This window comes from Eucalyptus grandis, chromosome 8 (assembly GCF_016545825.1).
Source record: "Eucalyptus grandis isolate ANBG69807.140 chromosome 8, ASM1654582v1, whole genome shotgun sequence".
NCBI lineage: Eukaryota > Viridiplantae > Streptophyta > Magnoliopsida > Myrtales > Myrtaceae > Eucalyptus > Eucalyptus grandis.
In genome coordinates this window covers 2,098,424-2,170,512 of record NC_052619.1, presented here as the reverse complement: position 1 = coordinate 2,170,512, position 72,089 = coordinate 2,098,424, and the positions used below count along the sequence as shown (strand labels likewise).

General features: G+C 38.7%; 3 protein-coding genes across 3 annotated transcripts; all 3 read left to right on the top strand.

The window, feature by feature from the left end:
• Positions 1 to 16,434: 16,434 nt before the first annotated feature.
• LOC104416158 (caffeic acid 3-O-methyltransferase 1) lies at positions 16,435 to 18,070 on the top strand. The gene is made up of 4 exons (XM_039298693.1): positions 16,435 to 16,748; positions 16,968 to 17,281; positions 17,437 to 17,501; positions 17,670 to 18,070. Exons 1-4 carry the CDS (start codon positions 16,435 to 16,437, stop codon positions 17,970 to 17,972), a joined length of 996 nt encoding a protein of 331 aa, XP_039154627.1. The 3' UTR covers positions 17,973 to 18,070.
• A 25,734-nt stretch (positions 18,071 to 43,804) lies between these two features.
• LOC120286470 (caffeic acid 3-O-methyltransferase-like) lies at positions 43,805 to 45,757 on the top strand. The gene is made up of 4 exons (XM_039298690.1): positions 43,805 to 44,208; positions 44,594 to 44,907; positions 45,167 to 45,234; positions 45,455 to 45,757. The coding sequence occupies exons 1-4, from the start codon at positions 43,805 to 43,807 to the stop codon at positions 45,755 to 45,757; spliced, it is 1,089 nt and encodes a 362-aa protein (XP_039154624.1).
• A 7,224-nt stretch (positions 45,758 to 52,981) lies between these two features.
• LOC104416154 (caffeic acid 3-O-methyltransferase) lies at positions 52,982 to 54,643 on the top strand. The gene is made up of 4 exons (XM_010027584.3): positions 52,982 to 53,420; positions 53,640 to 53,953; positions 54,112 to 54,176; positions 54,341 to 54,643. Exons 1-4 carry the CDS (start codon positions 53,014 to 53,016, stop codon positions 54,641 to 54,643), a joined length of 1,089 nt encoding a protein of 362 aa, XP_010025886.2. The 5' UTR covers positions 52,982 to 53,013.
• Positions 54,644 to 72,089: the final 17,446 nt, after the last annotated feature.

Below are 72,089 nucleotides of genomic sequence, written 5' to 3'. Positions count from 1 at the left end.
TAATTTATTGCTGTATTTTTTTTTATGATTTTGTTTGAATTGATTTTGCTTCCATAAAAGAAAACCCAAAAAATATATTTGAGTTGGATTTGATTCATGCCAGAACATTGCCTATTTTAGGATAGTTTGCATGTTTAGAATATGAAATTTATTTATTTCAAATTTTGAAATAAAAATCCCAAAAACATTAACGTAGAATGTTACTTTTTCTTTTCATCAATTTAAATTGCATTTTTAATTATTTGGTAATTTTTCGAAATTTAATTAAAAATATAATATAATATAATAATTATCATGCACATGTCATGTAGAATTAGGTCATCCCTTACACATCATTTAGTCATTACATATTCAAGATCATTAAAATGTGTGATATGTTAGGATAGTTTCAATCATATAATTAATGTAGCATGACATATAATTTGCATGTTAGGTTACACATTGTGTGTCATGTTAGTATAAAAACATTTTTATACATCATTGCATTGCATTGCATTGCACATAGATTGGGTTTCACTAAATAAGAGAAAACTCAAAAAAATCGAGTGGTCGCATGCTAATTAGAAATCATATCTAGAGCTATTGATATAAATTCTGAACTAACATTGCATATGCTTTTGTTATGATGAGGTAAGTCCTGCAATTTATTTATTATTTTACTAGGTGTTAAATTGATGGACTGCACACCCACATAGTTACCTCACATGTTAGGGAATAATAAAATGAAATCAAGCTACCCGATAAACATTTTTTCATGAAAATAACGGTACCGAAATGGCATTAGAGAAATCTAGCGTAACCATGTTCCCGTACCCAAATTTTCTTATTTGTAGGATTAAAATAATTATTCAATTATTTTTATTAGGTGTCTAATCAACCTACCACAAACTGATTAATAGCAACTCCTAGATAAAATTCATTTTCATGTTTAAAAACTTGAATCTAAGTTGCAAATTGATATAGGCTTAGGAGAGCCCTAGCTAAGTGACGAAGTGATCCATTAGCCAAACCTTCGGTGTTGCACAAAGCTCCTTTGCTATTAAAGATTTAGATCATACAATAACCATAGAATGGTTATTTGATGTTGTCTTCATTTGTGCATTTGTGATTTCTTTAGTACTGAATTATGAGAGGTTTTCAGCATATGCAGTTCTATTGAGCAATTAACATGATATAATATAAAAATATCTAGTTTTATTATTGCGTCATCGCAATTTTCCTGATGTGGTTGGGGAGACGGGTTTAGAGATAATGCCCATAAGGCAAACGGATGGCCTTTGATTAGGAACGGACTCTCTCAAGCCCTTACCTCACATGATGTTAGGGTTCATTTTAAGTTTCAATCAATCCTAAAAGATACTATGTAAATTGGAAATCATTCCTAACTTATTGTTGTCAGCTAGTAATCAAAGTGAGCATGGGAGATTACATCACTTCCTATGCAACTAGAATTTTATAGGTTTGTGGACTTAATTGCACCAATAGTTCATATTAGTGCCCTTTTGGTACCTGTAACTTGATTGGTTATTCGACTAAGCGATCAAACAGTCTTGTTGACTAATTATGAGTCCTAAATGTCATTCAAGTCTTTAAGTGTTCATGCAATGGTTTTGGAGGCTTTATTATGGTTGGAGGGTCTATCCTATCCATTTTAAAAAGGAAAAGAATAACCAAAGTATTAAAGGTGTGGGAATTAAACACTGTGGAAATGAAGCCTAATACTCGTTGGACAATGAATAGTATGTTCCTTTGTTTTTTAGCCCGTGGACATCATCCCCCATGAGGTTGAACCAATACTAAGTTGGGTAAAGAATATTACACCACCTTATTTTATGTCTTGGGACATGAATAGTTGTAAGCTTGAGTCTAAAGACTAGATTGAATATGGAATTATTTTAGCAATATAGGTCGGATATAAGTGACTAGATTTGTATTACATGAAAATGAGTCAAAATGAACTAAAACTATTAATTTGAGGAGAACCATTTTCAACCCACCTACCCGTTTGACGAGTCTACTCCTAGCTACTAGCAATGTTTTATCTCCGATGGTGATCTCATAGTGGCCCATCATGAAGTCTCTATCTCCAATGGTTTTGTGCGAAGTTTCCATCTCCACTTATAATCTTGTTGCCAAGCTCTTTTAGATCATGAACATTGAATAACCCATCAAGCGGTGGAAAAATTAAAAAAGAACCCATCAACCCACATGCTCCGATCTTGCCATCACTTCCTGTTATCAAGAGTGCTCACACAATGACTCATGAAATAATGACGACTTCAGGAATTCCAAACAAACCTTTTACAAGAAAGCGTGTGAACTACAATCAAAACACAATAGATTGCGGAATCATCGTGGTGGTGGTGAACTGGGGAGATTGAGGAGTCGCTTGGGGACTGTGACTCACCATAGATTTGAGACTCTAATAGAGAATGGGGTGAGGTAATCTCAAGCGACCACCAACTGCACGATCGTTGTCACCGTGGTTCAGCGCGATAAAATCAGTGTGATTGCCAAATTGGCACGAATATTGATCCTATCAAGCGATTCAAATTCGAGTTCATCGACCCTAGCCAACTGCAGGTGTTTTCCTACCAACAGTAATGTAGTCCATTGAGCCAGAGCTATTCCGACGAGCTCTTTCACTGGCACAACTGACTTTATAGAGAATCGCGTTGCGCCACCATGGCTGCCAATGGTGAAGAATGGTGAAGCTAATCATCACAAGAGAGCAACAGTTTGTTGTTGTCGTTTTTCTAAAATATATTTTAATTTCTTCTTATCCGATCCAGGTCTATCCCACTCACTACTACAGAGTTCTTAGATGTCATTTTAATCAGATGTCACCTGGTTTATTTGGTCTAAAAAGCGTTCTAAAACACCAAATAGGATAAAAATCGTCCTATCTTAACTCAAAGCTGGATTACCAAATGTGGCCTTAAAGTTAAATCCCATTGAAGGCCTTACTAAATTATGAAGTTGAGTGATTCCAATTCTCAATTAAAGCTTAGGATGTTCTCTACAACTTTCATCAGGTCACTTTTTATAATTATGGCCAAATCAATACAGAATATTCAATTAAGCCGGACTACTACCAGTATTACCCTATTTCGACTCGATTCTTTCAAACTTCAGTAAAAATATGAAATGACTACAAAATGGCACTAAATTTGACATGCAAATAGCTCATCACGCTTAACAACTTTTATTCTTTGAATTTGTTTCAAACTAGCCCTCCAACTATATGAAATCACATGACCAATTTCGAGGGTTTACTTTCTACCGGTTTTGAAAGCAAGTTTCAACTTTGACCTTATTCAATTAAATTGACTGACTTGTCTTAGTCGTATTTTAATAAAAATTTTGGGTTAGGACCTCCCGTACAAATTATATGTTTTGTGCAGTTACTAATTAGCCCTCAAACTATTGTTAATTTGCTAAACAAGTTAAGTCAACATGCAGTAAATTAATTAAATTAATTAACTAATTAAACAGCTGCCTTCATTTGTCCCGGCCCCTACATCGTGTTGACTGTATGCCAAGCGGCTTCATCGCGAGGATCAGTCCCGGGGGAAGTTTCCAAATTGGTTAATTTACCTCCGGCGGTTTATCATTACCCCATTTTACGTTTGGGGTTGACTTTGATAAACGAGACACTATAAGGACTTATCCAGGTCCAATTCAATTTCTAGATCTGACTCAATAAAATTGATGATTATGAACTTGATTTCATTGCCTTAATGTTCTTCAAATTTATGAAACTTATATCAAATTAAAGTTATAGATGTTAACTACAATTTATCTGGAAACATATCATCTTAATTCTAGACTTATTTTCCATAAAAATCTTAGAATATAGCAAGTTCAGATGAAGCCTTGAATTTTCCAAAAACAATTCGAGCGATGAACTCATTCAACACATGAACCTAGTCATTTATCTAAGCCTGGAACATCTTCAAATCAACAATTTGAACATTCATACACATTTTCAAACATTCAAACATCATCGATCATCCTCGTTAATTTAATTCAACCATAAATCCTACGGAATCATCATGGAAAACAACCAAACTTATTTCTAAATCATCACACATGCAACATATCTCAATCTTAGGCTAATTAACTCTCAAATCACTCTAGTGGCCACGCTTTGACGTGGGAAGGGGAATGTGGGGAGTTCAATTCCCCACTTTCTCAAGGAGTTAGGAGTGGAGACATTTAGTTTTAGGTGCAGGATGCAATTCCCATGCTTTATAAAGAGGCAAAGCAAAAGTTTCAAAGTGAGTTGAGAGTTAGAATATGATCGATAAAATAAAAAATAAAAAAAAACTCTCAAATCACTATCTAATTCCTAACCTAAGTGTTTCGGCCACATGAAGACATGACTATTAGCTGAACACATGAAATTAAGTTCAATTAAAGTATAATCACTCAAAATCAATATTGATTCTACTTTGGACATTCCAACGAGCAAGTAATTGGTTGCTAAGTTACCTAAACATGCAATTGATGTTAGAACTAATCAATTAAACTAAAATCTCTAGCTGATTTCACTTCAATTTTATTGAATTCCATCACATCCTCACTTGATTTTCATTTTTTCAGACTATGTGGACTACAAGTCTTAAAACTTATCGCAAAAGTGCAATTGAGCCATAAATTTTCAAAAAGTCTAATCAAGTTATGAAACTTGTCAAATTTGTACAATCAAATCCTTTCGTTAATAATGTCAATTTGTCAAATGGAAAACGTTAACTTGGCATTTTTAAATTCATATTTGTCTCATGTGTGGCATTTTTATTAATTATTAATTTTTTTCCTTTAAATTTTATTCAAATAATATTTAAACTAAAATATGCCAAAATAATTATATAAAAAAAAAAACAAACAAACTAGAAAAAGAACACAAAGGGGCAAGGGCTCGCCAGTGCGATGGGCGCTACCACCGCCCGCCTAAAAAACAATTAAAGGAATTATTTGAAATTACCTTAATTGCTATGGCATCGCATCACTTTATTGAATATTGTGATTGGCTGACTGTGGCACGTGGCAGGTAATAATGGTTAGAAAAGACATTTTTGATCGTGCGGATGAAACGTTGCTCACTAGGTCTTGTGCGTAAATTCTTGCTCTACATGTTTCACTTAAAGGATGCGGTGATTACGGGAGAGGGTGACCCTTTCAAGCTCGCGAACGGCACAAGCATCTTTGACTACTCCGGGATGGACTAGGACCACTCCTTCAACAATGCCATGAAGTGTGTGTCCACTCTATATATGGGTAAAATCATGGAGTTTTACCAGCGTTTCAAGGGTGCCAGTACTGTTGTCGACGTCAGTGGCGGTATCAACGAACCAACGAACGCCTTAGGCTCATACTATCCAAACAACCCCATCTCTGAGGCAAAAACTTTGATCTACTCTACGTCGTTAAAGAAGAGCTTTCTTATCCCAATAATCAATTTTCTCACTATATCATAGGTTTTTTTTTTTCCTTGTAGAGAAGTAAAATTTCCTCCTTCCTCTATGAACAAACAAAGTTTAATGTAAATTATGCTGCATACATTAATTCTCTCAATGAATCGGACCTTTCTAATTTATTTCAATTTATGTTGAAAGGATATCCCTTTTTTTCTCCCTGCCTGTTGATTGTCTTCTTCCTAAAACTTGGCCACCTTTTTATAACTGGCCTTTCTAATGACGTCATATGTTGCAATGATGACGAAAGGAGACCATCGGTTGTTGATGGCAGGTTTGGTGCATGTTGCAGGGAGCTTTGTAGGTGACCCCATTCCCAAAGGAGAGACTCTAATAGTGAAGGTTCCTTTAGATCAAATATTTCAGCACGGCAAATTCTCATTCATCAATTAGCTCTTGAAAATGAAATGAAACAAAACGTGTAAATTACGTATGCTCAGATTCATTTGAGTATGTTGATTTTAATTAATTTTGCATTGACAAACCTAGTTGATGAGATTTCCAATGTATGAGCATTTCGTTTGAGATAAATTGGCAATTGGGAGTCCTAATTATTTCTCGAATCATGATAGTTCATGATTTCAGTCGATTTTTTTATTTTATATTTTTTTACAGTGGCAATTTCATTGTATCATGGACAAGTTCGGCTTACAACTCCAGAAGAACTGTTGGCGTGCATTGCCAGTGTCAAGCAAGGTATTGATCATAGCCCCGGTAAGCCCGGAATTCCTAGGGATTGACATAGCGATCCCGGACCACATTCACGTCAGACATGATCATGTTGGGCATGGCTACCGGAGGGAAAGATCGGACATTGAAGGAAATTGAGGTCTTGGCCCGCACTATTGGGTTCAAGGCCACAAAAGTAGCCCGCCGAGCACTCAACATGTGGGTGCTGGAGTTACACAAAACCGCTTAATTCAAATGGAATTAATATTATGTACCTTTCTTATATTTCCATTGAATAATCAGACATGAGCTTCTTGGTCTTCTTCTTTCTATCCTTGGTGAAGCATCAAAGAAGAGCCTCTCTCTCTCTCTCTCTCACACACACACACACACATATCAAGCTTAGTGTCCTACCACCACAATAAGATGACTTGTCCCTCTGCACGCAATTCCAGCACGGTTGAAGCGGTTTGATTTTCAACCCACATTAAAATTCATTCTAGCTACTTGCAATTTGCTAAGCCACGAATAATTGTACACTCACTATCTCATTGAACGATGATAATAATCAAAAGTTGAGTAGTGACATGCATGGACAATTGATTTGGATGCGGCAACTTCATGTTCAAAGTCATGACCTAACCATTCAAATATAACCTTGAGGCCATGCTCGGTGCCATATGGGTGAAATTTTTTCATCGTATATGGACCGAGCGGTTTATGTGTACTCACTTTGACCCAAGTTCAGATTGAATCTACCTACAAGCATGCTAATCCACGAAAAATGACACTTTTAGGCTAGTTTGTTTCTACTTAAAGATAAGCAACATGTGTTTTTTTCTTTGATTCTCATAAAAAAATTTAAATATTGGGGAATTTAAAAAAAAAAAAAAAAAAATCTATGAGTCAACATTTCAATTGTTTGGACTTAAATAAAAGTCATTGCGTGAGCTCTATGAGATTTAGATTCATCAAAAAGTAAAAGGAAATAATCAATCTAAAAGTAGAGTTATCACAAGGACAAGTGCCTGGTTTGGTTATGACAAATCCTCACTTCAAGGCTTCATTTGTTACATGAATAATAAATGATTTAGAAAACATTTCCTAAAAACAATCATCTATGAGTCTACATTTCAATTGTTTTGATAACGAAAAATATTTTTCATTGACTAATTTCACATTATACAAGAGATCATTTTTGGGAAATTTTTTTCCCTAAATCATTCTTTTTTGCCAAAATAAATGAAGCCCAAGATTACAAATGTTTTCCCACTTAATGCGTGCATCAACAAATTTCTACATTAATTGATTTATTGGGTGAATTACAATAACCATTAATTTACCTAGATTTTGGATAACATTTATGAAAATTTCAATTAGGTCATTAATTGTGTGACGTTCGGAAGGTTCAGAAGATACTTTCTGTGTCCATGGTTTTTCAAAATGCAATTCAAGTACTAGAGTAAGGGGCTAGCATGGCATCGTCGTTGCTTTTACTCTCGGATGAGGTCTTCTTGAGGACGTGGTGAGTAAATAAATGAATTCGGACCGTCACATTCTGTGAGACTCACCTTGTCGATAGTTAAGTTCATGCAATATTATCCCATTTGCATCTCATACAAAATTGATTAGTTTGATACTTGAAATTAAATTTTAGTATTGTCAAATATATGATAATGCCATAAAATTTTTTGAAAATCAACAAGAGTCATCTTCATCTATCTTTTTTTTTTTTAATTACCTTAATTGTGACAAGATGCGATCACTTTAAATGAATATTGTGATTGGATGGTTGTTTGCACATTGTTGACAATATTAGATAGTGAAGATATTTTTTTTTATCACAAGACAAATACGTTGTTAACTAGGGTTTGTACATGGATGCTTGCTCTGTAGGTTTTACTTAAAAGATGTAGTGATTCAGGAAAATGCGACCCTTTCAAGCTGGTGAACAGCGCGATCCTCTTCGACTACACCAGGATAGACCCGAGGTACAACAACCACTTCAACAATGCCATGAAGAGTATGTCTACCATTTTCATGGGCAAATTCATGGACACTCACTGCAGATTCAAGAATGCCAAAATGATCGTCGACATTGGCAGCGCTGTCAGTGAATACCTTGAGCTTATACTCTCCAAGCACCCGGACCTCCGGGGCATAAACTTCGATCTACCTCATGTTTTGTCAAAAATGGGCTTTCTTATCCGGTAATTGATTTTCGAACTAAAATTTCCTACTTCCTCTATAAACAAACAAAGTTCAATGCAAATTATGCTGCATAGATTAATTCTCTCGATGGATTGGGCCATTCTAATTCATTTCAATTCATGTTAAAAACACCTCGTTTGCTCCCTACCCGTTGATTGCCTTCTTCCTATAATTATGTCACCTATATACAGTTGGCCCTTCTAAGGATGTCTTATGAAGCAATGAAGACGAAATGAGACAACTAGTTTTTTTATGGCAGGTTTGGAGCATGTAGGAGGGAGCTTTGTGGATGATCCCATCCCAAAAGGAGACATCCTCTTAGCGAAGGTTACTTTGGATTTATTGTTTAGCACTCAAGCTCCCGGAAATGAAATGAAAAGAAACATGTAAAATTACGTAGCTTATAATTTATTTGAACATGATTTCTCTAATTGATTTTAATTGATTTTGCATTAACGGACATAGCTTAAGACAGTTCCAATGTACGAGCATTTTGTTTAGGACAGATTGGCGATCGGGAGTCTTAATTGATTTTGATTGTTTGCTGTTTTGTTGCAGTGGCAATTCCATAGTTTCACGGACGAGTTCGTCATACAGCTCCTGAAGAAATGCTGGAACGCGTTGCCGGCATCGGGCAAGGTGGTGATCATAGACCCAGTCAGCCCGGAATACCCAGGGACGGACCTAGTGACCCAGGCCACCTTCACTTTCGACATGGTAATGCTGGCCTTGCCTCCTGGAGGGAAAGATCGGACGCTGAGGGAAGTCGAGGTCGTGGCCCGCGCGGCCGGGTTCAGCTCTCCGAAAGTGGGCTGCCAGGTCCTCAACATGTGGGCGCTCGAGCTATATAAAACCGCCTAATTCGCTTGCCGGAAAATCCTCCCCGCATCGATCTTGCCTTGCGCTATGTCGTATTGTGTCCATCTTTGGATTTCCAATTGAATAAAACTGTTCTTGTTATGCTTTCAACTTTTCTAGAATTGTTTCCTAGTACGCATTGATGCAAATGGTCTTCATTATCCATTTGTTTCTGTTATAATAAAAATGCAAGAAGGCTTACGCTTAGCAATTCTGCAATTGAAAGAGCCGGAAAAACATAAAGGACGACCATGAGATATTAACAGGGATCGAAATGATCAAATGCCGAAAGTTGTTGTATGGTTCCAACGCCGGCAAGACATTATGATTATCATGATTTATGTGTGGTGAAAATTTACATTCAAGTTTGAAAGATGAAAATAAATAGCTCCCCACGGAATTGACCTAGTGCAACGCTTATGCTTTTAGCTTAGGAGTCAATGGTTGTGAATTCGATTCCTACGGTATGGGGATTTAAGTGGGGGATCCAAGACAATGAGTTGCTGTGCTAATTCTTTCCATGTAGCTAGCTAATTACGATTGAGCTCTGAGTTGTTATAAAAAAAAAATGAAAATAAATGCACATCATTCAAACCCATGGAAAGATTTTTGTTGCATTCAAATAAGCCCCTATTATCGAAAATAAATTGTTTATATTCCCAAATTTTGGAAATTATGATTTCTTAATTATATAACTTACGTCGATTAGTTGTATAATTGCCAAGCAGCTATAAGGGGTGAGGTTGGCAGCCATGAATTGATGGCGGCATGATGCCACCTTTCTCACTTTTTTCTCCCCTCTTTTGCAATTTTTTTAGATTCTTTCTTCTTTTAAACTATGTTTAATCTTAGAATGTCTCTACACAAATGAGAAGATAAGTAACGTGCAATAGTAAAAAGAAAACTAGAAATACTTGGAATAGACAGGTACTAGCAAATGCGAAAAAAGGCTTAATTTCTATAATAAATTAAAATTCTCTACGTTAAGATTCATTCTAACTACTTGCAAGTTGCTAAGCCACAAATAATACATTTGAAATATTATGAAATAAAAGCCAATGATTGTGAAATATGTTCTCCATCAGGATGTCGAATGAATAATTATCTGGTACTATTCACTTCCTGGCCGTTCTTGTAACCACTGAGCAGGTGTATTGCACCTCCTTGAGCAATCGAGAAAGAAAGGATTTCTCATAGCAACACTAATTTTTAGTCCCAGGAGTCGAATTAATTATCAAAAGTCAAGTTGTATACATGAGTGCAACACGTCCGTTATTCAAAATCACGATCTAACCATTCAATGTAACTTTGAGATGGCCAAAACCCACGTGATATGGCAAAATCCTTGTTTGTTATATGGGGATTAAATTGTTTGAGTGTTTTTAAGAAAATTATTCTAGTCAAAATATTTATATATACACCTCTTTGATTTTCCCCTTTTTGCCCTTTAATCTAATTTCAGATTGAACCTACTTGCAAGCTTGCAAATCTACGTAATCCTACCTTTTGAGCTAGTTTGTTTCCATTTAAAGCAAAAGTACCTTTTCTTTAATTCTCATCAAAGTCGAAACTTTAAAAATATAAAAAGATTATAACCGAACTTATATCATAAACGTAATAGTCAAAGTGCGTGTACCATGAAATTAGGATTAGCGAAAGAAAAACAAAAATGTAAAAGAAAAGTTGACTTGTCACATGTAGGAGCGATTTGTCTGGCTGTGAATGATCCTTGTTCAAAATCAACTATGTTTTCCCACTTAATCTAATCTAGTGGGCCCTAGTCTGACACCATAAATGTGAGACTTCATTCGACATATGTGGATATTTATAGGTGAGAAGATTAGGGGCGGCGCCATAGGCTATTCAGGTTGGGGACAAGAAGGTTATCTTGGTTGTTGAATGAAGGCTACAAGGTTCTATAGGCGCGGGCAGTCGTGGAACGAAACATGTGATGATGCCCTTATATAGGTTTATAGGCTATTCAAGGTTCTCCAGTGAATCAAAAAATTAGTCAAAAATTATAAACTTATTGTAAGACAATCAATTCAATTTTAAACCTTTCAATTTTACCAATCTAATGCCAAATATGTTCGCAACTCACTAGTTTAGTCCCAAACTTTTCACTTATTTTAATTTAGTTCTAAACGTTATGATAATTTACCAATCTAGTCATGAACATTTTAACGATTTGTCAATTCAGTTCTTCTAGCCAATTTTGGTTGGAAATTGTCGGCTTGATTGTCTAGGCAATGTCGGCCATCTTAGTGACAAGGTTAGTATTGGCATTGATAATTATATATTTTTAAAAAATTTCAAAATGTTCTAATGATTTTTACATTTTCTTTTATTTCTTCCCTTCTTCCTGTAGCCATGTCACATAGGATGTTGGTTGCACAATAGGTTTCGGATTTTTTAGATAATTTTCCCCATAGCGATTGATCAATTCACCTGCAATGTGCATTGTAAGGGAATGAAATTGTACATATGTTACCATCTAGAGATTGAAAATGCTGAAAGTGAAGAATAAAATGGAACCGCCCACAAGGTTGGCTTAGGACGCATTTGGTAATGTTTCTATTCAAAAAAGTTCCCGGAAATAGAAATAGAAAAAACTATTTCTGTTTCAGGGAATAATTTTTTAACAGAAGAATGCATTTGATAACCGCACAAAATTTATGTTCCTAGAATAGAAAAAGAACAAAAACACATTTGGTAAACTTGTATAATTTTTTTGTTTCTTTTAATTTTTTAATATTTTTATTATATTTTTCTTTTTCTTTTTCCTTTTTCTTTTTCTCTTTGGCTAGTTGTTGACCACCGCCATGGTTGGCGATCGGCTGGGCGATGTTTGACGAGCTCGCTGGAGGCTAGTCTGGCCCCGACGAGCCTCGCCAGGCCACCGGTGAGGCTTGGCCTCGCCTAGGTGGCTCGAGTTTGTTCTCACCCTAGCCTGGTGAGGCCTAGCCTCATGCCGGCTAGGGAGGCCGAGCCTTGTCGTGGCCGTGCGAGGCTCGACCTCACCTTGGCTGGGCAAGGTGAGGCTGAGCCTCGCTCGACCACGGCGAGCCTCGGGCCGACAAGCCTCACCGTGGCTCGGCCTCTCTGGGGGCCGGCGACAGTCCGGCGAGGTCGTCGGTCCTCGTCCGGCCGGTTGCTGATTGCCGGCATCGGCCATGGCCAAGGCCAGTGACCAACAAAAGGAAGAAGAAGAAGAAGAAGAAGAAAAGAAAGAGAAAAAAGAAGAAGAAAAATGAGAAGAAAAAAAGTATTTCTCGGAAGTATTCCCGGGAACAAGAAACAAGTTTTTTTCTACTTCTTATTTCTGTTCCAAATTTGTTTCTGGGAACAAAAGTGTAAACAAATGCGTTTATGTTCTTTTTTTGTTCCCCGGAACGAAAGAACAAAAATTGTGTTATGGGGAACATAAACAAAAATTTGCCAAACAACCCCTTAGTACCATATAAATTGTATCTAGTTTGAAACATGTGCGTGTCTATGTATCTATAGTATAATAGAAAATCATAAAAAGCCAAACGCTATGCTAAGAGATCGTGGAGATATGCTTACCAAACTTTGTTTTAATACAAGTTAAAAAAAAAAAACAATTGTTTGTTAAAGATAGCAAATTATATGTAGAACTACTACTTACCAGTTATAGTTCAAACAACTCTCTTGTTCCCTGATACGGATATAGATAGCCTATGACTTGAAAAAGTGAAGCTATCTCAATAGCAACTTTATCCTTATGGTGAATTGGATAGCTGCGAAACAGTGTTCGTCATTTTTCTAGATATGATCAAATTTGATAGAATGTTTTTAAAAATTATAAAACTACTACTTACCAGCTATAGTTCAAACAACTCTCTTGTTCCCTGATACAGATATAGATAGCCTATGACTTGAAAAAGTGAAGCTATCTCAATAGTAACTTTATCCTTCTGGTGAATTGGATAGCCGTGAAATAGTGTTCATCATTTTTCTAGATATGATCAAATTTGATAGAATGTTTTTAAAAATGATCAAACTACTACTTACCAGTTATAGTTCAAATAACTCTCTTGTTCCCTTATACAAATATAGATAGCCTACGACTTGAAAAAGTGAAGCTATCTCAGTAGTAACTTTAGCCTTCTGGTGAATTAGATAGCCTTGAAACAATGTTAATCATTTTCTAGATATTATCAAATTTGATAGAATGTTTTTAAAAATGATCTTGTGTTTTCGTTCAAATTCTCGGTAATCAAGTATTCTCTAAAAAAGTTACCATACCTACCTATTTTAACTTTAGAGTCCATCAATATACATAAATATGTGGACCGCTTCGTTTATTTTTATGAACTTACTGCGAGTAACGTTGCCTATATAAATTACAAAAATCAATTTGGGACAAAATTAGATTAATAGCTGTCAACGTCATAATCATGTATAAGATTTTTTATTTTTTGGCAACTAAGCTAAATTTGTTAAATTATATATTTTCGAACTTAGATATATATTTGATTACTTAGTAATTTTGTACATGAAACTTTTTAATCATATTATGAATTGTGGGACCTTATGATCATACTATAACTGGTGTGATCTTACAATCGCATTTATACAATAATACAATTTAGGAGAGAAAATAGAGCAAAGGAAAAGAACATAGCGAGGGGCTTTTTTTTTTTTTTTAATGTATTTATTGACAATATTGTAAACAGAAAAGATAAGTTAGAACTCTTAGCCACCAATTTGCGTGACTTAAGTGCGGTGCCGTTGGAGATGGGTCCTGTGCTAGTGTCTCCTTAAGTTTAAGTCGCTAGTTACTGGCTGTACGGCAATTCTCGGATCATAAAAAAAAACTTATTTGAGAGATAAAAATTAAATGATCTATTCAAGCAAGTTGATGATGCGGTTAACGATTACGTTTTGGAGAAACAAATTAGTAGAGAAAAGAGATCAATGATCTCTTGAAATGTATGGAAAGTTCACTAGTTCAAATTAAGATGAATTAGAAACCACGACATCCTAGAGAGGCGATCTCCTGTGGCTTTTGTAAGTCACGTCATATCAGCTTGCGTTTGACAAAAAGTTCAACGGTGGATACTTTTGGTCTGCCAAAAGTTGGCGGGTTTTATGGATCATTTGAGAAGTCAATGGTGCGTTTGGTAACGTTTCGTTTGTTTAAAAATTGTTTCGGGAACAGAAATAGAAAAAAAGTTTTGTTCCCGGGAACAATTTTTGAACAAAAAAATGTGTTTGGTAAATCTGTTCTGAAATATAAAAAGAATAGAAACACGTTTGGTAAATTTGTATAATTTTTTATTTCTTTTAATTTTTTAATATTTTTATTTTATTTTTCTATTTTCTTTCTTATTTTTCTTATTTATTTTTCCTTTTTTTCTTTTTTCTTCTTTGGCCGGTCGCCGGCCACCGCCATGGCCGGCGGCCTCGCCCGGCCACGGCAAGGCTCGCCGGCCCCCGGCGAGGCCGAGCTGGCCGTGGCGGGCGAGGCCGAGCTCGCCCGGCGGCCGGCGAGGCTCGGCCTTGCCCGGCCACCGCCGGGTCGGCGTCGCTCGGCGGTGGCCGGCGGGCCGAGCCTCGCCCGCCACGGCCAGGCTCGGCCTCGCCGACCGCCGGGCAAGGCGAGGCCGAGCCTCGCCGTGGTGGGCGAGGCGGGCGAGGCTCGGCCTTGCCCGGCGGCCGGCGAGGCTCGGCCTCGCCGGGCCACCGCCAGGCGACGCCGACCTGGCGGTGGCCGGGCAAGGCCGAGCCTCGCCGGCCGCTGGGCGAGCTCGGCCTCGCCGGGGGCTGCGAGGCCTCGCCGTGGCTGGGCGAGGCCGCCGGCCCTCGTCGGCCGGTCGCGCAACCGGCCAAAGAAAAAGAAAGAAAAAGAAGAAGAAAAAAAAAAAATAAAAAAGAGAAGTGTTTCTAGATTTTGTTCGAAACAAGAAACAACTTTTTTGTGTTTCTTGTTTTTGTTTCTTTTTGTTCACAGGAACAAAAAGAACAAAAAAAAGAAACGCACCCAAACGCGTTTATGTTCCTTTTTGTTCGAACAAAAAAACAGAAATTTCTGTTCAGGAACAGAAATAGAGTGCAGCCAAACGCACCCCAAGTTACCTTTGTATCCCAGTGAAAGAACGCCGATTTTCTTTTGTATTTGAACCGCCAAAGAGTGGGGGTTAGGGCCAACAACAACGTTGGAAATTAAGTAGGTTTGGATTTGACATAAACGGGATGTCATAATAAGAAAAACAATAAAAATCATGTTCTACACGGATTGACCCAATTAAGCCATTTAGAAATTTATAGGCGTGCTTAAGTTAACTGTTTAGGATATTAATTTTTTTCAATGCGACTCAATTAAATACAATTAATATTGATATTTCAAGATTTTTTTTGTTTTTTTGTTTATAGAGTTTATAAAGAAAACACTCACATCAAAGAGAATAACTAATGATAAAAAAAAAAAAATCTTCGCACGAAAGTCTTAAACATAAATAGTAACTCAATAATACACTTTTGACTAATGTTACATAAAAATAGTTATATAATCCAAGAATGTGTAAACATAAGCTATTCTATTGATAGGTTAATGTATTATGTTGTACAACATAGATCTTTAGATAGGTTAATGTATTATGTATTATCGCCATTTGATATGGGGATACGTTTGATAAATGTTTAGTCATGTTGTGAAGTGTGATTTCTTATATTAAGCATGTTGTGTGACACAATAAATTATTATGTTCGAGTTGGTAATATTCATGTTGAAATACAACAAGATAAATATGACATGAAAAGAATTATTGGTACAAAATTGCATCAAAAAGTTAACGGGTTTATCTTTTCCTATACGTCTAGGGTGGCCGCTTCACGCCTCCAAAGTAACTCTGGCCTTGCATTGCTTACATTTACAAGTGCATTTGGCCTATATGTCTAGGGTAAACGCTTCAGGAAAAAAAGGACCAACTTCAACCGAATTTACAGAAAAACAAAAAAGTGTGATAATAAAGCCCTCCAAGTTCTCCATGCGTGCTCTATAAATGAAAAGGCAAAATCGCACTACCACATCGTACACAGCATCTTCGATTAGCATAAAGCCAAAAGAAAAGACAGTCAAAAGATAAAAAAAAGAAAAAAACATGAGTTCGGAAGAAGCCCCAGCCATTACAATTTCCCATGAAGATGAAGACATGTTGAAAGCCTTTGAGATCCCCTCAATGGTTTTGTTCCCATGGTCTTGAAAGGAGCCCTTGAGCTGGGGATTCTTGAATTGCTGGCCAAGTGTGGCCAGCTCTCTCCATTGGACATTGCGGCCCGGCTCTCTATCGACAACCCGGCCACGGCCACGCCGGACATGATCAACCGGCTGCTGCGGCTCCTCGCAAGTTACTCCATCTTATCGTGCACTCTCGTGGAGGATAAAGGCGGCCCCCCCCAGAGGCTCTACGGCCTCGGGCCTCGGAGCAAGTTCTTTTTGGACAACAATGGAGCTTCTAATGCACCAACTCATATGCTACATCAAGAAAAGACTGTTCTGGAAAGCTGGTTTGTGTCTATATAACCCGCGAATTTTTACCCACTCGTTAGTTGCTCTCTTGGTCGTAAAATAGAATCGGAAAGCCCAATTTCAATAGATCAACCGTAAAAGGGAAGGGATACAAGTAAAATTTTCTGGATACACGAGGAGCGATTACGATGTTATTCTATGGACGTGATTGCTCCAGAGAGCACACTGATACTAAATTTGCGTTGCGTGCTCTGTAGGCACTGCCTTAAAGATGCAGTTAAGGAAGGAGGGGCAGAACCTTTCACCCGCAGGCACGGCATGAACCTGTTCGATCACATGGGCCGAGACCCGAGATTCAACGACCTGTTCAACAAGTCGATGACGAGCTTGTCGGCGATTAACATGCCCAAGATCGCTCAGCATTATAGCGGGTTTTCAAAGGCAAAGACGGTCGTCGATCTGGGCGGTGGTGTCGGTGAGACCCTGAAAATCATCCTCTCCAAGAACCCCCACATCCGCGGCATCAACTACGACTTGCCTCATGTGATCGCAACTGCTCCTCCCATTCCTGGTAAAATCGATCCCAATGATATCGAAGGTTTTGTGTGCATACGAACCGTAATGAGAGCTCGCTCAACTTCATGTTTCACACAACCTTAATTTTTTCTTTTCTGGGTTAACGGTCCTTGCCTTAGTACGATTACACAATTATATATTCATTTGCAGGTATTACGCATGTTGGAGGAGACATTGTAAAGGCCGTCCCTAAAGCAGATGTCCATTTCCTGAAGGTCAATTAATTATTAAATTTTTTCGTATCGTCGAATCTTCTAATTATTCAAAATCAGCTTGACTGCTAATTGATTCATGTAATGAAAATTATAAGAGAGATATGAGAGGTTCTAGTATCGTGAAAACCAAGTACGATGTTTTGAGTGGTCTACTTATTTATTCAACAGTCGGTTCTCCATTGCGGGGACGATGAGTTCTGTGTGAAGGTGCTCAAGAATTGCTGGGAGGCATTGCCGCCGACGGGGAAAGTGGTGATTGTGGACGAGGTGATCCCGGAGTATCCTGGGACCGACGATGTCTCACAGACCAATTTCTTGATGGACTTGAACGCTCTGAGGTTCGCCCCTGGCGCGAAGACCCGGACGCAAAGGGAATTCACAGACCTTGCCCGCGCCTCTGGGTTTTATGCCCCGAAATACGTTCTGCGCGTGTACAACCTGTGGTTGATTGAGCTTCACAAGAAGATGTGACGATCGCAATGGTCGATGGTTTCTTCTCAGTTTGATGATGGCTTTACTACGTTAACAGATGATAATACCCATGGTCGGAGTGTTCTGGGTAATTTGATGGAGAGACACCATTGTCTTATGTTGTCAACAAGCAGTGGTTTGGTCCTTCCAAATAAAATAAGAATTTCCCCTTTCTTTTTCACTTTAGGATGTGTGTCTTAGTGACAATTCCGTTCTCACCAAGTAAATCTAATAACTATGGTTGTAGGTGTCGTGTCATTTTTCCTTGGCAGACCGGTTATTTTGCATTAAATTTATCGAAGAAAAAGCAATAAAGTTTTGATATGAATAATTAGACTATTCTCAAAATGACTATCCCGGGTCAACGGTTTTGAAAATGGCGAGTCTAAAAAAAGGTGTAACATAGCTTACGTAGCTACCAAATTCGGGAGAAAATGATCAAACTCTCCACCCTTACATGCTACGAAATTAAACTTTGACATCCCTGTTAACACCTAAATTTTTGCCCAAAAATATTTCATTCCGGCATATAGATTATCTAGGTGTTTAATATAGTGTTTTACATAAAAGATGTTTTTCTTATAAAAAATAATAATTAAAAAAGAAGAAGAAGAAATCGAAAAAAAAAAAAAAAAAGAGAGCAAGTTGGGGCCAATGATCTAAATGTGACGAGCCAAGCCCAGGAAGTCAAATTGGAATTCAAATGACAAATTGGGGCCAAAATGCAATTTCCAAAAGTTGAGGGACCAATTCGCAAATTTTACAAAATTTGCGCCCGAGCCCTTAAATCATCATCTTGGTCACCAATTAAGTTGAAATTGAATTTGGGCCAAGTCGAATCAATCAAATCGAGCCAAAAAGACCACATTTGCATTGAATTGGGTATTTTCGAATAAGAAAATGGCCAACTTTTGGGGGACTTTCTTGCAAAATTGGGTGGGCACAATTGCGAAATCTGATCGAGATCTTAAAATACTATGCATGAGCTTGCTAATTGATCAAAAATCGCAGCTAAATTGATGGATTAAAGCACCCAAACTAGCTGACAAATCTCAGTCCACAAGTTGGTCTGATTTCGGAGTTGCTGAGTAAGCAACTTGGTGGCCCCACCATATCTTCCTCACCTGCCCAACCAGCCTGATCTTTGCATGTGATGGAAGGCCATAATTAGTTGTGCAAGTGGACAAGAATTGGCTAGGGATAAGTGGCCGAAAGCACGGGAAAATCGCACCAAATCCGGACACTCAACAGCTGCAGAAGTGGAAAAATTGACTAAGTCAGAGAGTGGGTAGATAGCTCAGTTGGCAGGCTTGGTAGGTGGACAAAAAGCCGACCAATAGATTGATGAATCCGGGGGATAAGATCACAGAAGCATGGTCTTTCGAGGGAGGAGAGAGAGGGGACGATAGGGAGAGGAGAGAGCTCGGAATCGTTCCCCAAAGACCTTCAGAAGCAACTCCAGAAAGGAAAAAAGCCCAGAAAATCCGGACTGACCTTGAGAGAGAAAAGTGAGATTTTCACAACTATGTGGCCAAAATTAGCCAAAACCTTCAACTAGAGAGTGAAACTTCACTCAAATATATTTCCATCCATAGGTCGCACGTCCCAAATGGAGATCGGGAAGGCCTCATAAAGCCCCCCGAAAGTACACCCTCCTGCCGGGCCAGGAAACATTGGAAATTTTTCTTAAAGTGTTGAGCCCGGTTGTTCACGAGTGAAGGAAAGCCAATGTTTTTGAGAAATTTGAGAGATAAATGATGTCTTGAAGTCTAATTTTAAGGGTCAACGAAAACCTTCGTTGTTAGTTCTTTTTTTCTGCAGATCTCATTTCCAGTTGAAGAAGCCAATTTCCCCGAGGATAATTTATCGGTTTCATCGGCCAAGAATCACTTGCAAAAGAAACTAGGAAGCAAGGTAAGTATTCTAGATGTATTTTTGTTCGAGTTTGAACATGTTTTAATAGTGAAAAATCAAGAGGAAAACTAGTCCAAGAAACTGATTTTGAGGCTAGAATTTTTCTAAGTGTTGAAATCTCTTCAAGAGTTTTGCATGTGTGCTTTTTGGAGAGTTTTTTTTTTTTTTTTTTATGTGTTCAGTTGGTCATTCTCTATCATGTTTGTTACATTTGAAAGCTCATGTTACCTACTTTCACTCGGATCAAGTAATGTTTCTCTTAGATCTCGTATGTGATGGGTGTCGGGGCTTGAATATGAGCATGTAACCTGTTTACTTGACTTGGGTTCAAACCCAGATTTGCAAAATCAGCTCAAACCCGCATATTTGAGACCGATTTCAACTTAGTTTTTTTGTGTTTTAAGCTATGATTTCTGTCTAATCTTGCTCCTTGCATGTGGTAGTATAATCTTGATACTTTAGTTCAACATGAGATTGCTTATGGGTTGAGATTGAAGGCTGCAAACATGGCCCGAGGAAGCTGGTTTTAGGTGATTTGATGCATGCCAAGTGTTCAACGAAATGCGCAAACCAAGTTTCGATCTTGAAACGGTCGATTTGAGCTCGGTTATTGTGATATTCATGTGATGTGTTGTTCAATGTTAGCATATATCAGTTTAGGAAATTATTATTTTTATTTAAATAAAAAATAAAAAATAAAAAAATCCAAAAATCCAAAAAAATTTTAAAAAATATAAAAGTGATAGATGTATCAAATTAAGGCAAAAATGGCATCTATGAAATTTTCCTATTTTTAAAAGGTCATTTTCCTAATTTAATGCTAATTTGGTATTTTATGATCTGTTTTTTTTTTTTTTTTGTAAATAATCCATTTTGCATAGATTAAAATTATCTAGAGTAATTTCATGCATATTTAAATTTCCATTTCACTCACGTGGGTCTTGTCCCGGGCGTGATAACAAGGCCATGTAATATTATTTGTCCGACTTGTATCGGGTCTTTCTTTTTCGCATTACTTTCAAGTCATTTTAATTTCTTGGATATTTACTTGCGCACCGTTTTCATTAATTTGAGTGTAAATTTCTCTTCTAAATTATGTTAGGATTAGTTTAGACATTAAAAAAAAAACTACAAAAACATTTGCATGGACACTTAGTGGTTTCATAAAGATTATAATTGGTAATCAAGATTATGTGGCCATTTAGATAAACAACATTCTAAGTTAGTGGTACCGCAAGGGTGCTAATAGAAACATTGGCGTAAACAAGTCCCCGTTCCTAGAAATCTCTGGTTGCGTAGGAATCGAGACAACACTTCCGTGTCTTGATTAGTTTCTAGCCAACCCCAATAGGCTAGTGGCGACTCCTAGAATTACATAGGTTGTTAAGAACTAAAATTCAAAATCCAATGCCACGCGAGGTATGGGCTTGGGAGAGCTCGCGCCTAATTTAGAGCCATTGGTCCAACTCTTTAGGCAAATACCCCTAAACCTTTCCTCCTTTTCCCCAGACGGAAAAAAGGAGGTCATGAAAATCCCTTCTTAAAAGCTGGTACAATTGATGATTTACAACTAGTTACAGGATTCACATTGTTGAAAATGGGGATAAAAGCACTACAAGTGCCATAACTTTGCATAAATGGACACTTAAATGTCATAACTTTCCAAAGGTACACTTAAATGCCACATTTGAAGAAAAGTGGGACACCTAAGTGCCACCTCCGGCGAAACCAGCCGGAAATCATACGTGGCAATTAAATATTAATATTTCTTGTTGAGGTGGCTCGCCGGAGAGCTGAGTTAGCTCTAATTCACCCCAAACGACTTCGTTTCGGGTGTTGGCCAAAATAGAGCTCTTAAATTAGCCAAAACGACATTTTGGCCTAATTTGAATTTTAATATAATATATAAAATTAATTAAATTAAATTTAAAACAAAATAATAATATAATTTATTATTATTATTATTATTATTATTATTATTATTATTATTATTATTATTATTATTATTATTATTTATTTAAAGGAGGAGGAAGGCAGCCGGCGGCGAGGGTTGAGCCCTTGCCGCCGCCGCCACCTCCTCGCCGTCGCCGGAAGGTGGGGGAGGGTCGGCTAGGGCTACCGAGCCCGAGCCGAGGGCCGACGGCCCCAGCCGACCAACGGCGAGGGCCTGCGTGCCCTCGCCCCAGATCTGGGTGAGGGTTATTGTGGCACCCCTAATTCGCTTGAGGTCGCCACAGGTGATCTCTCTTAATTACTCGATCTCATATAACTTCACAAACCCATACCCTTTGACTAGAGATTTTTTTTTTTTTAAAGCAGTCTCAGCGCAGCTTATTAGTGGAAGCATAAACAAGTCTCATCATCCCTTACTCCAATAACCATAATGCAATGCACACCAACTACGTATCATAAGAAAAGATAAAGCCGACTCACTCTTATTTATATTTTCATGATGGACATCAAGGTCGATACAACAAAAAGGCCAAGATTTTTAACTATACTTGGCTGCCACCCAAAAAGAACTCGACCTTACATTGAACATGTACAACCCTCCATCAACAAGCGTCAGCTATCTCCAAAAAGTTTCAGCTCCCATCAACTATATGTGCCATCACACCCAATCCGGTGCATCGGGCGGCGGTGGCTGTAACATCCCTAACATCACTCCATCATGCCGGACATAGACAGACAAAACTCTTGGATAACTGGGCCATCAGCTCGACCCACATCGTACATCACCAGGACACGGACTCAAACAAATAATAAACTAGGGGCACTGACATAAATGTGCTTCGTACACTCCACATCAACATCAGTAGGTATGCCATAATAAGTACCATGTGCAATTAGCAGCAAAGGCATTTTTCTAATATGAAATGTTAATCCCCAAAAAGGGTGAATACAACCACACATCAGTAAAGATCCACCATGCACTCATCATTAAACAGTCCTGCATATATCATTATGCAATGTGCATATTCCACCATGCACTTATCATTAAACAGTCATGCGTATATCATTATGCAATGTGCATATTTCACCATGCACTTATCATTAAACATCCATGCATGTATCACCATGCCATATGCACAAATCCATGCGCGTGATTCAATTCTCGATCTTTATATTTCAATTAGATCACATTATTTTCTTCCCAGGGACCAATATTTGCATCCCACAATTTATCACTCGCATCCCACTTGGCATCGCGAGGAACTTCCGGCACACACCTCCGGGCATTCGGTACACACACTCCGAGCATCTCGTACCCCAACTAGCATAATGAGGTACCCCCGGCACACACCTCCGGGCATCTCGACACTCCCGAGGCATCGTCGGCTCACACCTCCGACGGTCTCGTTATTTTCTCAATTTATGTTCACACATGTATCTCAATTTCAACATGGCATTTGATGCAATAATATCAAGGGTCTCAACCAACTTGATGCCATATAACATGCCATATGTCATCACATATGCAGCAAAATCAACCACTCAAGGTATTACATCACATGGATGAATTCATTTGTTTTTCAAAACACATCAATGTTTCGGATAAATCAGAATGCATTCCTCTAATTAAAACTCTAGAAAAACTAGTAAATGGTATTAATAAATTCTGAAAACTTGAAACATTATAGAAGAAACCTAAAGGAATATATCTCATGAATAACTCCATACCAAAAGAACCTCACACAAAACAGCACGGTCCATGCATCATAGTTTTCAAAACTTCAATATTTCAGCTTGCACAGTTTCGGGAGTAATTTAAATTAAATACCCAAATGAACTCCAAAAATTCTGAAATGTTGACATATTATAGAAAAGTCCCAAAGGTAAATATCTCATGAAGCAATCGAAACCCAAATCGTTCTATATTAATAGATATAGATGATTAATTCCCCCTGTTCTCGGTGTCATCTTTTCCCAGATTATCATCTTTCAAAAGAAACTCATTTCACCGACCTACATATGTTCGTTTCTTCTAAATTTTCAGTATGTTATTCCTGAGAATATTACCTACAACTTTAATTAAGTACATATGATCAAATTTTAACTGTATGATTTTATAAAAATCACGAAATCATACTAGGTCGAGGTAGCATTTTTTCCAGATCCAGTTTCTTCAAAGAACAACGATTTCACCGACCTATTTTTGTTCATTTCCTCTAAATTTTTTATATGTTCTACCTCAAGAAGTAAATTACAGCTTTCATTAAGAGATCAAAGTGATATTTTCACAAGAAAGTTACTTTACAGACCACGAAATCTCTAAAGGTCAGCACAACGAATTCCAGATCTAATTTCTCCAAGGAAAAATCATTTCACTAACCATTACTTGTTCGTTTTGCCTCAAATTTTAGTATGTTTCTCCTCAAGATTTTTTCTACAACTTTCATGAAGAAATTGAAACAAGATTCCAACTAAAAAGTCTCATGCAGAACACAAACTCATGGATGGTCAGACTGATTTTTCCAGAAACAGCATGCTAGGCCAACGAATTTCTCCCCATAACTTCGACCTTTCATCACATCTACCACAACCAAACTTCACCAGGGTTTTTTGTCCAAGTGTATCTTGTCTTTATCACGAATTATTTTCCTTGGTTAACAATAATTGTACTTTTGCTCGTCGAGCACTTGTATGGTCTGGGGAGGCTTACTTGTCTCAATTGAAAATGTAAATACCTTTTTAGGAAAAAATCAAGCTCTACTTCCGTGTTGCTCTTATATTCTTTTTTCTTTCTACGTTTCTACACACACATCACAGCAATGCAAAGGGTAGGTTTTAGGACTCTACTTGCCTCGAACTTAAGCACAAACAGCAACAAAGATGGCGGGCAAAGCGGCGAACGAACGGCGGCGAGCTAGGCGGACGATCAGCGGACGGACCTCCTCCTTCCTCTCACATGCACGGCCTCTCCTTTCTCTCTTCCTTTCCTTTCCTTTCTCTCTTTCTCTCCTCTCTCTCTCGGACGACACCCTCTCTTTCTCTCCCTTTCCTTGCCTAATCCGCCCCCTATTTCCCCCTAATTTCTTCCCTTCAATCATTAACAATCATTTGATTGCATGCAGCCACCCAAAGGGAGCCAATGGGGGCAGCCACACTTGGCTCAACCTCCTTGCCACTTGGCAACTCACATGCAAGGGTTGGTGGGCTTCAATGTTGGGCCGGTCTTGGGCCTTCATGGGCCGGTCGAATAGGGGGGCTGCGTGGGCTGGTTGGATGAACTTTGGGCCTAAAAATCAGCTCACCCTCTCCTATTCCTATTCCATTTAATCCTCATTTAAATAAACACTTAATTTCAACTTATAAGCCCACAAAACTTTGTAATTTAAATCAATAAAATTTTACTTATAAAGTGCACCACCAAGAATAAGATTTCTATATCAATTTGCACCTTAATAAAATCCTTGGGTCACTTGTAGACACATCTCCATCCAAACAATTGTCCATTACAATGCTCGGCCTTAAATTAATTAAACATCATTGATTCAATAGCTAATACAAAATCCAATGGCACTTCCATTACCTAATCATGGTTCATGGTACTCCAGAGGTTGTTATGAGATTTTAGGATGCCACAATTCTCCTCTCCTTAAAGAATTTCGTCCTCGAAATTAGACATTACCTATATCTCGTCAAACAAGTGAGGGTACCTTTCCCTCATCTTGTTTTCACTCTCCCATGTGGCTTCCTCCACATCATGATGTCGCCATAATATCTTAACCAAAGGAATCTTCTTAGTCCTAAGAACTTGCTCCTTTTGATCCAGTACTTGCACAGGCTTTTCGATGTACCTCACTTTCTCATCTACTTTGATGGCTTCATGATCGAGTATGTGACCAGGATCCGGCTGGTACTTTCTCAGCATCGACACATGAAACACATCATGTAAATTTTCCAATTTAGGAGGCAGCGCCAAATGATACGCTACATCTCCTATTCTTTCAAGTATCTCAAAAAGTCCAACAAATCTAGGGCTTAACTTACCCTTCATTCCAAATCAAGATATTCCTTTCATTAGAGATACCTTAAGGAATACATGATCTCCCACATTAAACTCTAAAGGCCTCCTACGCCTATTCGCATAGTCTCTTTGTCGGTTCTGGGCTATCTTAAGTCTTTTCCTGATTATCTCGACCGCTTCTGTAGTAACTTGCACTATCTCAGGTCCTGTCGGTTTTCTTTCACCTACTTTATTCCAACAGATAGGGGTCCTACATCTTCTTCCATATAATGCCTCATACGGAGCCATGCCTATACTTTTCTGAAAACTATTATTATAGGCGAACTCTATCAGGTGCAAATTCTCATCCCAATTTCCTTTAAAGTCAATGACACATGCTCTCAGCATATCTTCTAGAGTTTGAATCACTCTTTCTGTTTGTCCATCTGTTTGAGGATGAAAAGCAGTACTAAATTGAAGCTTTGTCCCTAAGGCATCTTGAAGACTTCGCCAAAAATTTGAAGTAAACCAAGAGTCTCGATCAGAGGTGATCGTTATAGGAATACCATGCAAGCGTATTACCTAGCTTACATACATCTCAGCAAGTTTACTCATCGAGTAGTCTACGCGGACAGTTAGGTAATGAGCAGACTTCGTCAAACGATCCACTATCACCCAAATAGAGTCGTGGCCATTTGATGTCATTGGCAGTCCTTGCATAAAGTCCATCATTATATGCTCCCACTTCCACTCTGGTATATCAAATGGTCTCAATAGTCCTGCAGGTTTGCGGTGTTCTGCCTTCACTTGCTGACACGTTAAACATTGAGAAACATGCTTAGCTATATCCTTCTTCATGACATTCCACCAGAATTGCTGATGCAAATTCATGTACATCTTTGTATTTCCCGGATTAATACTATAATTACTCCTATGTGCCTTCGACAAAATTTCCCTCTTCACTTCTTCATTGTCGGGAACACAAAGTCATCCTTGGCATCTTATCACACCATCTTCAGAGACTTGAAATTCTGGTATTTTCTCTAAAGACACTATATCTTTTACTTTCATAATCTCCAGGTCAGATTCTTGCAGGATCTTAACTTTCTGAATAATTTTGGGTTCAATCATTAATGCAGTAAGCATACCAGTAGGGCGATCCATCTCCAATTTGAAGTCTGAATTCACAATAGACTTTAACGGATTCCACTATGTTATTCTTAGACTAGCCATGTCCATAGCCGACTTTTGACTAAGGGCATTTGCCACCTTATTTGCCTTTCCTGGATGGTATCGTATCTCACAGTCATAATCTTTCAATAACTCCATCCACCTCCTTTGTCTCATGTTCAATTCCTTTTGTGAAAATAGATATTTTAGGCTCTTATGGTCTGTATAGATTTCAAACTTTTCTCCATACAGATAGTGTCTCCATATCTTCAAAGCAAACACTATAGCTGCCAATTCTAAATCATGCATTGGGTAATTCAGCTCATGGGGTTTTAATTGCCTCGATGCGTAGGCTATGACCTTGCCATATTGCATCAAAACACATCCCAGTCCTTTGTGAGATGCATCACTATATACCAGAAAACCATCGGAGCCAGATGGTATAGTCAGGATTGGAGCCGAAGTCAATTTTCTTTTAAGTTCCTGAAAGCTCCTTTCACATTCCCCACTCCATTCAAATCTTACATTCTTTCGGGTCAATTTCGTTAAGGGGCCTGCTAGTCGTGAAAACCCTTCAATAAATCTCCTATAATATCCAGCAAATCCTAAGAAACTCCGTATTTCAGTGGATGCTGTCGGTCTTGGCCAATTTATTACTATCTCAACTTTCGTCAGGTCCACTGAAATTCCTCCTCCTAACACCGCGTGTCCCAAAAATATTATCCTGTCTAGCCAAAATTCACATTTGTTGAATTTGGCATACAACTTATGATCTCTTAGAGCTTGCAAAACTATGCTCAAGTATTGCTCATGCTCTTCAGGTCCTCTAGAATATACTAGGATATCATCAATAAAAACAATCACAAACTTATCCAAATAAGGCTTAAATATCCTATTCATTAAATCCATGAATGCAGCTGGTGCATTTGTCAATCCAAAAGGCATAACTAAAAACTCATAATGTCCATAACGAGTCCTAAATGCAGTCTTAGGAATGTCCTCTTTCTTAATCCTTAACTGATGGTATCCTGATCTGAAGTCAATCTTAGAAAAGACTGAACTTCCTTGCAATTGATCAAATAAATCATCAATTCTAGGCAAAGGATACTTATTTTTTATAGTTACTTGATTCAGCTGTCTATAATCAATACACAAACGCATCGACCCATCCTTCTTTTTCACAAACAAGACTGGTGTACCCCAAGGTGAAGCGCTTGACCTAATGAATCATTTGTCAAGCAACTCTTGTAGTTGCACCTTCAATTCCTTTAACTCGACTAAAGCCATCCTATACGGGACTTTTGATATAGGTCCTATTCCAAGCATTAGTTCGATTTCAAACTCAATTTCTCGCTCTGGTGGTAATCTAGGCAACTCCTCGGGAAACACATCCTGAAATTCCCTGACTACTTGAATCTCACCGATTTCAGCCTCTTTCTTAGTAAGGTCTCTTACCACCGCTAGGTATCCTTGACATTCTTCGTCAAGTAGTTCACAAGCTTCTACCATCGAAATAATGGCTATAGAGGGCTTTGTCTAACCTCCGAAAAATTCGAAACTAGATTGATCAAGCAATATGAACCGGATCACTTTCCTATAGCAATCCACCTTAGCCTTATGCTTATGGAGCCAGTCCATTCCTATGATAACATCGAAGTCATACATAGCCATTACAACTAAGTCTATTTCCATATCTCGCTCTTCTATAGTTATCTTACATTTTGCACACATCATCGTAGACAATACCATATTCTTTAAAGGCGTGGAAACACAAAGAGGCGTCTTAAGGGGCATAACTTCTATTTCACTCAATTGCCTATATCTTTCAGATATAAACGAATGCATAGCACCCGTGTCAAACAATGCATATGCCTTCTTGCCATTTATGAAAATCGTACATGATATAACATTTCTGGAAGCTTCCGCTTCCTCTTGGGTGACTGCATACGCCCTTCCTTGTGATGGTGGCCTCTGAGGATTCCTTGGTAGGTTTGGTCTAACAGCACTCTGTTGTGCCTATCATACCGAGCCTACACTCATTTGTGACTTTTCTTGTGGGCAATCTCTCTTAAGGTGACCCACTTGTCCACAACTATAACATCTCAGTTGTCCATTGCAAGGTCCTGGACCATGTCGCCCATCACACCTTCGACAAACATTAGGCTGATAGGGTGCCTTCCCTATATTCAGGCCATCCCTAGCTCTTCCAAAATTTCCATAATTGTTTTTTTTCTTTACATTCCAAGTCTGACCTTGACTAGGATAGGGTCTCTTACCCTTTCTGATATCACTAAAGCTCAACTGTCTCTTAAACTCTTATCGCTCTCTTACCAACTCTTGCTCCACTAACTACGCCATTTCATAAATCTCATGATAATTCCTTATGTTCAAAGGCACCAGTTGTTTCCTAATATCAGTCCTCAACCCTTTCAGAAATCTCTTAGCTTTTTCCTCACGACCCTCAATCAATCTGGGAGCATACCTAGACAATTCAAAAAAAATTGCCTCATACTGATCCATTGTCAGCTCCTCTTGTTCTAACTAAATAAATTCAGTGATTTTTTTATCCTTAGCACAGTCAGAGAAATGTTTCCTATTGAAAGCTTTCACAAACTCTTCCCAGTTCACATCAATACCTGGTGGAAAGATTGTATCCTTCGAAGCTCTCCACCAAAACTTTGCATTTCCCTCTAGCTAGTACTCTACCAAGACTATTTTCTCAGCATCACTACAGTCCAACAACCGGAAAATCTGTTCTATCCCATCAATCCAATGCTTCGCCTCCTCAGGACTTCCCATTCTACTAAACTTAGGTGGCTTCAACTTCAGAAATTGCTCCACCAGTCCTTAAGGGTGACGTTCCACTCCAGGTTGTTGCTGCGCTTGCCTATCCATCAGATTTTCAATATTGGCCAATGCCTGCAGGATATCTTCCATTCAGGATTCAGCCCTTGCAGTAGAGGTTTCAGCCCTCAATGGATGAGCACTTCCAGCTCGCACCATGACTTTCCCGCAATTTCCAAGCATTGCCTCAGGAATAATCTGAGACTCATTGTCTCCATTTAAAAGCACTACTACTATATAAGAAACATAAACATGTTACTGGCACCTAAAGACAACTAATAATAACTACTAGGGATCTACGAATGAATACCCATCACCCGTTATTCAAAGTTACCCCACTATTCTAGTTAATATCTTATGGTATGTATTGTCATCATGTTCCTCAATTTCCAAATGAGGCTCCTTATCACTCCAATCTATAACCATTGCTCTGATACCAAACCAGGCTGTGACACCCCCGATTCGCTTGAGGTCGCCACATGTGATCTCTCTTAATTACTCGATCTCATATAACTTCACAGACCGATACCCTTTGACTAGAGATTTTTGTTTTTTAAAGCGATCTCAACGCAGCTTATTAGCAAAAGCATAAACAAGTCTCACCATCCTTTATTCCAATAACCATAATGCAATTTACACCAACTACGCACTATAAGAAAAGATAAAGCTGATTCACTCTTATTTATATTTTCATGATGGACATCAAGGTCGATACAACAAGAAGGCCAAGATTTTTAACTATACTTGGCTACCACCCAAAAAGGACTCGACCCTACATCGAACATGTACAACCCTCCATCAACAAGCGTCGGCTATCTCCAAAAAGTGTCAGCTCCCATCAGCTATACGTGCCATCACACCCAATCCGGTGCATCGGGCGGCGGCGGCGGTAACATCCTTAACATCACTCCATCATGCCGGACATGGACAGACAAAAACTCCTGGATAACCGGGCCATCAGCTCAACCCACATCGTACATCACCAGGACACGGACTCGAACAAACACTAAACCAGGGGCACCGACACAGATGTGCTCCGTACACTCCACATCAACATCAGTAGGTATGCCATAGTAAGTACCGTGTGCAACTGGCAGCAAAGGCATCTTTCTAATCTGAAATGTTAATCTCTAAAAGGGGTGAGTACAACCACTCAGCAGTAAAAATCCACCATGCACTCATCATTAAACAGTCATGCATATATCATTATGCAATGTGCATATTCCACCATGCACTTATCATTAAACAGCCATGCATGTATCACCATGCCATATGCACATATCCATGCGTGTGATTCAATTCTCGATCTTTATATTTCAATTAGATCACATCATTTTCTTCCTAGGGACCAATATTTGCATCTCACAATTTATCGCTCGCATCCCAACTGGTATCGCGAGGAACCTCCGGCACACACCTCCGGGCATCCGGCACACACACTCCAGGCGTCTCGTACCCTAACTAGCATCATGAGATATCCCCCTGGCACACACCTCAGAGGCTTCCGGCACACACCTCCGAGTATCCCGACACTCCCAGGGCATCCGACACACACACTCCGGGCATCCCGACACTCCCGGGGCATCGCGGCTCACACCTCCAACGGTCTCGTTATTTTCTCAATTTATATTCACACATGTATCTCAATTTCAACATGGCATTTGATGCAATAATATCAAGCGTCTCAACCAACTTTTCATGCCATATAACATGACATATGTTATCACATATGCAGCAAAATCAACCACTCAAGGTATTACATCACATGGATGAATTCATTTATTTTTCAAAACACATCAATGTTTCGGATAAATCGGAATGCATTCCTCTAATTAAAACTCTAGAAAAATTAGTAAATGGTATTCATAAATTCTGAAAACTTGACACATTATAGATGAAACCTAAAGGCAGATATCTCATGAATAACTCCATACCAAAAGAACCTCACACAAAACAGCACGGTCCATGCATCACAGTTTTCAAAACTTCAATATTTCAGCTTGCACAGTTTCGGGAGTAATTTAAATTAAATACCCACATGAACTTAAAAAATTATGAAATTTTTACATGTTATAGAAAAGTCATAAAGGTAAATATCTCATGAAGAAATTGAAACCCAAATCGTTCTAGATTAATAGATATAGATGATTAATTCCCCCTGTTCTCGGTGTCGTCTTTTCCCAGATTATCATCTTTCAAAAGAAACTCATTTCACCGACCTACATGTGTTCGTTTATTTTAAATTTTCAGTATGTTATTCCTCAGAATATTACCTACGACTTTAATTAAGGACATATGATCAAATTTTAACTGTATGATTTTATAAAAATCATGAAATCATACTAGGCCGAGGTAGCATTTTTTTCCAGATCCAGTTTCTTCAAAGAACAACGGTTTCACTGACCTATTTTTGTTCATTTCCTCTAAATTTTTTATATGTTCTACCCCAAGAAGTAAATTACAGCTTTCATTAAGAGATCAAAGTGAGATTTTCACAAGAAAGTTACTTTACAGACTATGAAATCTCTAAAGGTCAGCACAACGAATTCCAAATCTAATTTCTCCAAGGTAAAATCATTTCACTAACCATTACTTGTTCGTTTTGCCTCAAATTTTAGTATGTTGTTCCTCAAGATGTTTTCTACAACTTTCATGAAGAAATAGAAACAATATTCCAACTAAAAATTCTCATGCATCACACAAACTCATGGATGGGCGGACTGATTTTTCCAGAAACAGCATGCTAGGCCAACGAATTTCTCCCCATAACTTCGACCTTTCTTCACATCTACCACAACCAAAATTCACCATCTTCTACACACACATCACAGCAATGCAAAGGGTAATTTTTAGGACTCTACTTGCCTCAAACTTAGGCACAAAGAGCAACAAAGATGGCGGGCAAAGCGGCGAATGAACGGCGGCGAGCTAGGCGGATGATCAGCGGACGGACCTCCTCCTTCCTCTCACACGCACGGCCTCTCCTTTCTCTCTTCCTTTGCTTTCCTTTCTCTCTTTCTCTCCTCTCTCTCTCGGACGACACCCTCTCTTTCTCTCCCTTTCCTCGCCTAATCCGCCCCCTATTTCCCCCTAATTTCTTCCCTTCACTCATTAGCAATCATTTGATTGCATGCAGCCGCCCAAAGGAGCCAATGGGGGCAGCCACACTTGGCTCAACCTCCTTGCCACTTGGCAACTCACATGCAAGGGTTGGTGGGCTTCAATGTTGGGCCGGTCTTGGGCCTTCATGGGCCGGTCGAATAAGGGGTTGCGTGGGCTGGTTGGATGGTCTTTGGGCCTAAAAATCAGCTCACCCTCTCCTATTCCTATTCCATTTAATCCTCATTTAAATAAACACTTATTTTCAACTTATAAGCCCACAAAACTTTGTAATTTAAATCAATAAAATTTTACTTATAAAGTGCACCACCAAGAATAAGATTTCTATATCAATTTGCACCTTAATAAAATCCTTGGGTCACTTGTAGACACATCTCCATCCAAACAATCATCCATTACAATGCTTGGCCTTAAATTAATTGAACATCATTGATTCAATGGCTAATACAAAATCCAATGGCACTTTCATTGCCTAATCATGGTTCATGGTACTCTAGAGGTTGTTTGTATTACTATTAGATCCATCATCATAGTCATCAAACATAGATTCTTAAAAGCATCTCAAAGTATAAGGTACCTTAAAAAAAAAAAAATTGAAAGACAAAAATAGCATGGATGGCACCATTTACTTAAAAGTATTTTTTTTATATCAATTCTCTTGTACAAACGAAAGAAGGTCTCATAAATCAAATAATTTGGTTTTCTTGATATAGTACCTGAATCTTTATTAAAAGTAAGATTTTAACCTTAATCTTAATAAGGGGTGTGTTGTGAATGATCGATGATGGTTAAGGTTGTACCTCACTATTTTATAAGAGCATGAGAGCTCTACTAAGTGCTACCCTACCTACTAGGTAATCCTAGCAAGCTAATAGGACTGCATTCAAAATTTTAGGGATAATTAAGGAATTTCATCGAGTGCACTTTCGGTGGAAAGTGGATTAACTTATTGCTTTTACCATTTTATCCTTTTCTCTGTCCAATATTATGTTATTTCTCTTTAAAACCTGATTGCATTACTATATCGAGTAACAAGTGAATGATGGCAAAATGAAACATGTGAAAGTGACAAAGGGTGGGTTTCGATATCTGCGACAAACATTGTTTCCAGGAGCATATTCGTCTCCGATGTTGTGATGTCGAACTATGTCTCAGGAGGAAAAGAAAGAAAGACAAAAGAATTCGAGATCTTGGCAAGTCCAACAAGTTTTCGAGGTCTGAATTCATTTGTCACGTCCACAAACAACGGGTGTTAGAGCTTCACAAAAGATCGATGGAGGGCTCGCTTGCTGGCTCGTCCCTAAACGAACATCTCCAAATCCTCTCTGTTGAAGAGACCATCTCCCTCTAGGTCCCCTAATTTCCACCTCTCTTGGTTTAACTTTCCTTTGCTTTATGAATATTGCTTCGGTCAAGCTATGCAATGATGAATTTGTTTTTGTATTAAGTTTTCAGGGGTGACTTGCTCCCAAGAAACCTATGATGAAATACCCTCTCTCTTGTTTCGAAAGGCAAACTTGATCTCGATCGTTGTTGGACTCTCGTTTAGCTCTGCATTTTTCTTCACAACAACCCTTAGAGATTTCTTAGGAAGAAGAGCGTCTCACCCAAAACTAACTAGACTATAAATCATATATTTTTCGAGTTAAGCCTGTACAAGTTAAGTTCGTCAGACAAACTGGACAATCTAATCGTAATCTTGTGAGTGAGTGGCTCACGTTCTCTAATGGACGTCTGCCAGAGATTAAGGGAACACCAATATGTCTAACGGGTGATTTCCTTGCATCACCCTGCAAACTATTAGCTAGGTTCACTCTTATGTGGAAGAGGCCTAATGAGTTGTAAGCCCAAAAAAGGCTTGTGCCCATATGATAGGTTATATGAGGAAATAGGGTTTCTCACTATTTATATAAAAAGTGATAGCAGCAAAAGAAAATAGTAACAAAAGAAAAAGAGAAAGCATAAAATATGGGGGTTAGGACAATATCTGATTTACATCAAGCTGTCATTGGAGGTCGATTCGTGGTCTGATTGAGCTAAAATTTTGTCAGCATGTTCATGACACAATTTTATCGAATTTGAACGGTTTGATTTTCGTTTGAAGCTCTATACATTAGGTTTTTTGTGGATTGATCAAAATCTGCGTTTTTTGTTAGATTTATCCTTGATCTCTTGTGAAATTCATATGTATTGTTAAGAATTATGTTCTTGAGGTGTTTGCTGCTATGCACCTCTAGTATTTGCTAGAGAAGAATATTGTTCACCCAATTTCGTTGATAGTGAAGAATTTCGAGTGAACTCCGGTCCCGTGGTTTTTTTATCTCCTCACATCAAGGAGGTTTTTCACGTAAAAAATCGTCTTGTGTTCGTGAGCTTGATATTTGTTTTACTCTACTATATCAATTCCTATTAGGTTTATACAAGAGGGGAGATTATGTTATTCCGTTGCGTTGATTCGATATTGTTCGAATTGTTACTGTTCTCCTATCATAATGGTATTAGAGCATTTGGTTATTGCTTAATTTTCCGTCTTGTGTTAAACAATGGAAACGAATACTAGTATAATGGTTACATTGAATGGTTCGAATTATCATATTTGGAAAGGGAAGATGGAAGATCTTTTATATGTGAAAGATTTTTATTTGCCCGTATTTGCTTAAAAGAAATTAGAGAATAAAATCGATGTTGAATGGTCTATATTTCATCATCAAGTGTGTGGTTATATTAGGCAGTGGGTGGATGATAATATTTTGAACCATATGATTGAGGAAACACATGCACGCAATTTATGGGATAAACTCGAACAGTTATATGCTCGAAAGACTGGGAATAATAAATTATTTTTGATAAAACAGATAATGGCTCTAAGATATCAAGATAGTACTCATTTGACTAATCATTTAAATTCTTTTCAAGGAATTACAAATCAGTTGGCTGTAATGGGAATCAAGTTTGATGATGAGATATAAGCACTATGATGCTTGGTACTTTACCGGACTCCTAGGAGATGTTTCGAACATTTTTGTCTAATTCTGCCCCAGATGGTACAATTATCATGGATTTAGCCAATAGTAGTATTTTGAATGAAAAGATGAGAAAGAAGACACAAAGATTGCCCTCTTTACATTCTGATGCCTTGGTTGTTGAGAAAAAAAGGAAGAAGTGAGTCTCCAGGTCCGAGAAATAGAGATAAAAGTTGAGATAAAAGCAGAGGTAAGTATAATAAATTTGCTAATGTTGAATGCCATTATTGTCATCAGAAGGGACATATTCAGAGGTTTTATCGCCAGTTAAAAAGGGAGAATCAAAAGGAGAAAGGTAAAGACAAGAAAAGTGATAATGACAGTGATGACAATCGTGTTGCTGCACTTAAAGAAGACTTTCTAACTATTTTTTATGGTAATGTGGTGAATTTTGTATCTCATGAAACCAGTTGGGTAATTGATAGTGGTGCATTCGTTCATGCAATGTTTCGTAGGGATTTCTTTACATCATATAGGTCAGGTGACTTCGGATATATGAAGATGAGAAACAATGGACTAGCTCAAGCTGTAGGTATTGGTGATGTGTGCCTAGAAATCAGTAATGACACAAGGTTAGTATTGAATAATGTTAAACATATACCGATATCCGCTTGAATTTGATTTCTACGAACAAGTTGAATGAAGAGGGGTATTGCAGCACCTTCAGTAATGGTCAATGAAAGCTCACCAAATGTTCTCTTGTTGTGGCTAGAGGTGAAAAATATTTTTTGTTGTACATTATCCAGACAAAGTTGTCCACAAACAAAATTAATGCAATAGACAGCGAAGATGCAACTGAATTATGGCATAAGAGGCTCAGTCACATCAGTGAGAAGGATTTGTCAATATTGGCCAAGAAGAAGCTCCTTTCAGGATTGAAAAGTTCAGCACTAAAGAAGTGTGCTTATTGTTTAGCAGGAAAACATAACAGAGTTGCATTTAAAAGCTCCCCTCCTTCAAGAAAGTCAGGTATACTAGATTTAGTGCATTCTGATGTTTGTGGTCCTATGAAAACAAAATCACTTGGCGGCTCTCTTTATTTTGTTACCTTCATAGATGATTTTTCAAGGAAAATTTGGATTCATACCTTGAAAACTAAATATCAAGTGTTAGATGCTTTTAAGCAATTTCAGGCTTCAGTTGAGAGACCGATTGGAAAGAAATTGAAATGCATCAGAACTAATAATGGGAGAGAGTATATTGGACCTTTTGATAAATATTGCAAACAACAAGATATTTGACATCAAAAGACACCTCCCAAGATGCCTCAGTTATATGGGTTAGCTGAGAGAATGAATAGAACACTGGTTGAAATGGTAAGCTGCTTACTATCACAGTCAAAACTACCTGGATCATTTTGGGGTGAGGCTTTAAGTACAGTTGTGCATGTATTAAATCTTACTCCATGCGTTCTTTTAGAGTTTGATGTTCCTAATATAGTTTGGATAGGCAAAGATGTTTCTTATGATTATTTGTGTGTCTTTAGGTGCAAAACATTTGTGCATATTCCCAAAGATGAGAGATCTAAACTTGATGTGAAAACACGACAGTGCATATTTATTGGTTATGGATAGGATATGCTTGGCTACAAATTTTATGATCCCGTTGAAAAGAAAATTGTAAGAAGCAGAGATGTTGTATTTATGGAAGATCAAACAATAGAGGATATTAAGAAAGCAGAAAGATTTCAGCACCACAGGTTAGTGATAATCTGGTTGATTTGGATTCAGTTCTTCTTACAAATATTCTTACACAGGTTGATAACGAGCAGCGGGAAGTCAATGTTTCAAATAACGCACATGTTCCTAAGCATATTGAAATAGATAATACTATTCCTGAACCAGAGGCTCAATTAGATGTTCCACTGGATGTTCCAATCCGGAAATCCATTAGAGACCGACAACCTTCCACTAGGTATTCTGAAAATGAGTATATATTATTGACTGATGCAAGTGAACCAGAGTGCTATGTAGAAGCAATAGAATATGAGTACAAAAGCAATTGGTTTGATGCTATGTGAGATGAGATGTAGTCACTTTATGATAATCATACTTTTGAGTTGGTGAAGTTACCTAAAGGTAAAAGAGCTTTGAAGAACAGGTGGATATATAGGTTGAAGCAAGATGAACATACTTCACAACCACGGTACAAAGCTAGATTGGTTGTTAAGGGATTCGGTCAGAGAAAGTGTATTGATTTTAATGATATATTTTCTCTGGTAGTGAAAATGTCTTCTATTCGTGTGGTACTAGGCTTGGTAGCTAGCCTAGATTTGGAAATTGAGCAAATGGATGTCAAAACAGCATTCTTACATGGTGACTTGGAGAAAGAGATATACATGGAACAACCTGAGGGTTTTAAAGTGAAAGGGAAAGAGGATTATGTGTGCAAATTGAAGAAAAGTCTCAGTCTCTATGGCCTAAAACAAGCACCGAGGCAGTGATACAAAAAGTTTGCGTCAGTTATGACAGAATATGGCTATAAGAAGACTTCCTCGGATAACTGTGTGTTTGTCCAAAAATTTTATGATGATGACTTTATTATTCTCTTGCTTTATGTTGATAATATGCTGATTGTTGGCAAGAATGCTTCAAGAATTAAGTTATTAAAGAAACAGTTGAGCAAGTCTTCGGGGAACTTCAAATTTGAAACTTAGTTTCGGGACCGGGAAACTTGGGTTAGTTCAATACACAGATTCCGACTTGGCAGGAGATGTTGATACTCATAAATCTACTTTTGGTTATTTGATTTATTTTGTAGGTGGAGCTGTGTCATGGAAGTCAAGATTGCAGAAGTGTGTTGCACTTTCTACAACTAAAGCTAAATTTATTGTAGTGACTGAAGCTAGTAAAGAGATGTTATGGATGAAGAAGTATTTAGAAGAACTTGGGTTCAAGCAAAAGAGGTATGTGCTATTTTGTGATAATCAAAGCGCAATTCATCTTTGTAAGAATTCATCTTTCCATTCTAGATCAAAACATATTGATGTTAGATATCATTGGATAAGGGATGTTCCAGATGAAAAGCTGTTGGAACTTGAGAAAATTCATACGGATCATAATGGCTCTGATATGATGATGAAAACTCTACCAAGAGTGAAGCTTGAATATTGTTAATTGATAGCAGAGATGGTGAATCCCTCCACATTGTTGTGAGGGGGAGATTTGTTAGCTGGGTTCACTCCTATGTGCAGGAGGCTTAATGAGTTGCAAGCCCAAAAAGGGCTTGAGTCCATATGATAAGTTATATGAGAAAATAGGTTTCTCACTATCTATATAAAAAGTGATAGTCGCAAAAGAAAATAGTAACAAGAGAAAAAAAGAAAGCAGAAAATCTGGGGGTTGGGGCAATATATGATCTATATCAAGTTGGCATCGGAGGTCGGTTCGTGGTCCGATTAAGCTGAAATTTTGTCAGCATGTTTGTAGCGCAATTCTATCGAATTTGCACGGTTTGGTTTTCGTTTGAAGCTCCCTACATCAGGTTTTTTGTGGATTGATCAAAACCTGCGTTTTTGGTCAAATTTATCCTTGATCTTTTGTAAAATTCATGTGTATTGCCAAGAATTATGTTGTTGAGGTGTTTGCTGCTATGTACCTCTAGTATTTGCTAAAGAAGAACATTGTTCACCCAATTTCATTAATAGTGAAGAATTTCGAGTGGACTCTGGTCCGGTGGTTTTTTTATCTCCTCACATCGAAGAGATTTTCCTCATAAAAAATCGTCTTATGTTCGCGTGCTTGGTATTTATTTTACTCTACTATATTGATTCCTATTAGGTTTACACAAAATGAGAGATTATTTTATTCCGCTGCGTTGATTCGATATTGTTCGAATTGTTACTGTTCTCCCATCACAAACTGTCATGAGATCTTCAACAAAAAGATAGACAATTCAGCTCTACTTTGGCGCAAAAAAGGACGATTCTATATGGTTTCACTCTAGCAGCAACATTTAAGCATCCGAGAGCTAAACATGGGTATAGATAAATTTAAATAGTTATGGACAATATTATAAGCACCTCACTTTTTATAAATTAATTTCATAAAAAAAACCATTGGATCAAAATTTAGAAATCACATCGAATATCATATTGAAGTTCAAAGATCATAGTGAATGAATTTGAAGTTCAATGATGATATTACACGTTGGTGAGATATAACATAATTTTCATTCCTTACCGTTTTACACAACATTAATTAAAGTTTACATGAAACTTCTCAACAACTGAAAAATGAATGCTACGGCGACTATTCACTTCATCAAATTTACAAATTAGGGATTAAATTGATATCTCACTCCACCACAATCCCTCTCTTTCTTATTCTATTCCTGACCGATTTCTCTTTCCTTAAGTGCACCGATCCATCTATGGCGGGTCACACGCCATTTCGTCTAAAACAAGGGAGACAGGCCGAGATTTTAGTAGGCCCAATTTTAAAGGTTGAGACAAGTTCAAAGCCATTTTCTGAATTTGGGATCGGATGGTGTGCCGGGCCGATTAAAAAAAAATCATAACCTTACCTACGTTTATATTCGATGCTAATACGCTACTCTTAAATGGTAAGTTGATAGGTGTAAGAAGACATGCAAAATAAACCAGAATAAAACCCAACTCTACTATCATATTAGAAAAGCCTACTAAAAATTTAAGCTGATAGGTGAATTGATATCACATGTATATTAATTACAATTTAATTCAATAGTCAAGCAACTTGGGATATTTCCACAAGACCGTGCAATGTTGATATTTTTGTTCATGGGTGAGACTCCGTAATTGACGATACATTCAATCCACGATCTTTATAAAATGTGAGAGACTTTTGGATGACATATTTAGGTGTCGATACTCCCAAGTTCCATTCTTTTCTTTAAGAAGAAGAAGAGATTTAGCTATTTCTACATGGCATGTACCTAGCACACATAACCCTTTGTGTCCTTAATACACATTAAAAGTGACATGTCAATTTTTTATATAACTCAAATTGAAAAGAGTTAATGGAAGTCTTTAAGGACACTAATTAAAAGAGTGTCGAGGCTTATTTTTTTACAATAAATTTTGTAACTTCCGCTGCGCTTTCTTTTTTCTTTTTACTTCTTCTTACGGTATAGTTGACCTCAAGTCACCCTCAACCAACGTCATGTCCACCAACTGGTATCAGATCTCCAAGTTATTAATTTTTGGACGAAATCGAATCTCCAAATTAAAGAAGTAGAAAGTGGCTCGTATTCTTTAAAGAGTTTTCTCTATGCACCGGTACCATGTGATCGTTACTGTTTCCACTTGGAGAGCTGCTACTTCGACGGTAACAGTTCTAATTATCACTAAGCTACCATCCCCACATCGATAGATTTACCATCATATAAAGTCTGTCTTTAATATAATAAATTTACTGTCATGTAAAGTCTCGTGTTTATTATATTACCAATTGTAAAACCTTTGATTTTCGCATTTGATTGTGTAGACTAGTAAAGCCTAAGTGCTGGCGAGCTATATGATCCCATTATAGGGTGCCGGGTTCTTATTAGGATGAATAGAGGTGACCAAACGAATCGGATTCAATTTGATTTGCATATTCCATAAGAAAAATCTATGCTCCTTGAATTAATTCTCTTCCTTATTTATCTTTTAGGGTACCAACCCATAAAAGGGTGTTGTCAGAGCAGTCGGGGGAAGGAGATTGCATTTGATATGGTGGCTGCGATAGTTGCTATCTATCCATGGTAGACCGGCGGTATTTGGCTATAACGTAAAACTAATAACTACAACATCGCATAAGATCTGATGGGTATAACAAGCAGCCTATTTTCTTTGGTAGGGTATTGGCAATTCGCTAAAACTTACATAGAGCAATGCTAATGTTCTCTCCTTAGTGGAAGGAGAGTCCTTTTCATGCTTTTTTGAGGGTAACAACAGTACATATCCATATCCATCCGTATCTCGTACTGTGTGATTCTTCCGTGCGTAAAATCTCGGAATATGGTAGGGCAAGAAAGGCAATTTTTTTCTATAGAAAAAAATAAAGAACCGGTGAAATCTAGCATGAAACTCTTTAATCATATTATGAATTGTGGGACCTTATGATCATACTATAACTAGTGTGAACTTACGATTGCCTTTGTACAATAATATAGTTTAGGAGAGAATATAGAGAAAAGGAAAAGAACACAGTGAGGGACTTTCTTTATGTATATATTGATAATATTGTAGATAGAAAAGATAAGTTAGCACTCTTAGCCACCAAAAAAGGCAAAAAACGCTTGAAATTTTATCTGTTGGACAAAAGTAGCAAGATTTTTTTAAAGAGTTAATATCCTGAAAAATTACAAACAAATACACACGTGACAAATTTATCTCAAATTATTTTTTTATTATGAAAAAATCAAAATTGATACAATTATGATAAATGGAGGGTGAAAGCCATAAAAGCGTGTTGTCAGAGTAATTGGGAGAAGAAAAGGAGGAAATTGCATATGATTTGGTGGCTTACTATCTTTCCGTGGTAGACCGGCGGTATTTGGCTATAACGTAAAAATGATAACTACGACATCGTACAAGACGTGGTGTGTATAACAAACAGCCTATTTTCTTCGACCGGATATTGGCAATTCGCCAAAACTTAGATAGAGCAATCTACCGGTTCTCTCCTTAGCAGAAAGCGAGTCCTTTTCACGCTTTTTCGGGCTTGCATGTTTGTATTTCTTTTTTCTGTTTATGAAAAATTCTGTTTTTTTTTTTTTGGAACAAAAAAAAAAGAACAGAAACGCGTTTGTTTGCATTTTTGTTCCAAATCTATTTTTCTGTTCAGGAAACGCATTTGGAACAGAAACAAAAACAAAACAAAAAACATGTTTATTGTTTATGGAACAATTTGGAGAAACAAATTTTCTTTCTCTTCTTTCTTTTCTTTTTCTTTTCTTCTTCTTTTTTCTATAGCCGGTCGCCGACCTCGGCCATGACCGGCGACCGATGTCAAGGGTCGGCGATGCCATCAAGGGCCGACGACCTCACCGAGCGTCGCCGGCCCGGCGAGGCCGAGCATCGCTAGGCCCTAGCAAGGCTCGGCCTCACCTTGGCTGGGCAAGCTCGGGCTGGCCCAGATTCGGTGAGGCCGAGTTCGCCCAGCCACCGCCGGGCGATTGGTGGGCGGGGCGAGCTCGGCCTTGCCCAACCACGATGAGGCTCGCCTCGTCGAGGGCCGGCGAGCCTCACCGTGGACCGGGCAAGGCTGCTGGCCCTCGTTGGCTTGTCGCCGACCATGGCCGAGGCCAGCGATCGGCCAAAAGAAGAAAAAAATAAAAAATAAAAAATAAAGGAAAAAAGAAAATTAAAATAAACAAAAAAATAACATAAATTTACCAAACGTGTTTCCGTTTTTATTATTATTATTATTCTTGGAATAAGTTTACCAAACACGTTTTTCTGGTAAAAAATTATTCCGTGAAACATAAATAGTTTTTTCTATTTCTGTTCCTTAGAACAATTTTTAAACGAAACACAAACAAACGCACCCTTCGAGGGTAATGATAGTACATATCCATTTCTATCTGGATCTAGTACTCTATGATTCTTCTGTGCGTAAAATCTCGGAATATGATAGGGCAAGAAAGGCTATTTTTCTATAGAAAAATAAAGAACCTGTGAAACCTAGCATGGCACACAGCTCATCAGTTACCTTATAAAAGCGACTCCATCGTCGCACTCTTTTCAAACAGTTTCTTAGTCCTCTCCACTTCCCACTCCAAAGCGCAATCTCTCCTGCTGTGCGGATTGAAAAGAGCCTAAGAAAGAAAAAAAAAATTCAGGAAACATGAGTTTGGACGAAACCCTAGCGGTCACCACCGCCCAAGAAGACGAAGAGTACTTGTTCGCTTTCAAACAAAATATGATCTCGTGCGTTCCACTGGTCCTGAAGGCCACCATCGAGCTCGGCATCCTCAAGCTCTTGTTTGAGAGCACTGCTCAGCTCTCGCCCACCCAGATTGCGTCCCGCCTCTCCATCAAGAACCCCAATGCCGGTGGCACCATCGACCGCATCCTGCGTTTGCTCGCCAGCTTCTCTTTCCTATCGTGCACCCTCACGCAGGACAAAGCCGGACGGCCTGAGAGGATGTACGGCCTGGGCCCCTTGAACAAGTACTACGTGAGCGAGGAAGGCACTAGCATGGCGCCATGGTTGCTTTTACTCTTTGACGAGGTTTCCTTGAGATCGTGGTACGTAAATAAATGAATTCGGACTGTCACATTCCGTGGGACTCACCATATTCGCTAGTTAAGTTTATGCAACAATATCTCGTTCCCATTTCATGCAAAATTGATTAGCTTGATATTTGAAGTTAAATTTCATTGTCGTTGAATATATGAGAATGTCACAAAATTTTTTGAAGAAGTAATGTGATGGCTATTAAATGCATCAAGCACATCAACAAGAGTCATCTTGATATATATATAATAGTGACAAGATGAGATCACTTTAAATAAATATTTTGATTGGATGGCTATCTGCACATTATTGACAATTTTAGAGAGTGAATATATTTTTTATCACAAGGCGGATACGTTGTTAATTGGGGTTTGTATATGAATGCTTGCTCTGTAGGTTTTACTTAAAAGATGCAGTGATTCAGGGAGAAGGCGACCCTTTCAAGCTGGCGAACGACGCGACCCTCTTCGACTACATCGGGACAGACCCGAGGTACAACAACCACTTCAACAATGCGATGAAGTGTACGTCTACCATTTTCATGGGCAAAATCATGGACAATTACCACGGATTCGAGAATGCTAAAACAGTCGTCGACATTGGCGGTGGTGTTGGCGACTGCCTTAAGCTTATACTCTCCAAGCACCCCCACCTCCGGGGCATAAACTTCGACCTACCCCATGTTGTCAAAAATGGGCTTTCTTATCCTGGTAATTGATTTTTGAACTAAGATTTCCTACTTCCTCTATAAACAAACAAAGTTCAATGTAAATTATGCTGCATAGATTAATTCTCTCAGCGGATTGAACCTTTCTAATTCATTTCAATTCATGTTAAAAACACCTCGTTTGCTCCCTACCTGTTGATTGCCTTCTTCCTATAATTATGTCACCTATATACAGTTGGCCCTTCTAAGGATGTCTTATGAAGCAATGAAGACGAAATGAGACAACTAGTTTTTTATGGCAGGTTTGGAGCATGGAGGAGGGAGCTTTGTGGATGATCCCATCCCAAAAGGAGACATCCTCTTAGCGAAGGTTACTTTGGATTAATTATTTAGTACTCGAGCTCCCGGAAATGAAATGAAAAGAAACGTGTAGAAGTACGTAGCTTATAATTTATTTGAACAAGATTTCTCTAATAGATTTTAATAGATTTTGCATTAATAAGACAGTTCCAATGTACGAGCATTTTGTTTAGGACAGATTGGCGATCGGGAGTCTTAATTGATTTTGATTGTTTGCTGTTTTGTTGCAGTGGCAATTCCATAGTTTCACGGACGAGTTCGTCATACAGCTCCTGAAGAAATGCTGGAACGCGTTGCCGGCATCGGGCAAGGTGGTGATCATAGACCCAGTCAGCCCGGAATACCCAGGGACGGATCTAGTGACTCGGGCCACCTTCACTTCCGACATGGTCATGCTGGCCTTGCCTCCTGGAGGGAAAGATCGGACGCTGAGGGAAGTCGAGGTCGTGGCCCGCGCGGCCGGGTTCAGCTCTCCGAAAGTGGGCTGCCAGGTCCTCAACATGTGGGCGCTCGAGCTATATAAAACCGCCTAATTCGCTTGCCGGAAAATCCTCCCCGCATCGATCTTGCCTTGCGCTATGTCGTATTGTGTCCATCTTTGGATTTCCAATTGAATAAAACTGTTCTTGTTATGCTTTCAACTTTTCTAGAATTGTTTCCTAGTACGCATTGATGCAAATGGTCTTCATTATCCATTTGTTTCTGTTGTAATAAAAAATGCAAGAAGGCTTACGCTTACCAATTCTGCAATTGGAAGAGCCGGAAAAACATAAAGGACGACCATGAGATATTAACAGGGATCGAAATGATCAAATGCTGAAAATTGTTGCATGGTTCCAACGCTGGCAAGACATTATGATTATCATGATTTATGTGTGGTGAAAATTTACATTGAAGTTTGAAAGATGAAAATAAATAGCCCCCCACGGAATTGACCTAGTGGAAACGTCATTCTTACGCTTTTAGCTTAGGAGTCAATGGTTGTGAATTCGATTCCTACGGTATGGGGATTTAAGTGGGGGACCCAAGACGATGAGTTGCTGTGCTAATTCTCTCCATGTAGCTAGCTAATTACAATTGAGCTCTAAGTTGTTATAAAAAAAATGAAAATAAATGCACATCATTCAAACCCATGGAAAGATTTTGGTTCCATTCAAATAAGCCCATATTATCGAAAATAAATTGTTTATATTCCCAAAATTTGGAAATTATGATTTCTTAATTATATAACTTACGTCGATTAGTTATATAATTGCCAAGCAGCTACAACGAGTGAGGTTGGCAGCGATGAATTGATGGCGGCATGATGTCACCTTTCTCACTTTTTTCTCCCCTCTTTTGCAAATTTTTTAGATTCTTTCTTCTTTTAAACTATGTTTAATCTTAGAATGTCTCTACACAAATGAGAAGATAAGTAACGTGTAATAGTAGAAAGAAAACTAGAAATACTTGGAAGAGACAGGTACTAGCAAATGCGAAAAAGGCTTAATTTCTATAATAAATTAAAATTCTCTACGTTAAGATTCATTCTAACTACTTGCAAGTTGCTAAGCCACAAATAATACATTTGAAATATTATGAAATAAAAGCCAATGATTGTGAAATATGTTCTCCATCAGGATCCAGAATGAATAATTATCTGGTACTATTCACTTCCTGGCCGTTCTTGTAACCACTGAGCAGGTGTATTGCACCTCCTTGAGCAATCGAGAAAGAAAGGATTTCTCATAGCAACACTAATTTTTAGTCCCAGGAGTCGAATTAATTATCAAAAGTCAAGTTGTATACATGAGTACAACACGTCCGTTATTCAAAATCACGATCTAACCATTCAATGTAACTTTGAGATGGCCAAAACCCACGTGATATGGCAAAATCCTTGTTTGTTATATGGGGATTAAATTGTTTGAGTGTTTTTAAGAAAATCATTCTAGTCAAAATATTTATATATACACCCCTTTGATTTTCCCCTTTTTGCCCTTTAATCTAATTTCAGATTGAACCTACTTGCAAGCTTGCAAATCTACGTAATCCTACCTTTTGAGCTAGTTTGTTTCCATTTAAAGCAAAAGTACTTTTTCTTTAATTCTCATCAAAGTCGAAACTTTAAAAATGTAAAAGATTATAACCGAACTTATGTCATAAACGTAATAGTCAAAGTGCGTGTACCATGAAATTAGGATTAGTGAAAGAAAAATAAAAATGTAAAAGAAAGTTGACTTGTCACATGTAGGAGCGGTTTCTCTGGCTAAGAATGATCCTTGTTCAAAATCAACTATGTTTTCCCACTTAATCTAATCTAGGGGGCCCTAGTCTGACACCATAAATGTGAGACTTCATTCGACATATGTGGATATTTATAGGTGAGAAGATTAGGGGCGGCGCCATAAGCTATTCAAGTTAGGGACAAGAAGGTTATCTTGGTTGTTGAATGAAGGCTACAAGGTTCTATAGGTGCGGGCGGTCGTGGAATGAAACATGTGATGATGCCCTTATATAGGTTTATAGGCTATTCAAGGTTCTCCAATGAATAAAAAAATTAGTCAAAAATTATAAACTTATTATACGATAATCAATTCAATTTTAAACATTTCAATTTTACCAATCTAATGCCAAATATGTTGGCAACTCACTAGTTTAGTCCCAAACTTTTCACTTATTTTAATTTAGTTCTAAAAGTTTTGATAATTTACTAATCTAGTCATGAACATTTTAACGATTTGTCAATTCAGTTCTTCTAGCCAATTTTGGTTGGAAATTGTCGGCTTGATTGTCTAGGCAACGTCGGCCATCTTAGTGACAAGATTAGCATTGTCACATATAATTATATATTTTTAAAAAATTCAAAATGTTCTAATGATTTTTACTTTTTCTTTTATTTATTTCATTCTTCCTGTAGCCGTGTCACATAGGATGTTGGTTGCACAATAGATTTCGGATTTTTTTGATAATTTTCCCCATAGTGATTGATCAATTCACCTACAATGTGCATTGTAAGGGAATGAAATTGTATAGATGTTACCATCTAGAGATTGAAAATGCTGAAAGTGAAGAATAAAATGCAACTGCCCACAAGGTTGGCTTAGGACGCATTTGGTAATGTTTTTATTCAAAAAAAGTTTTCGGGAGCAGAAATAGAAAAAACTATTTCTGTTTCGGGAAATAATTTTTAACAGAAAACGCGTTTGATAACTGCACAAAATTTATGTTCCTAGAATAGAAAAAGAACAAAAACACATTTGGTAAACTTGTATAATTTTTTTTGTTTCTTTTAATTTTTTAATATTTTTTTAATATTTTTCTTTTTTCTTTTTCCTTTTTCTTTTCTCTTTGGCCAATCGTCAACCACCGCCATGGTTGGAGATCGGCTAGGCTATGTTTGACGAGCTCGCTGGAGGCTAGTCTAGCCCCAACGAGCCTCACCAGGCCACCGGTGAGGCTCGGCCTTGCTCAGTGACGCAAGTTTGTTCTCGCCCTAGCCTAGTGAGGCCCGGTCTCGCGCCAACCGGGGGAGGCCAAGCCTTGCCGTGGCCGCGTGAGGCTTGGCCTCACCTTGGTTGGGCAAGGCGAGGTTGAGCCTTGCGCAACCACGGCGAGCCTCGGGCCGACAAGCCTCGGCGTGGCTCGGCCTCTCCGGGGGCCGGCAATGCTCCGGTGAGGTTGTTGGTTCTCGTCTGGCCGGTTGCCGGTCGCTAGCACCGGCCATGGCTAAGGCCAGTGACTAGCAAAAGGAAGAAGAAGAAGAAGAAAAGAAAGAGAAAAAAAGAAGAAGAAAAAAAAGTGTTTCTAGGAAGTGTTCCCAAGAATAAGAAACAAGTTTTTTTTCTACTTCTTGTTTTTGTTTCCAAATTTGTTCCCGGGAACAAAAATAGATTTTTTTTGTTTCTAGGAACAAAAGTGTAAACAAACGCGTTTCTGTTCTTTTTTTGTTCCTCGGAACAAAAGAACAAAAATTGTGTTCCGGGGAACATAAACAAAAAATTGCCAAACAACCCCTTAAGCAGCGCATGGTAACGCTCATGTTTCTTTCAATTTCTATTTTTTTGTCCCCTGAAAAAAAAAAAAGAACATAAACTTGTTTGGTAAAACATTTGTTTCCGGGAACAATTTCTCTAATTTTTTGTTCCTAGAACAATTTTGAGAAGCAAAAAAAAGTTGCTTCTTGTTTCAGAGAACAATTTCTAGAAATAATCCAATTTCCTTTTTCTTTTGTTTCTCTCTCTTGCCGTGGCCACCTCCAATCGCCTAGAGCCACCACCGCCGCCACCTGCCACTCGCCGCCGCCACCGACCGCCGCCGCCGCCGGTCGCTGGTCGTGCAACGGCGGCAACCGCCGACAGCCGATGGGCTTGTGGCGGCGGTTGGCGGTGATGGTTGGTGGCCGGCGGTCGTGTAGCGGTGGCGGCGATCCGTGAACAAGAATAAAAATGAATAAATACAAAAAGAAATTGTTGCGTTACCAAACACATTTCTATTCTTTTTCTATTCCAAGAGTAGAAATTTTACGTAGTTACCAAACTGGTTCTTTTACTTAAAAATTGTTCCCCGGAACAGACATAGAAAAGAACTTTTTCTTAAAAAAAAAAAAAAAAAAAAAAAAAAAAAACTCTTCCCCGAAACAAAAGCGTTGTCATGCGTAGCCTTAGTACCATTTAAATTGTATCTAGTTTGAAACATGTGCGTGTCTATGTATCTATGGTTTAATAGAAAATCATAAAAAGCCATACACTATGCTAAGAGATCGTGGAGATATACTTACCAAACTTTGTTTTAATACAAGTTAAAAAAAAAAAAAACAATTGTTTGTTAAAGATAGCAAACTATATGTAGAACTACTACTTACCAGTTATAGTTCAAACAACTCTCTTGTTCCCTGATACGGATATAGATAGCCTATGACTTGAAAAAGTAAAGCTATCTCAGTAGCAACTTTATCAACTTTATCCTTATGGTGAATTGGATAGCTGCGAAACAGTGTTCATCATTTTTCTAGATATGATCAAATTTGATAGAATGTTTTTAAAAATTATCAAACTACTACTTACCAGTTATAGTTCAAACAATTCTCTTGTTCCCTGATATAGATATAGATAGCCTATGACTTGAAAAAGTGAAGCTATCTTAGTAGTAACTTTATCCTTCTGGTGAATTGGATAGCCGTGAAATAGTGTTCATCATTTTTCTAGATATGATCAAATTTAATAGAATTATCAAACTACTACTTACCAGTTATAGTTCAAACAACTCTCTTGTTCCCTTATACAAATATAGATAGCCTACGACTTGAAAAAGTGAAGCTATCTCAGTTGTAACTTTAGCCTTCTGGTGAATTGGATAGCCTTGAAATAGTGTTCATCATTTTCTAGATATTATCAAATTTGATAGAATGTTTTTAAAAATTATCTTGTGTTTTTCGTTCAAATTCTCAGTAATCAAGTATTCTCTAAAAGAAGTTACCATACCTACCTATTTTAACTTTAGAGTCCATCAATATACATAAATATGTGGATCGCTTCGTTTATTTTTTATGAACTTACTGTGTTGCCTATATAAATTACAAAAATCAATTTGGGACCAAATTAGATTAATAGTTGTCAACGTCATAATCATGTATAAGATTTTTTAGTTTTTGGCAACTAAGCTAAATTTGTTAGATTATATATTTTCAAACTTAGATATATATTTGATCACTTAGTAATTTTGTACATGAAACTTTTTAATCATATTATGAATTGTGGGACCTTATGATCATACTATAACTGGTGTGATCTTACGATCGCATTTATACAATAATACAATTTAGGAGAGAAAATAGAGCAAAGGAAAAGAACACAGTGATGGGCTTTTTTTTATGTATATATTGACAGTATTGTAAATAGAAAAGATAAGTTAGCACTCTTAGCCACCAAAAAGGGCCAAAAACACTAGAAATTTTATCTATTAGACACAAGTAGCAAGATTTTTTTTTATATATATAGTGTTAATATCATGAAAAATTACAAACTAGTACACTCATGGTAAATTTATCTTAAATTAATTTTTTATCAAGAAAAATCATAAATTGGTACACCTATGATAAACAGAGGGTGAAAGCCCAAACTTGTACACTCGTCAACTATCATGTATCATTTAATAAATTTGAATAGAAATAAACAGAGGTTAAATTTGTCTTAGGATATTTTGTGATCAAAATATTTATTTGAGATAAATTTTTCACAAATGTACCAGATTAGAATTTTTCGTAATATTGACCATTTTTGAAATAACTCATTATGAATTTTTATTTGAACCCCGGGTAGCTCGGGTGGACGTTCCCATCCCGCTTTGGGGGGGTTCCGATTCTCCATTTGCTCAATTTGCGCGACTTAAGTACGGTGCCGTTGAAGATTGGTTCCTGCACTAGTGTCTCCCGGCTTTATGTTGCCATGCTGGCTATACGGTAGTTTCTGGGTCATAAAAAAAATTATTTGAGAGATAAATATTAAATGATCTACTCAAGCAAGTTGATGATGCGGTTAACGATAATGTTTTGGAGAAACAAATTAGTAGAGAAAAGAGATCAATGATCTCTTGAAATGTATGGAAAGTTTACTAGTTCAAATCAAGAGGAATTAGAAACCACGACATCTAGAGAGGCGATCTCCTGTGGCTTTTTTGTAAGTCACGTCATATCAGCTTGCGTTTGACAAAAAGTTCAACGGTGGATACTTTTGGTCTGCCAAAAGTTGGCGGGTTTTATGGATCATTTGAGAAGTCAAGTTACCTTTGTATCCCGAGTGAAAAAACGCCGATTTTCTTTTGTATTTGAACCGCCAAAGAGTGGGGGTTAGGGCCAACAACAACGTTGGAAATTAAGTAGGTTTGGATTTGACATAAACGGGATGTCATGATAACAAAAACAATAAAAATCATGTTCTACACGGATTGACCCAATTAAGCTATTTAGAAATTTATAGGCGCGCTTAAGTTAACTGTTTATGATATTAATTTTTTTTCAATGCGACTCAATTAAATACATTTAATATTCGTATTTCAAGTTTTTTTTTATAGAGTTTATAAAGAAAACACCCACATCAAAGAGAATAACTAATGATAAAAAAATAATTTTCGCACAAAAGTCATTAAACATAAATAGTAACTCAATAATACAGTTTTGATTAACGTTACATAAAAATAGTTATATCATCTAAGAACGTGTAAACATAAGCTATTGTGTTGAACGTGTTTTTCATGTTTACATGTGCAACATAGATTTTTAGATAGGTTAATGTATTATGTATTATCGCCATTTGATATAGTGATACGTTTGATAAATGTTTAGTCATGTTGTGAAGTGTGATTTCTTATATTAAGCATGTTGTGTGACACAATAAATTATTATGTTCGAGTTGGTAATATTCATGTTATACTCTTATTTCAACACAACAAGATAAATATGACATGATAAGAATTATTGGTACAAAATTGCATCAAAAAGTTAACAGGTTTATCTTTTCCTATACGTCTAGGGCGGCCGCTTCACGCCTCCAAAGTAACTCTGGCCTTGCATTGCTTACATTAACAAGTGCATTTGGCCTATATGTCTAGGGTAAATGCTTCAGGAAAAAAAGGACCAACTTCAACCGAATTTACTGAAAAACAAAAAAGTGTGATAATAAAGCCCTCCAAGTTCTCCATGCGTGCTCTATAAATGAAAAGGCAAAATCGCACTACCACATCGTACACAGCATCTTCGATTAGCATAAAGCCAAAAAAAAACAGTCAAAAGATAAAAAAAAAAGAAAAAAACATGAGTTCGGAAGAAGCCCCAGCCATTACAATTTCCCATGAAGATGAAGACATGTTGAAAGCCTTTGAGATCCCCTCAATGGTTTTTGTTCCCATGGTCTTGAAAGGAGCCCTTGAGCTGGGAATTCTTGAATTGCTGGCCAAGTGTGGCCAGCTCTCTCCATTGGACATTGCGGCCCGGCTCTCCATCGACAACCCGGCCACGGCCACGCCCGACATGATCAACCGGCTGCTGCGGCTCCTCGCGAGTTACTCCATCTTATCGTGCACTCTCGTGGAGGATAAAGGCGGCCCCCCCCAGAGGCTCTACGGCCTCGGGCCTCGGAGCAAGTTCTTTTTGGACAACAATGGAGCTTCTGCTGCACCAACTCATGTGCTGGGCCAAGACAAGACTCTCCTGGAAAGCTGGTTTGTGTGTATATAACCCTCAAATTTTTACCCACCCGTTAGTTTCTCTCTTGGTCGTGAAGTAGAATCGGAAAACCCAATTTCGATTGACCAACCGTAAAAAGGAAGGGATACAAGTAAAATTTTCTGGATACTCGAGGAGCGATTACGATGCTATTCTATGGACGTGATTGCTCCAGAGAGCACACTGATACTAAATTTGTGTTGCGTGCTCTGTAGGCACTGCCTTAAAGATGCAGTTAAGGAAGGAGGGGCAGAACCTTTCACCCGCAGGCACGGCATGAACCTGTTCGATTACATGGGCCGAGACCCGAGATTCAACGACCTGTTCAACAAGTCGATGACGAGCTTGTCGGCGATTAACATGCCCAAGATCGCTCAGCATTATAGCGGGTTTTCAAAGGCGAAGACGGTCGTCGATCTGGGCGGTGGCGTCGGCGAGACCCTGAAAATCATCCTCTCCAAGAACCCCCACATCCGCGGCATCAACTACGACTTGCCTCATGTGATCGCAACTGCTCCTCCCATTCCTGGTAAAATCAATCCCAATGATATCGAAGGTTTTGTGTGCATACGAACCGTAATGAGAGCTCGCTCAACTTCATGTTTCACACAACCTTAATTTTTTCTTTTTTTCTGGGTTAACGGTCCTTGCCTTAGTACGATTACACAATTATATATTCATTTGCAGGTATTACGCATGTTGGAGGAGACATTCTAAAGGCCGTCCCTAAAGCAGATGTCCATTTCCTGAAGGTCAATTAATTTTTTTTTTCGTACCATCGAATCTCCTAATTATTCAAAATCAGCTTGACTGCTAATTGATTCGTTTAACGAAAATTATAAGAGAGACACGAGAGGTTCTAGTATCGTGAAAACCAAGTAAGTATGATGTTTTGAGTAGTCTACTTATTTAACAGTGGGTTCTCCATTGCGGGGATGATGAGTTCTGCGTGAAGGTGCTCAAGAATTGCTGGGAGGCATTGCCGCCGACGGGGAAAGTGGTGATCGTGGATGAGGTGACCCCGGAGTATCCTGGGACCGACGATGTCTCACAGACCACGTTCTTGATGGACTTGAGCATGCTGAGGACAACCCCCGGTGGGAGAACCCGGACGCAAAGGGAACTCGCGGACCTTGCCCGCGCCTCGGGGTTCCATGCCCCGAAATACGTTCTGCGCGTGTACAGCCTGTGGTTGATTGAGCTTCACAAGAAGATGTGACGATCGCAATGGCTTCTTCTCAGTTTGATGATGACTTCACTACGTTAACAGATATGGTCGGAGTGCTTTGGGTAATTTGATGGAGAGACACCATTGTCTTATGTTGTCGACAAGCAATGGTTTGGTCCTTCCAAATAAAATACTTTGAAGATTAACCTGTTCCATGCAATAATAAGAAATTCTTGGAACGAATATGATGATCCTCAGCGACGTTTTCTTCGTTTTCTCCCTCTTGTTGTTCCAAATTGTTGATAAAATATAAAAACGAGTCAAAGTGGATTGTCCCACAATAGCATTTCCTCATAATAACTCTACTAAAGGGGATCCTATTACAGGTGTTGACACCTAAATTTTGACGACCCATTTAGACATTTATCATATTAAAAAATTAGGGGTTAATTTTATCCCTAAAAAATAGTTAATCGCATAGCATATAGTTTTAGGTGCATTTATTTTTTATTTGCATTTACATTTGGTCGGTGACGGATGGATTTGAATTGATGGTTCAGAAACTTTAAGTTGATGAGTCGGGCTAAGCCCACAAAGAAAGCAAATCGGTCCAAGTCCATATCCTCGGAGATATTTTACGGATTTATCTTTGTGAGATTTCAATTCAAAAGCAAATATTACGTTTGGAAAAAAACAAATATTGCGTTTCGAAAAGAAATATTCGTGGATATGAATTTGGAAAATTTAAAAACCCTAATCCGTGCCCTATAAATAACTAAACATACGTAGGGTTTAGAAGAGGCCAAACAATCGATACATACGGCCACAAAGAGAAGACATTGATAAGAACAAATTGAGAGTAGAGAAGGAGAAGGAGAAGGAGGCGAGAGGTAGAGAGGGAGAGGCGGCGACAACAGAAAAGGAGGGCCGAATGCCCATAGGTTGAAGCGACAACGATCAACACACGGACACATGTCTTAACCATCCTCTCCCAGTTCGTGAATCTTTGCGGTGACAATCATCACCGCTGTGATTCCAGACGACCAGCGAAGCCCCCTCAGCAAGCCTTGCGTTCACGCTTTGTCGTTTGCTCCTGGGCCACACCCAATCATCACCCATCGCAAAGTGTGTGGTGATTTTCTCGCTGCTGCTCTTTATATTTCTTCTGCAGGTTTTTCAGGCGAAGCTTTTCCGGTGGCTTCTAAGTACCGCCCAGTGCCGGCAGTGATAGCTAGTGACCGTGATCTACACCAACAAACCTTTGTTGCCGGATTTGCAATTCCAGCGAAGCACCTTCACAGCCGCACCAGACCAGTCCTCCCTCGTCTGGCGACGTCACTCACCGCAACCAGAAATCTCGTCCGCTTTAACTAGCCTCGAAATTCACATACTCACGGCAACGAATTGAAGGATTCTCAGCAAAGAGTGACGTGTGAACATGTCGCTTGGAGTCCGAAAAGCCTTCTAAGCCAGCTTCACCGAACAATCCCAATTGCATGTAGCTGTGCCAGAAGTGTGATCCGTGAATGTGGCGGTGAAGTATTACTGAAGGAGTGCACTTGAATTATTCTCAAGCAAGAAGAGCCCTGGCCGAGTCCATACTGCAGCATCGTACTAGCTGCCCTTGAGTCGCTCTTGAAGCCGAGACGAAGTCCGTCCCTCGTTGACGTTCCCAGATCATTACAAGGCTTCCACAGCTACGTCCTTGTCTCCGGTCAAATATTGTATGTCTCAATGGTGTGTCCAAGTGGCGGCAACATCACATGCAATTGTGATATTTTCAAACCAAGAGCTGTCCCAATTTTGGCCATGATAATGGCAGGATTCTATTGGTGCTCTTTAATTTTCCTTATGCATACGTTTTGACTATTCCTACTCAGGCTTAGCAATTTTCCAGAGGACTTGGTAATTCACCGAGGGAGAACACGATACAGGCGAATATCGTGGAAATTCTGATCGCACTTTTGCATGAAGCCACCACGAGCAGCCGCTGCTATGAGACGATCTCCCTCACCGTGATTCCCGTGACCCATCATCCATCCGAATTTGGAAACGTCACCCGCGTGATATCGTGAATTAGGTAAGACTCTCGATTAATCTGATTTTCCTAAATGACGCCACCTAATTCGTAATATCGCAATCTTATTTTGAATATTTGTTTGTTATTGCCATATCCAAAAGATCTCTTGATCCCTCATGAATTAGGAAATTTTCCTAATTTCGCAACGTGCATATGATTGACAGTCCGATTTCATACTCGAAATACGACTCGCAATCGCACGGAAAAATCGCCAATCCGATCTCACGCTCGAGATACGATTCGCGGTTTTATTTGAAATTGGCCAATTCGATCTCATGCGCGAGATACGATTCATCAATTTATTTCCAGAATGGGCATGGATGATATATTGCTTGATTTGTTGCCATGATGTTCTTGATGTCTTATTTTGATTGCTCCCGTAAAAGAAAGGAAAATCCAAAAAAGGCTAAGTTAGATTAGGTTCGTTTTAGAATATTCCCGTTTTAGGGTTATCTTGCATGATTAGAATAGGAAATTTATTTATTTCGAATTTTTGAAAAAATGAAAAATTAAAAAAATGCATTTGTTTAGGATGTTAGTTCTTTCTTTAATTTAAGTTGCATGTGGCACTTTTTTTAATTTCGAAATTAATAAAAAAAAACATAAAAAAATCATCATGCATATGTCATGTAGAATTAGGGTATCTTTTGTACGTCATTGCATATTAGGATAAAATTGCATATTCCATTTTAAGTTTAGATTGATTTTTTAGATAGATTGCATCTTAAGTTAGAGATTGCTAAGTTAAGATTATATCTTAGTTTAAATTAGGGTTTAGCCTGACCTAATCCTTAATACAAATTGAATAGAATCTTAAGCTAGCTAGATAATCCTTGCATTTTTCTAATTTCGAATTTCATGGAAAATACAAAAGAAATTGTCTTAGAGTAAATCAAATTCATTCTTTAGGATAGATTGCATGCTTATATTTTATTTATGTCATATAGTTTAAGTCATATTGCCATGTCATATCATTTCATGTTAGATTAGTAGCATGCATTGCATAAAGCATGATTCCCATTAAATAAAGTGAAAACAAAAAGAAATTGCGTGTTAATTAGAAATCATATCTAGGGTTGATGATGTGAATTCTCGATCTAACAACGCAGATGCTTTCGTTGTGTGAGGTAAGTCCTGCAATTTATTCATTGCTTTTCTTGGATGTTACATTGGTGGTTTGCGCACCCGCATGATCGCCTCACATGTTAGGAAAATAATCTAAAATTAATTCAAGCTGCTTGCCAAACATTTTTCAAAATAAAAGAAAAAGGTACCGAAAGGGCGTTAGAGAATTCTAGCGTAACCAAGTCCCCGAACTCATAAATCTCTGGTTCGTAGGAGTAAAGTAAATCTCCCGTTACTTTACTTGGGTTTCTAATCGACCCACCAAAAATAGATTAGTGGCGACTCCTAATTGAAAATCAATTGCATGTTAAGAAATTTGAACTTAAGTCGCAAATTGGTATGGGCTTGGGAGAGCCCGAGTTAAGTCTAGGCTTAACAATCCATTAGCCAAACCCTAGGTGGTTCACACCCCGAAAAATTGGTCGCGATAGCTTGGCGACTCCGCTGGGGACTTGAGTTGAAACTCTTAGTGGACTTAGGCCAATTTTTCTTTTCTTTTGAAAGAATTTTTGTTTAGCAGCGAGGATTCCAAGTACGTCCCTAACATTTAAGGTATTAGATGTTTTTGCAGGATGGGGTATAAGGGAAGTGTTTGCTAACCTTTGTTTTGTAGGGAGGTGTATGAATGTATAGTTTATTTTCATGAACGAAGTGTTGCTTGATATAAACTGTCGTGCATGCCTTGCATCTAGCACTACACTATTGCACACACAACCTGCTGCCGAACCTGGGCCGCATAGGATCATTTAGGATGGTGTTGAGATGGGTACCACTCCGACCGCATGCTCGCGGTACGAGTCGCCCATCTCAATCCCGAAGTTTCTTTCATGGTGTCAAGAGTACCCACATCGGTCCCCATGCTCGCGACCCGGGTCGGCTCTTTGACTAAGCCGGAGTCATGAGGACCCGACATAGTCCACAAGCTCGTGGCTAGTCTGATCATCCTTGTGGCTCCACCTTGATAAGCCTTATAGATTAGAAATCGAGCAACTTATCATGCGCATGTCTATGTGATTGCCATTGATTCTCCTTGGTGAAGTAAGTCTTCTTTCCCTATACCATGCAATTTATTTTGTCATATTCTTGGGTCGGTCCATGACAATCTAGGTCAATCATTGATTTGATTCATTTGTCAATTGGAAATGAAATGAGAAATTGCTAGGGAATGATGCATTTAAAAAAATTTGGAGAATTTGTTTTTTACATCATGTCTAGAAAATTTGGTTTTACTAGGATATCCATTTTTAGGAAATTCCCTTCTTGCATAGACTTTTCATGAATAGATGAAAAAAAAAATAGAAAAATCGATTAGATCATTGTCATGGATTGACTCTCCATTTACACCTCATGCTTACATGTTCCCGTTTATTTCACTTTAGGTGATTATGGAATGATCCCGCTCGCCCATCTGTTCACGATCGAGAGCTAAAATGACGGATCAAAAAGAGCTTATCTTGTCAAGCAAAAATGCTACAATCTATCTTCAGTGAGAAATTACGACTCCAAGAAGAGAGCCAAGAAGACCTTTTGAATCGTCTCATTTTCCTACGGTAGTCGAATTTGATGCAATCATGAAGAGGGTAGCAACATATCTAGATGGAAGAATATTAAACCTGAAGGGTTTGCATCATAAGATCAAGAAGGGTGAAGAATTCAAGTACATATGATTCATGGTCCTAAGTTGTTCCATTTCCTCATTTAATTAGGGCATGCACCTTCTCCCGCATGGGAATTCTTATTGCTTTTTAGGGATTGATTTCAATTTCTTATGTGCTTGAGCATCACATTCCAATAAATGTAATTTGATTGATGAATATCAATAGAATTACAATTTTTGTTTTGAGGACATGATGGGGTACACCAAACTAGCCCAGTGACGATAACCAACAATGAAAAGAAAATATCATCTAAGGAGAATTCTGAGGACTGGGCTTCTTCATGCTTTCTCATCCAGAAAAGAATTAAAAAAATCATTTTTTTCAAGCCATTTCCAAAAGCATGCATTAGATTAGCCTTGTTTAATTTTCTGACTCATTTACTTCATGTTTCGTAGAGCATTACTTTCTTGACCTGATAAGAAAGCATCTGAAAAAGGCACATCAGGGCAGTCGGTTCAACTCTTACTCAACAAGTTTCTAAAGAGTTAATGTTGGTCATATCTCAACACTACTTGAAATATCCATCTTGAGGAGCCAAACAAAGTGTGTTCCATTTTTGTGCTTGACGGAATTTTCATTCTTGCCCATTAAATGAGGGACAAGTTAAAAGAGGATCATCCATCTTTGGTGAAAGAGGTATATCTCGTCTTTGAACATAAATAATTTTGGGAGATGACGCTTTGTTCTTTTCCTTGCAGATGACGAATTGGGGGCACTACAGATTCTAGTAGTGACATGACTGAGACAAAATCCCGATCCGAGCCAAAATGGTTGTGCAATTTGAATTTACTTTAATATTGCATAGTATCCTATTCATGCACGTTGTTTTGTGCAGGGGCAAAAGCAAGATTTCATCAAATCAAGGATCGGATTTTCATCATCGATTGATCAATTTGTGTGTTTATTCCCTTTCGATAGAGGCAATCCAGGGACATCCATTGCTAAGACAATCCCTTTGTGGGACAATTCCTTAAATAATGCTTGAAATCATGTTTTGAGTGCAATAAATTGTTTGTTTTGAAGTCACAAACACTTTTCATGCTTAAAGTTGCTGGACTCTTTTGAAAAGAGAATTTTCATATTGCTTTAGCTCACCAATTTCATGTGGAGATTTATCAAGATAGACAACTCAATGGAGTGACATCAATGTTTAAGAATGCTGAATGAGACGTATCAGGATGATGAAAGGCAAGCCCTATCCTATACACAGTCCCTTAATTATACACTTGTGAGATGAGTGTAGGAAAGTTCCATATCCGCAAGGTGAAGAGTTCTCTCGCAAAAGGTACGATGACTGAAATGATGAGGGGCAGTTTATTTCTCTATCTCAAACACTACAGGTGATCCACATACACTTGTGGAAATTCTTTCAAATTACCCCTGTCAAGAACCACCCCACATTGGGGCAAATGGGAGGTAAGATGGCATCATGAGGTAAGGAAAATGAAAAGAAATTTTCTTGCTTTCACTTGCATCAATCTTCAAGTCGTGCTATTACATTGAATTTATGTGGTAATTTAAGTGCCTTAGGATGATGAAGAGCATTTCTTTCTTTATCCCATACACTTATATCCTTTGCATAGCCCACTTGAGCCTGCAATTTCATTTCTTTTAAACCTAGTTGGTGATCATCCCCCACACTAGGGCAAGGCAAAAGATAGATGAAGACTCTTGAAAAGTTCGAGTGTCATTCAAAGTGTAATTGCTTGACGCATGCATTGTGCGCAAGAATTGAATTCAAAATAGAATTCAGGGGCATGAAAAAGTAGTGTGCCTGGTAAAAGCAAGGCCAATGCCCATGAAAAGAAGTGAAGAAAAAATGCATGAGAGCTATGGGCATAAAAAGTGGTGTGCCTGGTAAAAGCAAAGTCAATGCCCATAGATGAAAAAAGAAAGTCAAGATAGGTGACTGTCAATTACAAGAATTGAATCCCAATGGAGCAATAGTCAAATAACTCAAATGCTGAGTTTTTACAATCAATGGGGCACTTCATGAAGACAATCCCCGATGGTGAAAAAGAAAACTGGTGACAATGCCAAGATGATCATCAACTCTCACCTTTTACACACATTTTGAGCCTAATGATCATTTCATTTCTCAACCCATGAACCCAACCTACGTTACGTCCCTTACAAAGTCTCTTCTGATTAGGGCACTTGAATTAACATGAGAGTTCATATGTTTATAAGCATCGCTCGAAGAAGTGCGAGCAAGATTATTTCATTCTCATTTTGCAGGGTTCTTGACTTGTAAGCCCGGAAATGTTCACAAATTGTTCTTTCAATTGCCTTGACTTGAAGAGTCCCTTTGTTAAGCCATTGACCAAGCCCACATTATGGTCCCTATTAAAAACCTCTCAGATTGGTAAAGTTGTACCGCTTGCGAGAAAACTCTGACCCTTGTTAGTATGATGACAGTGAGATGGAGTGATTCTCATAAAGTAGCCTCTAAATGAGAGTGAGTGAAAGTCCTTTCTAACTGAAGGTCTCTCATTTGGCATTCTTAGGAAATCCATGTTATGATTGAAGATTGTCTTAAATGATAATTCTCTCCGGTGGAAATTTGGGTGATGCAAAGGTCATTATGCATGAACCCCGATTGAGTTGAAGAAGACCTCACTAAATTTTGAAATGTGCATTCTAGAGTAACTCATATTGTCTATCTCTTTGATGAATGCATATCAGTTTTTGCTCTAAGTCATATCTGACAGGTAATTCAAGTTCCTTTCAGAATGTTTCATGAGATGAGAAACCTCCACCATGAGGTGAAAGACCTCCACAGGATATCTAAATTCCAAAAGACATATCCCCAAGAATCAGAGATATCACCAGGTAAGTATATCTCTACCATACTCTAAAATACTTGTCATTGTGCAAGTATTCTCTCTCAAGTGCATCGACACTTGACTTGGTCAAGCTGTCCAGTTATATTGACCCGGCGTGCTTTCGTAGCCCGGTGTCCTTTATATTAACCTGGCGTGCTTTCGTAGCCCAGAGTCCATTTTATCGAATCGGCGTGCTTCCGTAGCCCAGATTTCTTTTATCGACCTGGTGTGCTTTCGTAGCCCAAAGTCCTTTACACCAACACTCAATGGAGTTGTCCCACAAAGATTTTTCCTCCAGATTCAATCTGATTAAGGCGACCAAAAAATGGTTCGAGTCCTGGTCGGATGATTTCTGTCGCAAGGTTGGGCGACCGAAGAATGGTTCGGGTCCTAGCCAAGCAAAACCTCAGTTTAGGCGACTGTAGAATGGTACGGGTCCTGAAAAAATATTTTTCTTCGTCGAGGCGACCGTAGAATGGTACGAGTCCTTGACAACACCTATTCCTTATTCAGGCGACCCTAGAATGGTACGGGTCCTGGAAAATGAATCCCCGTTTAGGCGACCGTAGAATGGTACGGGTCCTAGACAAAACCTTTCTACTGTACAGGGCGACCGTAGAATGGTACGGGTCCTGGGAAAGTAGTTCCTTACAAAACTTTTCTACCGTATTGGGCGACTGTAGAATGGTACGGGTCCTGAGAAAGCAACTCCTTTCTGCCATACTGGGCAACCGTAGAATGGTACAGGTCCTGGGAAAGCAGTTCCTTCACAAAGTCATGTTACTATTCTAGGCGACCGTAGAATGGTACGGGCACCGGATGGTAACACCCACTACCTCGAATTACTCTATCATCCTCGAAGGTAAGTTATTCCAGGTAGGTTCATCTATCATTTGCATTAACATTTCCATGCATCACACAAATTGCATTAAAAAATGGAATTCATGTTCGGACAAAAAAATCATTCACTGCATGTGCATGGTCAAAATTTAGGTCTCAATTTGTCTTTGAAGGCAACCTCTACGAGCTCACCTTCAAAGAGGGGTAGCTGTTGACACCTAAATTTTGGCGACCCATTTAGACATTTATCATATTAAAAAATTAGGGGTTAATTTTTCCCTAAAAAATAGTTAATCGCATAGTATATAGTTTTAGGTGCATTTATTTTTTATTTGCATTTACATTTGGTCAGTGACGGATGGATTTGAATTGATGGTTCAGAAACTTTAAGTTGATGAGTCGGGCTAAGCCCACAAAGAAAGCAAATCGGTCCAAGTCCGTATCCTCGGAGATATTTTACGGATTTATCTTTGTGAGATTTCAATTCAAAAGCAAATATTACGTTTGGAAAAAAAACAAATATTGCGTTTCGAAAAGAAATATTCGTGGATATGGATTTGGAAAATTTAAAAACCCTAATCCGTGCCCTATAAATAACTAAACATACGTAGGGTTTAGAAGAGGCCAAACAATCGATACATACGGCCACAAAGAGAAGACATTGATAAGAACAAATTGAGAGTAGAGAAGGAGAAGGAAGCGAGAGGTAGAGAGGGAGAGGCGGTGACAACATAAAAGGAGGGCCGAATGCCCATAGGTTGAAGCGACAACGATCAACACACGGACACATGTCTTAACCATCCTCTCCCAGTTCGTGAATCTTTGCGGTGACAATCATCACCGCTGTGATTCCAGACGACCAGCGAAGCCCCCCTCAGCAAGCCTTGCGTTCACGCTTTGTCGTTTGCTCCAGTCACACCCAATCATCACCCATCGCAGGCAGTGTGGTGATTTTCTCGCTGCTACTCTTTATATTTCTTCTGCAGGTTTTTCAGGCGAAGCTTTTCCGGTGGCTTCTAAGTACCGCCCAGTGCCGGCAGTGATAGCTAGTGACCGTGATCTACACCAACAAACCTTTGTTGCCGGATTTGCAATTCCAGCGAAGCACCTTCACAGCCGCACCAGACCAGTCCTCCCTCGTCTGGCGACGTCACTCACCGCAACCGAAATCTCGTCCGCTTTAACTAGCCTCGAAATTCACATACTCACGGCAATGAATTGAAGGATTCTCAGCAAAGAGTGACGTGTGAACATGTCTCGCTTGGAGTCCGAAAAAGCCTTCTTAAGCCGCCTTCACCGAACAATCCCAATTGCATGTAGTGTGCCGGAAGTGTGATCCGTGAATGTGGCGGTGAAGTATTACTGAAGGAGTGCACTTGAATTATTCTCAAGCAAGAAGAGCCCTGGCCGAGTCCATACTGCAGCATCGTACTAGCTGCCCTTGAGTCGCTCTTGAAGCCAAGACGAAGTCCGTCCCTCGTTGACGTTCCCAGATCATTACAAGGCTTCCACAACTACGTCCTTGTCTCCGGTCAAATATTGTATGTCTCAATGGTGTGTCCAGTGGCGGCAACATCACATGCAATTGTGATATTTTCAAACCAAGAGCTGTCCCAATTTTGGCCATGATAATGGCAGGATTCTATTGGTGCTCTTTAATTTTCCTTATGCATGCGTTTTGACTATTCCTACTCGGGCTTAGCAATTTTCCAGAGGACTTGGTAATTCACCGAGGAGAACACGATACGGGCGAATATCGTGGAAATTCTGATCGCACTTTTGCATGAAGCCACCAGAGCAGCCGCGCTATGAGACGATCTCCTCACCGTGATTCCTATGACCCATCATCCATCCGAATTTGGAAACGTCACCTGCATGATATCGTGAATTAGGTAAGACTCTCGATTAATCTGATTTTCATAAATGACACCGCCTAATTTGTAATATCGCAATCTTATTTTGAATATTTGTTTGTTATTGCTAGATAGAAGAACAGCCCAAGTGCTATAACTTGGTAGGGGGACACTTAAGTGCCATAACTTCAAAACGGTACACTTAAGTGCCACTTTTTTTCAAGTGGGACACTTAAGTACCACCTCCGGCGACCATTGCCGGAAATCCTACGTGGTAATATTTAATTATTATTTTTTGCCTACGTGGCTCGCCGGAGTTCTGAGTCGGCTCTAACTCACCAGAAACGACGTCGTCCTCGCATAATAAAAGCACCAAATCTTCCAAAACGACGTCGTCTCCCCAAATGCCCCAAATCTAAAACCCTAAATCGGCCAAAATCCCTATTGAAGTGCTCGAATTCAAGTCTCGAACCCTAATTTTCATTTGCCCAAAATTCTTTCGTCGAATCTTGGAAATGGAGAGCAGGACTCAGCAGCAGCGCCTCAATTTCCTCTCACCGAAGCGAAGGAGAAGGCCAGCGTTTATGTTTTTGTGGGTTACCGAGTCCAAGAAGAACATCGTGGACTCAAATCAATCCTGGGAGAAGATTTTATGGATGTGCCCGATATAAAGAAGCGTCGAAGTGCAAATATTTCAAATGGATCGATACGAAGTTCTCTGACTGAGCCACAGAGGTGATATTGGATCTACTTCATAAAAGACAGCAATCTCCATCTGTGTTCGTGGACGACTTGGACGATGTTGACTTAATGCAAGCTCAAGCGTCTTCGATTAAACTTTTCAAGAATGAAGTCTCAATGCACGCTCAAGCATCTTCAACTAAACCTTTCAAGAATGAAGTTTCAATGATGAAAATTGAACGAAAGTGTTATCAAGCGTGTATTATGGTGTTGTTTTGTTGTCTATTGTACTTTATGATGAAATGTAAATTACTTGAAAATGAGAAAAAGTTTCTCCGACTGCCATAGTTAAAAATGGTGTTGTTCTGGATTAAACGTAGGGTTTTTTGTTTATGAAAGATGCGAAGAAGTTTGTGTTGTTCCACAAGATCATTGTGGCTTTGTTGTTGTTTGTGCTGTCATATGGAGTTACCATAAGTTTACCATCATCTTCTCTGTTTTGATGCAGACCAACATATACAGAAGACAAACATGAGTGATTACCCGAGTGCCATAAGTTGTATTTAGTAATCACTTAAGTGCTAGTCGCGATGAAAAGAGGATCACTTAAGTGTCAAGTTATTATTAAAGTGATCGGTTAAGTGTCACTTATAGTTAAAAGTGAACAGTTAAGTGCTAAGTTTTTTTTAGAATATGATCGGTTAAGTGCCAATTTTTTTGTGGGTTTCTCTAAAAATTGCGCCAGCCACCGAACCGCTACACCACCAACCATCACCACTAGCCACACTACACACTAGGCACTCCAGCCACCACCATACCGGTGGTGTTGCTGCACAAGGTACTAGTGCAAGCCGAGCCTTGCACTAGCTTGCACCAACACATGGTGTAAGATGTGCAACCGCACACTTGTACAGATGTAGGTGCAGCCGCTTAAGCTTATAACCTCCACCACAAACCCATAATCACCAAGCATCACCACCACCACACCAAAGATTCCCAAACCCACCACATTAGCATCCCAACAACGAACTCACTACCACCGGACATCACCATCCACCACCACCGATACACACAAAGACTCCGGCTATCACCACGTAACACCAACAAAGAAGAAGAACAAGTAAAAGCGAGAATCCATGATAAACAACAAAATAAATTGACAAGCGCAAGAAGATCATTTCATTGATATTGAAATTAAGTTTGACAACATCAATGAATGACAAACTAAAGAAAAAAAAAAAAAAAATAACCATCCATAGCAAGTCTGACAACATCAACGTTTACATAACTGTTTTGACTCCTAAGCTCCATAAATCCTATCACATCTCATCTCATCAATCAATATGCACGACACCCCCCGTTCGTGCTCCTTTCGATGGGCCTTTCACTTGATTCATAATACCTCGGCACTTTTTCTAACTCGGACGTGCAACTTCTTCTTCAACCTTCTTAATATCCACCGACTCGATGGAGCTGCAAATGTCCTAGGCCGAATTCAATCAAAAGGAGCCGGAGCCGGGTTCTTTCTCTTCTTTTTGTTGGCACAGCTTGATGTTTTCTTTTTTTGTTGGTGCAGCCGCCGATTCTTGAGTTGGGCCTAAGATAAGAACCTCTGAACTTCTCCTAGGCTACAAAAAAAAAAACAATAAATTGTTAGCAAAAATCTACAGCATAAATTAAATTAAATGCAGCCAATAAAACTTACATTGAAAATAACCTGCCCAAAGACGCTCATCTCGTATAAAGGCCATAGCCATATTGTCTTAACCTCTTCCCAAGTGCCCCTCTTGTTTGAATAGGGGCGTCACTTTCAGGAACTTGTGATTTGTTACCCTTTTTTCCTGTTTTATTAGGCCCTTCAGCTATAGCCGGGGCTTCTTCGACCAATTCTTCAGCTGGGCGTCTTCTAGATGGCCTCGTGTAGCTCGCCCTTCACCGGCCTTATTCTAGTTGTCCTTCCGTGTAGCCCTTCAACTTCAAAGGACACCTCCTTCTATTAGGCCTTCCGGTAGTACCGGTGGTGGTACTTCGGTGCCCCTTGCAGTGATTCTTCCGATGGCCCCCGTGATGATCCTTGAGGTGGCTCTTGTGATGGCCCTTCGTTGGCGGATTGAGTTCCAACTTGCTTTCTTCGAACCTAAGAAAGAGGCCAAAAGATACCATAAATATAATATCGAGACATATAATAATATAAAGAAAATGAAAAATTGAATACAAATGGTTGAATTTAGCACTGGGTATTTCTTTCGCTGCTGAAGAACAGTCGACTGCACTGGCCGTGATGCTGCTTGGGCTAATCCTTTAGCTGGCCCTGATGCTGCTTGGGTCAATCCTTCAGCTGGCCGTGATGCTGCTTGGGCCAATCCTTCACCTGGTCGTCTTCTACCTTGCCTTCTTCGAACAAAGTTGTTCAAGTTTCATGACTTACCGAGGTTCTTCTTGTGACCTAACAAACACATTACATACAAGGCCAAATAGGATATTATGTACATTTTTATGATAAACGACAAGAAAGCAACATAAACATAAAATAAATTTCATGACTTACTGTGGTTCTACTTGTTGATCGAAGAACAATCGACTCACTTGGCCCCTTTGTGTGCATTTCTCCAACCTGTCTCTTCACTAGGCCCTTCACCTTGCCTCAACGGTTGTTGTTGCTTCCTCAATTGACAACCTTTAATATTGTGGCCTGCTAGGCAACAATAAGAGCACGTTATCTTTGCACCCTGCCTGCTCATTCTTTGCTGACCCGAGACCTCTCCCTCCGCCATTCTTCGTCTTCGTTTTGTCCTTCCAATTTTCTTCAAAGTGGCAAAGGTTGAGGTGCTTCATGATCCGTGGGCTCCCAAAACTTGCTACTTCTAATTGGCTGCATCATGAACTGATAGGAAGCAAGATATTTTGATTTATGGTACCAATCATCGATGTAATCATCTGTATTATCGCCCTTCAACTGGTTCCTTAGCATACTGACCAATAAGTATCTTTATCACCTTTTGCTTTGCTCTTTTGCACTGATTCCTAGATACATTGATGCCTACACGCTCCTTCACCAGCATCCTAAAATTACTAATTTTCATCTCGGGCATCGCCTTGATCAGATCGAAGAAGTGCTTGGACAACCATGCACTTGTTACCCTTTGTTTTGAAAATTAATGGAACAAGTGTGTTCCTCTTGGAAGGCTCTAATCTGGAAAGACCCACTCTTCTTAATAAATGCACCGTAAATCTTCCATGGACAGTTTTGCTGCGAACACCTAGCTCTTACAAATTTCTTGGTATTTCTAATGAAATCAATATTTCTTCTGTGCAGCAATGGAGTTCTTCAAGATAGCTTCCCTAAATTGTATCGCATCATGGAATTTCATACCTATCGACAAAGTAGGAGAGGCAACAGATGGATCATAGGAAGGAAACTTACTTTTCCTTCTACGCACAGCTCGTTGATCTTCTTCAACTTCGTCCTGGGAAGTTGAGGTGTCGATGCTTTCTTCATAATCTGTCTTCAAGACCTAGCCAGCAACACCAACATCTGCAGGGCCTTCGTCTCTGTTTGGATGTTCATCAGCTACATGCAAAGTTGCAAATCTATCTGACAAAAAGTCCCTTTGTTTTTTCCTTGACTGTGTAAGCTCCTCATCGTCGGCATCACTTAAGATTAATAAATTTTCAGCTTCAGCAGCCAACCCTTCATCGTTATCGTCATCATCACCGTCACTGGATTCAGCTACTTCCCAATCTAATTCAGTGATGGTGACATCACCCATGTCACAATCGCTCCGGGTGAACAAAGATCTGCGCCCCTCTCCTCCCCATCCCGTCCATCATGCCCTACTTCATCCCTAACCTCAATACTAGCCTGAATACCATCTCCTCTTTCTCCTACTTGGGTGTTATCTCTGTCATCATCTTCGTCCTCACTATCACTATTGTTTTCAACAAACACTTTCGCCTCTTCGCCATGAAGATAATGATATAAGACATCCCTAAAACCATTATCATCTTCCAAAACTCTCAAACCATCTCTCAAGCCTTTCCCAGAACACAAGACAAGAACTTTTGTACTCTACAAGGCAAAAATGTCACTATATCCCTAACAAATCCAATATAAGATGCATTCTTTATATCTACAAAGATAGTACCCTCATTCCCCCTCATACTCCCACTCATCCTCCCCCAATCACAAAATCTCCACCGTAGTAAACGATGACATCAACATAGTCTTTATGCGCCATTTCTACAACAAAAGAGGACAAATATACAATTAACTTTTGGGACCACATTCACAAAGGACAGACAATTGCAAGTGGAGGTCCCTACACTCTTTATTAAAGAAAAGAAAAGAAGAAAGAGAGAGGGAAGATGCGGTCAGACGACAACTACAGCTTGAAAACAAGAGGCCTCAGGACAAGCCAAATAAAGATGGGACCCGACAACTGCTTTGATTATGCCGTCGCATTCCTTTAAAATATGGAGAGATTCCTCAGCATGGGTCCTCAACAATGCAATTTATTTTTAAAAAATATCCAAAAGTCCCCATCCCCACAACCTTCGATTCGAATATGTCCAAAGTCCAATACTCGAACCCTAACAATCACCAATCACCATTGCACATTTCACATCCGACCACTACAAATTACTTTCGCACATCACAATTCAACACCCCGAATGAATCGACATCACAGTGGATGAGGCGATGTCGAGCCCTACACCGAGCCCTAATTTTCCCCCGCCGAGCCCTACACCGAGCCTACATTTCAAGGCCACTCCTAAACTGTCAATTCGAACCCCCAATAGGATTGTAGCACCACATTTGAGCCATAAATCTCACACCAAGCCTGAGCTTTCCCAGCCGACCCCCAAATTTCAAGTCTGAGCCCTAATAAACGAGTTGGAGCCCTAATTTCACCACAGGGGAGAGGAATAAGAGAAAAAACATGAGCAAATCGACGATGGCGAGCGATAACGGCGAGCGATGACGGCGAGGGATGACGGCGAGCGATGACGGCGAGCGATCACCTGCGAACGGCAAGCTGTGAACGGCGATGGATGGAGAGGACGTCAAACCTGGTGTGAACTGACGAAAGGTTAAAATCCAAATAAGCAAAATGACGTCGTTTAACACTAAGGAAAAACGACGTCGTTTAGTTTGACCAAATGCACAGTGGATGGGGCGACGTCGTTTTCCTCCTCCACGTGTGCTTTTTTTTTTTAAAAAAAAAAAAATTGCCACATCGTTAACATGTCGCCGGAAAATGCCACGCCTGCATTTTGGCCGGTTTTTGGCCGGATTGGCACTTAAGTGTTCCATTTTACTCCGATTATGGCACTTAAGTGTACTATTTTAAAGTTATGGCACTTAAGTATCCCTCCGTGCCAAGTTATGGCACTCCAGGTGTCCTTGTGTCATTATTGCCATATCCAAAAGATCTCTTGATCCCTCATGAATTAGGAAATTTTCCTAATTTCACAACGTGCATATGATTGACAGTCCGATTTCATGCTCGAAATACGACTTGCAATCGCACGGAAAATCGCCAATCCGATCTCACGCTCGAGATACGATTTCGCGATTTTATTTGAAATTGGCCAATCCGATCTCATGCGCGAGATACGATTCGTCAATTTATTTCCAAAATGGGCATGGATGATATATTGCCTGATTTGTTGCCGTGATGTTCTTGATGTCTTATTTTGATTGCTCCTGTAAAAGAAAGGAAAAATCCAAAAAAAAGGCTAAGTTAGATTAGGTTCGTTTTAGAATATTCCCGTTTTAGGGTTATCTTGCATGATTAGAATAGGAAATTTATTTATTTCGAATATTTGAAAAAATGAAAAATTAAAAAAATGCATTTGTTTAGGATGTTAGTTTTTCTTTAATTTAAGTTGCATGTGGCACTTTTTTTAATTTCGAAATTAATAAAAAAAACATAAAAAATCATCATGCATATGTCATGTAGAATTAGGGTATCTTTTGTACGTCATTGCATATTAGGATAAAATTGCATATTTCATTTTAAGTTTAGATTGATTTTTTAGATAGATTGCATCTTAAGTTAGAGATTGCTAAGTTAAGATTATATCTTAGTTTAAATTAGGGTTTAGCCTGACCTAATCCTTAATACAAATTGAATAGAATCTTAAGCTAGCTAGATAATCCTTGCATTTTTCTAATTTCGAATTTCATGGAAAATACAAAAGAAATTGTCTTAGAGTAAATCAAATTCATTCTTTAGGATAGATTGCATGCTTATATTTTATTTATGTCATATAGTTTAAGTCATATTGCCATGTCATATCATTTTATGTTAGATTAGTAGCATGCATTGCATAAAGCATGATTCCCATTAAATAAAGTGAAAACAAAAAAAGAAATTGCGTGTTAATTAGAAATCATATCTAGGGTTGATGATGTGAATTCTGATCTAACAA

What these genes read in the sequence shown, in the direction of transcription:
- LOC104416158 (XM_039298693.1), top strand. Translation starts at nt 16,435, where the DNA reads ATGGTCTTGAAAGGAGCCCTTGAGCTGGGGATTCTTGAATTGCTGGCC. An exon ending in AAGACTGTTCTGGAAAGCTG is followed by an intron (nt 16,749 to 16,967) that starts GTTTGTGTCTAT and finishes CGTGCTCTGTAG; the next exon opens with GCACTGCCTTAAAGATGCAG. An exon ending in CAGATGTCCATTTCCTGAAG is followed by an intron (nt 17,502 to 17,669) that starts GTCAATTAATTA and finishes TTTATTCAACAG; the next exon opens with TCGGTTCTCCATTGCGGGGA.
- LOC120286470 (XM_039298690.1), top strand. Translation starts at nt 43,805, where the DNA reads ATGAGTTTGGACGAAACCCTAGCGGTCACCACCGCCCAAGAAGACGAA. An exon ending in AAATGGGCTTTCTTATCCTG is followed by an intron (nt 44,908 to 45,166) that starts GTAATTGATTTT and finishes TTTTTATGGCAG; the next exon opens with GTTTGGAGCATGGAGGAGGG. An exon ending in GAGACATCCTCTTAGCGAAG is followed by an intron (nt 45,235 to 45,454) that starts GTTACTTTGGAT and finishes GTTTTGTTGCAG; the next exon opens with TGGCAATTCCATAGTTTCAC.
- LOC104416154 (XM_010027584.3), top strand. Translation starts at nt 53,014, where the DNA reads ATGAGTTCGGAAGAAGCCCCAGCCATTACAATTTCCCATGAAGATGAA. An exon ending in AAGACTCTCCTGGAAAGCTG is followed by an intron (nt 53,421 to 53,639) that starts GTTTGTGTGTAT and finishes CGTGCTCTGTAG; the next exon opens with GCACTGCCTTAAAGATGCAG. An exon ending in AACTGCTCCTCCCATTCCTG is followed by an intron (nt 53,954 to 54,111) that starts GTAAAATCAATC and finishes ATTCATTTGCAG; the next exon opens with GTATTACGCATGTTGGAGGA.